Below are 72,089 nucleotides of genomic sequence, written 5' to 3'. Positions count from 1 at the left end.
CACCGATCATGCACAGAATGCTGTTTTTTTTTTTTTTGTCCGATCAGCTCCGATATGGATAATGAATGAGAAGAACATCTGCGATGGATAATGAAAGGACAAAACATGTTATTTTTATGTTTTATAATCTTACATTTAAACGACTTTTGAAAACAAATAAACAACATGTAAAACGTGCAGTAGGCCTAGTTGTGAATGTAATCTGACACAAAAACACCTGCGATCAGGACAGGTATCTGAAGTTACTGTATGTAATATAAAAGGTATTTGACACGAAACATCTGCGATCAAAACAGGTATCTGAAGTTATAACAGTATTAATGTAATCTGACATGAAGCCCCTGTGATCAGGACAGGTATCTGAAGTTACTGTATATGAAAGGTATTTAACACGAAACCCCTGCCCAGGGGCGTAGCCATCATTTCAAAAGTATGGGGGTGTATGTCTAGTGTTATACCTGTTTTGTTTTTTCAGTTAACCCTTGTCTAATTGACAGGTTTTATTTTTAATCATACCTTTTTGCTTAATACGCTTTGATTATATTATTATATATGATTATAAAACAAAAGGAAAGAAAGAGAGAAAAAAGAAAAAGACAGAAATACAACAGCTTGTCACTGGGACAGTACCCTTAAAAGGACGTCTTTGTACCTTATTTACCCCAAAAAGTTTCATAGTTGTACATTACGGTACATATTGGTACTCTAAGGTACTTATTCTGCCCTCGCATGTACGACGTCTGATTTGTACGGCTAGACAGATAGTTAACAGCAATGAAGAGAAACTTCGTAAATCTTGTTGAGGATTGATGTCTTATCTTTTGTTGCCTTTTTTCTTCCTCAGTTTTATTTCTCAAGTTTTTTCCTCATTTAAGTCTGTAAGACTGAAAGAGTAAACAGAAAATAAACATTACAAAAGTGTAACGTCTGTTGTCTTTTTTACACAATAAACTACAGACGTTCTTATTGCATAGAAATTAAACAAACATCCTCAGTAACACCAAACTATCTGCTAGACTGTTACCTGTATAATCTATATGAATCAACAGATGTAAATAAATCAACTAATTAATCTGAGGCGAAGCACCGCGGCTCGTTGTTGAGCAGATAAATCAGTGAGTCGGAAAACAAAAGACTTCAATCTAGAGCCTACGCGATGAAACTAATAAGAGTCACGAATGTAATAACACACATTACTTAAATGTAAACATATGCATCATACAGAAACCACAATTCTGACGAAAAATTACTTACAGACAAAGATTTGACCAAACTCTGTAATGACGCAGACTCGTAGGTGATTTCAGCGCTGTAGCTCGGCTCGAAACTAGGTCCGTCACCAAAACGGGTCCGACTAGGAAACAAACTAAACGCCGATGGGCGGAACACTCCTCGCCTGGTATATTATTATACCACTAGCAACATCTTAATTACTCCAAGATTAATCAACCAAACAAATATACAATCAATCACTAATTACATTTATAAACAGTATTAGTACGTATCAGAATGTCCATCACTTTATGAGTCCTTAGACATAAGAAAAACAAGCTCTGAGATGGGTCTGATGAAGGTTTTTGTTGTTCCTTGCCTTACAACTTTAACTTCGACCTTGCGGACTTTGTTGTCTTTGCTAGGCAATGTCTTTACCACAAGTCCAATTGGCCAGTCGTTCCGTTTAGCCTGATTGTCTTTCATCAGAACTACATCATCTACTTGTATGTTTGGCTTGTCATCAGTCCACTTATGACGTTTCTGGAGAGTCACCAGATACTCCTGTCTCCAACGTTTCCAGAAGCTCTCTGCCAGACACTGCACTTGTTTCCACTGATTTTTGTGAAGAACCTTATGATCAAAGTCACCTGGAGGCGCTGTCACTGGAGTTATCTTTTGAGTGAGAATCATTGCAGGTGTCAATATTGAAGGATTGTCAGAGTCAGTTGACACTGGAATCAATGGCCTGGCATTAAGAATGGCCATGACTTCTGCCATCAGTGTCGTCAACACTTCATGTGTGAGGTGTTTCGTGTCAGACCGCAGCAACATCCCTTCCAGAATGCGACGTGCTACTCCTATCAGTCTTTCCCAACAACCTCCCATATGGGATGAATGGGGGGAGTTGAAAGTCCACGAGCATCCCTGCTTGTCAAGGAAACTTGTCAGTTCTGGATCACTGATGTTGAATTTTAACTCTTTGCACGCTCCAATAAAGTTTGTGCCTCTGTCGGAGCGAAGCTGTTTAGATGACCCACGGATAGCAAAGAATCGGCGTAAGGCATTTATAAAACTTGAAGTGGACATGGATTCTAACACTTCGATGTGTGTCGCCCTCGTGCTCATGCATGTGAATAACACTGCCCATCTCTTACTTTCAGCACTACCTCCACGAGTGCGCCGAGTGACAATGCTCCATGGTCCGAAGACGTCCAGACCGACATGGGTAAAAGGGGGTTCTGAGGTGAGTCTGTCAGCTGGTAGTGGTGCCATTTTCTGCTCCATTAACCTCCCTCTCAGTTTTTTGCAGGTCACACAGTTATAGATGACACTTGACACCAGCCGTTTACCTCCCACTATCCACACTCCTGCTGACCGGACGGCACCTTCCGTAAAATGACGACCTTGATGGAAAACGTCCTCATGGTAATGTCTCACTATTAGAGATGCAATGTGATGAGTTTTGGGCAGTATGACAGGATGTCTCTCGTCTTTGGGTAAGTCAGCGTTGGTAAGGCGTCCTCCAATCCGAAGGAGTCCATCCTCGTCGATGAAGGGATTTAACTTTCTCAGTGGACTCTTTTTTGAGAGCTGAATCCCATCTCCCAAACATTTGAACTCTTCTTCATAGAATTCTTGCTGGACACAACGAATGACGACTGTTTTAGCTTGCCAACGTGCATCAACTGCGTCCACCTTTTGGGTCTTAGAGTATGTTCTTGTTACTTGAATAAGTTTTGTGATGGCTTGCAGTAATCTCTTCCAGCTAGAAAATCGTTCAAAGCGTGCTGAGCTGAACTGACCTTCTGCAGCTTTGGTGTAGTTGACAGCAACTTGGGCTCGAACTTCAACATCAAGTTCTGGGTCAACAAGATCAAAGCTGTCGCTTTGTGGAGGCTCACTGCTGCTTTTCAAGAATTCAGGGCCTGAGAACCAGTTAGAGGCTCTGAGGATGTCTACAGACGTGGGTCTGGTGGCGTGATCTGCCGGATTCTGTTCAGTGGCAACATACTGCCATTGTTGTGAATGACTTGATTTCCTGATGCGATTGACTCGGTTGGCAACATACACATGAAATCTTCTGGAGGTGTTATGGATGTACCCGAGAACAATCCTGCTATCAGTGAAAAATCTCACGGCATGCATCTCAATGTCCATCTCACAGCAAATTGTGTCCGCCATTTCGGCTGCCAGGACAGCGGCACACAACTCTAAACGTGGAACTGTATGGGCTGGATGCGGCGCCAACTTCGCTTTGCCCATAACGAATCCTACGTGGCACTGGTTTTCATCATTGGTGACACGCAGGTAGGCTACTGCAGCGATAGCCTGAGTGGAAGCATCAGAGAATAAACAGAGTTCTCGACTTTGAGATGAGACAAGAGGGATAGGCACATACCTTCTCTTGAAGTGTAGCTTCTCTAGTTCCAGAAGAGACTCTTTCCACAACTTCCAGGACACTTGCTTGTCTGATGGGAGAGGATCATCCCAATCATATTCTTTGGACGACAGTTCTCTGATGAGAACTTTTCCTTGGATTGTGATGGGAGCCACGAAGCCTAGTGGATCATAGAGACTCTGAACTGTTGACAAGATGCCTCTTTTTGTGAACGGTTTCTCTTCTTGGGATACTTGGAAACCGAAACTGTCACTCTCCAGATTCCATATCAGTCCAAGGCTCCGCTGAAGTGGGAGTGGATCTGCACTAAAGTCGAGGTCTTTTAAGTCTTTTGCAAGGTCCTCTGGGGCAAATGCTGTCATGACTTTGCTGCTATTGGAAGCGATTTTGTGGAGTTTTAAGTTCGACGCTGCTAACATTTTTTGAGTCCTCTGTAAAAGATCAATAGCGTCCTCTTCTGTCGGAACCGACGTCAAACCGTCATCCACGTAGAAGTTCCTCATGACGAACTCCTTGCTGTCTGTGCCGTACTCATCCTGATGCTCTTGTGCAGCTCTCCTTAGACCATAAATGGCAACTGATGGTGAGGGGCTGTTGCCAAATATGTGCACCTTCATTCTGTATTCAGTGATGTTATTGTTCAAGTCGTTATCCCGGTACCAAAGGAAGCGCAAATAATCACGATGATCCTCTCGAACAACAAATGCGTAGAACATCTGCTGAATATCAGCGGTGACTGCGATGTTTTCTTTCCTAAAGCGGATTAAGATACCCAGCAGGGCATTGTTTAAGTCTGGCCCACTGAGCAGCACGTCATTCAGCGACACACCGTCATGTTTGGCGCTTGAATCAAAAACAACTCTTATTTGATTTGGTTTTTGAGGATGATAGACCCCGAACAGAGGCAAGTACCACCTTTCTTGATGTTCCTCGAGTTCGGGTGCCAGTTCTGCGTGGTCATTCTGAAATACCTTTCTCATGAACTCTAGGAAGTGTTCTTTCATGTCTGTGCGTCTGTCTAGAGTTCGTCTGAGAGATACGAGTCGTCGCAGAGCCATCTCTCTGTTGTTTGGAAGACGACGGCGGGGTTTGCAGAATGGCAGCGGAGCTACCCAGCTGTTCGCCTGATCCACATAAACCTCTTTGTCCATGATGTCCAGGAATGTTTGATCATCTACTGACAGAGCTACTTTTTCATCATCAGGGTGGCTGTCGAAGACTGTGGCTCCAAGTTTTTCTGTCTCCTCGCCTTGGAATGCGCAGTCCAGACTTCTTGGTTGGTGAGTGTTTTTTCTGTTAAGTGTCTCTTTCACTTGAATTTTGTTAGGACAGGGACTTAACATGGATGTCCGTCCATTAGGCAGTGTGTGTGTCTTGTACACTCTGACACTGGGTGGTTTGTGAGCCCGGTCTAGACATACATCTCCTACGATAACCCACCCGAGATCAAGACGTTGAGCGTAGGGGTCTTCATGGTCTCCGTTATACTGCTGCCTCACTTTATGCACTCGCAAAATGTCTCTTCCTAGCAGGATAAGGATCTGAGCATTTTCGTTGAGTGGTGGTATCTTATCTGCTACATGTCTCAGATGTGGGAAATAGCGAGCAATTTCGGGTGTGGGGATTTCGGCTCGGTCGTCTGGAATCATTTCACACTCAATGAGGGTTGGAAGCTTGATCTTGATCTTTCCATCATAGGATTCCACCACAAAGTTTGTTGCTCTCCTCCCCGAGGTTTCCATAACACCAGAGCAAGTCTTTAACGTATAGGGAGACGCCTTTTCATAGAGGCCAAAGTGATTGAAGAACTCAGGGCGAGCAAGTGAACGATTGCTCTGGTCGTCTAACACTACATATGTCTGAATTACCTTTCCTGGATGACCTTCAGGGTAGACTTTAACCAAACATATTCTGCAGCAGGATTTGGCATTGGTGTTTCCCCCACAAACCTCTGTACATTTTGATGTTACTGCAGGGAGAGCTCCAGGAGGAGTCTCGTGGGTCTCCTCCTCCTCGCCTTGATCTGCTGGAACTTCTGAGAACCAGGGTGCTGGACCAGGATGTAAAGCTGATGTGTGAGTCTTGCTGCCACATTCCCTGCATACCACTTCTTTATCACAGTCTTTTGCTCTATGTTTGGTCGAACCACAGCACCTGAAGCAGATGTTCTTCTCCCTGAGGTAGGTTTTACGCTCCTCTATTGGCTTGCTGCGGAAGGTACGGCATTTTCTGAGTGCGTGAGGTTTGTTATGCAAGGGGCATAGTCGGTCTGGATCTGTGGCTCCTTTTTCAACAGAGCCTGTAGGAGCTGCTTTAGCTTCAGAAAACACGTCAGTCTTCCTCACAGACACTGGTACTTTGTTATATCTTGTGGGTCTCTCTGTTTTGGTTGGACCTGAGTAGTGAGCTTGAGATATCATAAAGCTAGGGTCGTTTCTGGTTTTAGCTTCAGAACGAATAAACTGTGAAAAGAAGGTGAAAGGTGGATAGGGGACATGGTTGCATTCTTTGTACTTTGACCCTTGGGAAATCCACTTTTCTTGAAGACTAAATGGGAGCTTTTCTAATATGGGGTTCACTCCGCGTGATGTATCGAGATATGCTAGTCCAGGGAGGTATCCTCCTTCCTTTGCATATTCGAGTTCAAGCAAAAGGTCTCCAAGCTCTCTTAATCTCACATTGTCTCGGTTTGAGATTCTGGGGAATTCCTCGATCCTCTTCAGGAGTGCATGTTCAACTGCCTCTGGGGTTCCATAGGTCTCTTCTAGTCTTTGCCAAACCATGCTAAGCCCTGCAGCTGAGTTGTGGCTGTGTATGGCTCGGATTCTTCTTGCTTGTTCCTTAGACGCTGGCCCAAGCCATTTAACCAAGAGGTCTAACTCTTCTCTTGGAGATAAGGTGAGTTCATCAATGACACTTTGAAAAGAAGTTTTCCATGCCCAATAGTTTTCTGGGTGGTCATCGAACTCCATTAAACCAGATGTAACCACTTCTCTTCGTATTAGGTATTTTGCGACATCTGGCGTGGTTGCTGTATGCTTTACAGAATTGTCAGAGTCCCACCTCTGCTGTGCAGGCTGTCTCAGGTAAGTTGCATCTACCTGTGGATTGAAATGTCTCTTTATCTGTGTTTGCACAGGAGGGGCATTTCCTGGAGTTTGTTGTATGGTGCTCACTGATGGTTGAGATTTCACATTTGTAGGAGCTATTTGTAGGTGAGTATCTTCATTGTCAATTCTGAGGTTACTCATTTCTTGTTTGACTGTCTCTACTGCAGGTTGTGAAGATGTGTGCATAGGTATGGGTTCTGATGCACTACTGCTGTGTTGCAAAACGTACTCACTTGTCCGTTGTGCAGCATTGGATGGCGAGAGTGGTAAGTCAATGTCATGATGAGAATCTATATCTGCATTTTCCACAGCAGCCACAAACACTGCTTCTTCTGCGGTGGCTGTAGCTGCCTCCTTTTCTATCTTTAGAATGTGCATTTTTGCTTTTAATGTTGCTTCTTCGACCATCATCTCTGCTTCTTTCTGAGCAAATGAAACCTGCATGCGGGCAGCTTCGGCTCTGGCTCGAGCTCTGAGTGCAGCAGAGCTTGTTGTTGATGATTTTCTACTTGATTGGGCGATGGATCTAGTCACCAAGGACTGATACATTTCTTCGTTGTTACTCCGTTTATCCATCCTAGTTGCTTGGATGACGATGGGTCAGCAACGCTGAATCAGTGTTGAGTGTTGAACTGCTTCGTGTTGAACTTGGTGTATTACTGTCTTCTTACTATTCTGCCCTCGCATGTACGACGTCTGATTTGTACGGCTAGACAGATAGTTAACAGCAATGAAGAGAAACTTCGTAAATCTTGTTGAGGATTGATGTCTTATCTTTTGTTGCCTTTTTTCTTCCTCAGTTTTATTTCTCAAGTTTTTTCCTCATTTAAGTCTGTAAGACTGAAAGAGTAAACAGAAAATAAACATTACAAAAGTGTAACGTCTGTTGTCTTTTTTACACAATAAACTACAGACGTTCTTATTGCATAGAAATTAAACAAACATCCTCAGTAACACCAAACTATCTGCTAGACTGTTACCTGTATAATCTATATGAATCAACAGATGTAAATAAATCAACTAATTAATCTGAGGCGAAGCACCGCGGCTCGTTGTTGAGCAGATAAATCAGTGAGTCGGAAAACAAAAGACTTCAATCTAGAGCCTACGCGATGAAACTAATAAGAGTCACGAATGTAATAACACACATTACTTAAATGTAAACATATGCATCATACAGAAACCACAATTCTGACGAAAAATTACTTACAGACAAAGATTTGACCAAACTCTGTAATGACGCAGACTCGTAGGTGATTTCAGCGCTGTAGCTCGGCTCGAAACTAGGTCCGTCACCAAAACGGGTCCGACTAGGAAACGAACTAAACGCCGATGGGCGGAACAGTACTAATGTGCACCTTTTTGACTAAGTTAGAAAGATGTCCTTATAAGGGTACTATTGTTTACATATTTCAGATTGTATTTTGTGTGTGCTGTATGTACAGTACATGGCACACAGTAATGGATACTTGCACATTCACATACTTTATTCTGTTCTGTTATATAGGTCCATAAATATTGGGACATCAACACAATTCTAACATTTTTGGCTCTATACACCACCACAATGGATTTCAAATGAAACGAACAAGATGTGCTTTAACTGCAGACTGTCAGCTTTAATTTGAGGGTATTTACATCCAAATCAGGTGAACGGTGTAGGAATTACAACAGTTTGCATATGTGCCTCCCACTTGTTAAGGGACCAAAAGTAATGGGACAGAATAATAATCATAAATCAAACTTTCACTTTTTAATACTTGGTTGCAAATCCTTTGCAGTCAATTACAGCCTGAAGTCTGGAACGCATAGACATCACCAGATGCTGGGTTTCATCCCTGGTGATGCTCTGCCAGGCCTCTACTGCAACCGTCTTAAGTTCCTGCTTGTTCTTGGGACATTTTCCCTTCAGTTTTGTCTTCAGCAAGTGAAATGCATGCTCAATCGGATTCAGGTCAGGTGATTGACTTGGCCATTGCATAACAGTCCACTTCTTTCCCTTCAAAAACTCTTTGGTTGCTTTTGCAGTATGCTTTGGGTCATTGTCCATCTGCACTGTGAAGCGCCGTCCAGTGAGTTCTGAAGCATTTGGCTGAATATGAGCAGATAATATTGCCCGAAACACTTCAGAATTCATCCTGCTGCTTTTGTCAGCAGTCACATCATCAATAAATACAAGAGAACCAGTTCCACTGGCAGCCATACATGCCATGCTTAGGATCATGAGCAGTTCCTTCTCCATACTCTTCTCTTCCCATCACTCTGGTACAAGTTGATCTTGGTCTCATCGGTCCATAGGATGTTGTTCCAGAACTGTGAAGGCTTTTTTAGATGTCGTTTGGCAAACTTTAATCTGGCCTTCCTGTTTTTGAGGCTCACCAATGGTTTACATCTTGTGGTGAACCCTCTGTATTCACTCTGGTGAAGTCTTCTCTTGAATGTTGACTTTCACACACATACACCTACCTCCTGGAGAGTGTTCTTGATCTGGCCAACTGTTGTGAAGGGTGTTTTCTTCACCAGGGAAAGAATTCTTCGGTCATCCACCACAGTTGTTTTCCGTGGTCTTCCGGGTCTTTTGGTGTTGCTGAGCTCATTCTTTTTAAGAATGTTCCAAACAGTTGTTTTGGCCATGCCTAATGTTTTTGCTATCTCTCTCTGATGGGTTTGTTTTGCTTTTTTCAGCCTAATGATGGCTTGCTTCACTGATAGTGACAGCTCTTTGGATCTCATCTTGACAGTTGACAGCAACAGATTCCAAATGCAAATAGCACATTTGAAATGAACTCTGGACCTTTTATCTGCTCATTGTAATTTGGATAATGAGGGAATAACACACACCTGGCCATGGAACAGCTGAGAAGCCAATTGTCCCATTACTTTTGGTCCCTTAACAAGTGGGAGGCACATATGCACACTGTTGTAATTCCTACACCGTTCACCTGATTTGGATGTAAATACCCTCAAATTAAAGCTGACAGTCTGCAGTTAAAGCACATCTTGTTCGTTTCATTTGAAATCCATTGTGGTGGTGTATAGAGCCAAAAATGTTAGAATTGTGTCAATGACCCAATATTTATGGACCTGACTGTACATTGGTCTGATTAGTCTATGTTAAAAGGTATAAGAAATATCTTATCATAGACAATGCTGTAAATAATGTTTACCTCTGAAGCCTCACTGAAACTTTCTGCCTCATTCACTCTCAGCTCTGAATTCACTTCTGCCTCTGTCTACAGCAAATAAAGTAGTGTTTGAAACATCTACATATATACAGGGAATAGTGACATACAGAAGAAAATAACACATTAAGTACACTGCTGGACAATAACCAATCATTTGTATCCTAAATAATTTTTAACACTTTAGAATGGGGAACACATATTCACTATTAACTATGACTTTTGCCTCAAACTCTTCATTTACTGCTTACTAACAGCTTGGAAGGTAGTCGTTGTAGTTGTTAAGTTTAGGATTATGGGATGCAGAATATGGTCATGAAGAATACAGAATTAATATGTGCTCAAGTACTAATAAACAACCAATATGCAAGCTAATAATTACCTACTGTAGTTAAAAATGAGAGCTGAGTTGTTCATCATACTAATGTTATTTTAAATTTGTCTATATTTGACTAATTATGTGTTTTTTATGATTGGTCCATATATAATCCTACAAATGCTTGTGTATTAATATATTTTATACAATGTAAAAACAGCCAGGTGTTAAAAGACACTCTATCAGTTCTTCTCAGCTGTGGAGTGTGTTTTTCTTGTGTGTCGTCCTGATTCTGCTAACAAACCTAGGCTGACTGTTTCTTGTTCATTCTTGACAACACATAAAAACGTAAAATTTGTGCAATACTGACAGAGCACCCCTAAATTAAGATCGGTCCTACACTGAAAAAAAGATACATTGAATTTACTAATTTTTTTAAGGTAAGTGATTGCAATCAATGTATCTTTTTTTCAGTGTATATCAGATCGTCAGTGCTTGCATACTTGATTGAAATACAAATACATAATGTAGAATTGGCAGAGTTAAACATGTCACAATGCTGCAAAATCTCAGTTCAACATTATCTTTATTCTTATTTGAAGGGTTCTGATAACATACATATGTGTTCAAATAAAATACGTTACAAAAGAGTTACAGAAAAATACACTGAAAATAAATAAGTGCATTTTTGTCCAGGCAGCTTTTTTTTCTCCATATAATGAACATCAAAACTTGCTAATTATTCAACAAGAGCAATAGGCAGAGTCACTCAACATTGTGCAATACTATTCGGATCCCACATGACAACTTACGCTGCTTGACTTTTTCGTAAAATAGGAGAGTTGAACTCATCTCGACCTCAGTGAATGAATGATGGACCGCGGGCGCGAGCCTGGGCATGTCATGAAGCGACAAACTGAGTGACTGATTGCCATGGAAACGTAAAGGTCATGTATAAACTATCTTGTCTTTTTGAATTTTATTTTATTGCATTTATATACATTGCTCCATTAAAACCTCAACATGTCGAGAACACAACTGTCCAATGAAAAAGTGCGGGGGACGAATTTACGTTTTTATAAAAAGTGGGGGGGACACGTCCCCCGCGTAATCTACGCCCCTCCCCCGCCATCTGGACAGGTAGGCGATTTAAAGAAAATGGCTTTTCCCCAAAACTGCGTTATCAGGGACCTCTGCAGATTCTCAAATAGGTCACGCCTTCCTGATGACGCTGTTCTGAAATCCCCTTAAAAAAAGTGCATTTTTGCCTACGCTCGTCATCAGCATGGTTCGCGCTGATTGGTGAAACCAGCTTTTGCTTTCACTTTTGACCGCATTCAACCAGAAACATCACAGCAGGCCTATACGTGTTTTAATTTATCCGAGAGTATAACGATATTCTCTTTTCATCTGTATAAATATCAACATTCAGTCGTGTCTTTTAATATTTTTTTCGTCCTTTTGTTTTTTGTAAGTTACACCTTATATGTCCTGAAGCTACTCTTGCTTCAGAGTCAGTGTTTCTGAGGGATAAACGACAGACGGACATCGCCATTACGAGATGAACACTTTGAAATAAGTCTCCACGAAATCTTCATTAATATCTCAGAGTAGGGGCCTGAAAATAATAATGGCAGGCTATTTTGTTCTTGCTCTGTACTTTTTGTTTGTTGATGGTAAGCCATTTTGGATATCTTATTTCAGCTCTTCCTTTCTCGTGGTTAAAAATGATGGTTTATATAAACGTTTTTATCTTAAAATCTGTCTTTTCCTTTTTGCCGTTTATATAAAATTGACGGTTATTATAATTCGCGTTATTTTTTTATTTTATTTTTTATGTTGCGTATGTTATGTATTAACATACAGTCTGTGGCAGCCACTGCCCCTATTTGCACCAGGCCTTGATGACATTGCAGAGGTGATCAATTGATTCCATGTTCTTGCCAAACCAACAGCAACTTTTACTTTGTGTCTTCAGGTGTGTTGAGTGCTGATACAGCTAAAGAGTCAGTGAAGGAGGGAGATCCTGTCACTCTACGCATTGAGGGAACCAAACAACAAAATGAAATGATGCTGTGGTACTTTAATAACATTCGCATCGCTCTGATCAATGATCCCACTACTAGTTGTTTATATTATGGTGAAGGTGGGACATTCAGAGACAGACTGGAGGTGGACTATAAGACTGGATCTCTGATCATCACAGACACCAGACCTCAACATGCTGGACATTATGAAGCAGAGATCATCAGAAGAGTCAGTTCAGGCAAAAGTGAACGCTTGAACAGATCCAGCGAGTGTAACAGCACAAAAATCATCACAAAAACCAACAGCCTTGGTGAAACCATAAAAACATTCAGTGTGACTGTCAGTGGTGAGTCATTTATTAAATACTACCCTATTTTTACATATTAAATATAATAAGTGAATTTTCTTCTCTTTCCATCAATATGTTCATAAGATAGTTAGAACCGTGTTCTGACTCCTTAACAAAATATGTGTTATAATTTATCACTCAGCAATGCAACTTATATTAAGGGTGGATGCTGCAGGGAGTTTGTTCTCCACAGCTACAATTGAACTTGTGTTTGCCATCTTGTTTGTCAGGTTCTGCCAAAATGCAGCAAGACTCCAGCATGGGTATGTCTTCTTTTTGCATCCTTTTCGATCTATTTATAGTAGACTGCACCACATACATATTAGTTTACTTCTAAATGCACATAGTTCTAAAGGGCGACATTGCCCTCTACTGGTCTCTGTCAGTAATATGTTCAGATTTGTCAGCAGTGATATTAATATTAGTGTTTTTTATGTTTGTTTTTTACTTAGATGATGTCTTAATTTACTGTAGGCCTGATAAATTTATCTTGGGAACTAATTTTCTACGAGCAAGAAAAATAGTTTCACTTTATGATTCACCTCTAAATGATACGGCTGTCATTTGTTTGAACACAAAATTTTTTTTTTTTTTTTTTTTTTTTTGGTGAAGTCTTTCACATCTCATCATTAGTCCATAGAGATAATATATCCAATGAATATGATATAAACACACTGTCAGGCTCACTTACACTCATGACTGTATTTATCTGTTTCAGATTCAGGTCCGTCTTTAGGTGTTGTAGTAGAACATGTTTTGCTGTTGTTGTTCTGCTGGTGGCTGCTAGTGTGATTTACTCTCAAGAAAGGGCAAGTACCACCTACAGATACTATAGTGAGATTATAACATTTGTATTTTGCAAAACAAGTGATTAATTGTGTAAAAAAGTGCAAGTTACTGTAGTACATCATGTACATACGTCACATTCACATCTGTTGATTTCACTTGTGCTAACATCATCCTGATGGGAAACAAACACTGATTGATGACAGATTTGCAGATTTCCTGAGTTTCTGTAGCTGTGAACGACTCTTGATAATGCCTCTTCTTTAACTTGTGTGATTTGTTGTTTTCTGACAGATGGAGAAAGATGGAGTTCACGTGATCTAAGAGATCAGCATCTTGGATATAGCTAAAGCAGCATAATTCATGCTTAAGTAAATTTGAGAAAACATAATTCTGTTTATTCAAAAATGGGAAAATGAGCAGCAACACAATGAAATGCTTTACATGTCACACTGGCTAATTAATAACTGATAAAGCACTTACCATTTAACCTGCTATGGAAGTCCTGAAATTATTTGCATGTGGAAGGTTATATTGTAGGGCTAGTTCAATTATAGTAAATATGCATGTTAAACAAGTACTTTCTTGTACTACAAATCACATGAACATGATTAATTTTTAGCAGCTTGTCTTCAGCTCTATCTTGAAAGTTCTGATGTTTCTGCAGATCAGATCAGCTCCTACTTCCACCACAGTAACCGAAAAGGTGAAGTTTTTAGAAAGTTATCAAACATAAGCTTGGACATTATTAATGAGTGATATATGCTTCTGTTGAACCTGGCAAATTCTACTTGAAGAACTACACTACCCATAATCCTAAAGAAAAATCAGAATCATTACAAATGTTACATCTGGGGATTGTACTTCCATTCCTTTTCCCACTATTTCCATGAACATTTTTACTGCAGATGAAAGTTTGTGCTGTTGTGATTAATTTTGGAAGTAGGTGTAGTCTTTTTGTGAATTTTGTTAAATTCTCATGAAGAGAATATTTTGGAAAATACAAAAAATAATGTCACTGTTGCACTCATTCGTTTCTGAACAAATGCTTGTATTATGTTACACTGTGTGCTTTTATAAGAAACTTTTTAAATGCCTTAAAATTTTCATTTTATCAAGTTATGTTTTCAGTGAAAAGAATGAATGAACTAACTGAAAAAGACTGTCCTATGTTAATACAGGATCCCCCCCAAAAATGAACAACAGTTAATATGGGCCAAACAAAACTTCTAATCATATTTATTCATCTGCATTTTTATCCAAAACAAATGACAATTTATTTCCATAATAAAACGAGTCCAGAATTGGGGCATATAATATTTATATTTAATAATCATAATTTGAGGAGCTATTACCTAATAATATAGTACACTGTCACGGTTTAGTTTCCTGTTTGCCCTTATTTGGTTTTGTTCCAGTTTTCCTCATCATTTCCTTTTCCTTCCTTTAGTTTATCATTCTCATCGCCTGTGTTTAATTAATTATTTTGTTTGCTCCTTTGTTCCCTGTTCTTTATAAGTCCTCAGTTCTCCCTCAGTCTTTGTCTTGGATTAAGTTTATCAATGGTAATGTGTGGTGAAGCTTATTAAAAATACTCCTTTTCGTCCACTCCTTGTCGTGTGCAATATTTCCACAACCACAGCCGTAACATACACTTAAAAAATCTATTAATTTAAGACCAACTGAGTAAAATTATTCAGTTTGAATTCATAGTTTATTGTTATGACACCACTTCAGTTAAAATTAAAGATGTCATAGCTATAGTTCAGTAGGTGATATAATTTTTTTTATTTTTTACTTTCGTATTTCCCAAGTATTTGCAGTCTTTTACAAAAAAATAAATAAAGAAACAAAACATAAATTGAGACAATAAGATGGTGTAATCAACAAACAAATATGAAATGGATGCCACAACAGAATAAAACACATATAGAAGAATATTCATCATTTTGTCTACCAGGAGTCATTCAGGTAGTGAACCTTTATACGATATCTTCAGAGGTAATAGAAAGCAAAGCATCGTTTCACCATCATCAAACAATTAGACCACAGATATTTTCATTTTCAAAGGCTCAGATTCTAAAATATGTCAGAATAATCATGATATCTGCTCTTTCTCCTTTCAGCCTCTCCTAGCAGATCTGACATCATTAACCAGAAGAACAACAGCAGCTCCAGCAGCCACGCCCATCAAAGCAGTGACGACCAATCGGATCACAGCTTCAGCAGTAGCACAGCCATGGACTTCTGGGGGGGGTCCAGAGATTAGGGAGTTGTGATTTTCAACAAGCTAACTTCAAAAATTGTAAAAACAAAAGAAACACTGATTATCCAAAAAGATATCTGCAAAATCTCTTTCTGGGCTCCACAGAAGTTGTAATAATAAGTTAAATCTGTTTAGAAAGACATGAGTAAATGATAACAGAAGTTCATTCATATTTTTTTTGGATCTTAAGTTTTCATTCTTGGTAAAGACTGTGAATTCAGTGAATAAACACACTTACTGTATCAGTGCTGCAGTACCTGAACATGTGTAACAGAGCTGGCTGATGTCCAGATGTTGAGTCTGGTTGCTGATGGGATTGTTGAGCACACAGCTGTAGGTGTTTTTATCCTGATATTCCACCTCCAGAGGTAGAGAGAGACTGATGCTGAGATCAGACACACTGATGCTGGACAATAAACTGTTTCCTTTGTACCAGGAGAGAGTCACATGACCCACATTCACCACTGAACACAACAATGAACAATATGATGATGATGATGAAGAACATTGTGAAGAGTTTCTGTTGATGACAGGAAAAGGAAGACACGTTTTAAAAACAAGAGAATAGAGAGAATTACGGAAGTGTTTATAATGTAGAAGTTCAATTTGCCTTGAACTTTTGGCATATAGGTCTTTGTATCATTAAAACATCCAGCAAGTTTCATAGCTTAAAACTGTAAACAAAGCTTTTATTTAATCAAGCTCCAAAATTTTTAGAGTTTACACCCAAAAAAGAACAGTTTTTTTTAAAGAGAAATCACAGATATTTTGCAACAGGTATGATTTAGTTTACAACACTTCTTGTTTGTTTCTGTAAATGCACATTGACTGTCGCACAACTCAATGACTGAAATGTGATTGGTTATCAAAGCACATGTAATTCTCATAATTGTCTATATTGTGTTTTTGCTGTTTTGTACATTGCCTATTTGGATATTCGTATATTATTCTTTTACTATCTGTGTCCTGTCCTGTTGCTGTCTTTCTGTTGCACTGTGGAGCTTCTGTCACTACAACAAATTCCTGGTATGTGTAAACATACTTGGCCAATAAAGCTCATTCTGATTCTAATTCAAGTTGACTGTTACGATTTCTCCAATGGTAAGTAATACAGACCCTTGTATCTCCCAATAATAAGACATCTCTGGCAGAGCCGTTTGCTTTATAGCTCTCGTGGTACTTTGATGTCACAAACTGGAACACACCTATACGTGCAGTAGCGAGGGGGCGTTGATAGTGTTTCCTATGCAATGATGTTGGCAAATCATAACGTGACCGATTACTAACAAGCTTTAAACGACACGCCCATTAAAAATAGGTCATTTTAGAAAGAGGGTCATAATGAGGGTTGAAAACGTTGTGCAAAAATCTTTAGTAACATTATAAGTGAACATTAAAGAGCATAGTCAAATAATAATAACAATAATAATAATAATAAAATCCATGTCATGACCACTTTAAGAATATTTGAAGGTTGAGACAAATTACCTTTACTCACCATAGACAGAAACACTGACTGTTTTTGTTAAACGTTTTGCTCCACTTTTCTTTATTATATAAAGACCAGCATGTTGAGTTGTGATGTTTGTGATGGTCAGAGATCCAGTTTGATTGTCCAGCTTCAACCTGTCTCTGAATCTCCCATCAGGACCATCAAATGTGAAGATTTGTTTCTTTCTATTGATTTTAGCTATGAGAGAGTCTTCAGATCCAAATTTCCACAGTATGTCATCACCATCATGTATTGCATTAAAATCAGAGTTTAGAGTGACAGAATCTCCCTCCATCACTGACACTGACTGTATTTCATTTGTCTCAGCACCAAACTCACCTGAAGAACAGAAACAGGTTTTACATAGAAAAAGAAACTTTTTGGTTTTGTAAAGTTCAAATGTGAACTGAAGAACATTGAGAAAATTAATTACTGAAAATATATTTATAACTTACCAATAAGACAGCACCAGCACAAACAGATCAAAACAAACGTGTGAAACATTCTCTTCAGTAGTTCAGTGTAAAGTCTGATTTAGTAGTAAAACTGTCCACCTAAAAAGACTGTATAAAATTATTTAAAGGGGTCCTATTATGCTTTTTCACTTTTTGAATTTTAGTCAGTGTGTATGTTTGGGCATAAAACGATCTACAAATTTACGAACCTCAAAGTCCACTCCAAAGCGAGATGTTTCGTTTTTAAAAAATCCCTTTCCAGAACTACAGGGAATGTGTCGTCACAGCGGCAATGCATTCTGGGAATTTAGGTCACGGGAGCTACAGCGGAGACTGGATAATATAGTGAATATAGACATTGATATTTAATGTTTCTATTATTCTACTTAAGATCGCGCTGGAGTGGTTAAGGCTCACTTTATATCATTTGCCATAGCCCTTTGCACGGCCGGTGTGAAAAACAGGCTTCTTTCTGCCTTAGAAAGCTGAAAAAGCAGACGTTTCCTGCAGACATTAATAGATGCCATAGCCCTTATCAGTGTCTGCATGAAATACCTCTGCTTTTGATTAACCCTATGTTGATACAGTAAGGGTTAATCATTCCAACGCGATCTTAAGTTGAACCACATAACAAAATAATAGCCTATAAAATGTCTACATTCACTACGGAACTCGGATGAAAGTTAAACTGAAACTCAGTAACAACTCAAATAAGATATGGCTTAATAATTGATCTCTGTAGATTTAATATATACAGTGATTTGCATTAAACTGTAAACCCTCTCACTACAAATAAAGGAAAATCATATATATTTGTTTTCATTGTTTTAATTGTGGACTGTTAGAAAAAGCGAGCTTTTATTTGGTGTTCCACTTTCACAGCATGCTGTTTGCAGTCTGGTGTCCTACAGCCCTGACAAATCTGGAAATTTTCCTAAAAAAATGGAAGTTAATAAAATCTTAAGGATTAAAAGTTCTATACTGAATATTATTTTTTCTAGTTACAGTATATCCAGTTTATATTCAACTAAATTGTTTTTTTTCTATTTCTATTTATTTGAATGGACAGTATGCAAGATAGCACAAACACAATATACAAAATAGACAATTCAGTATGTACAGGTATGTTAGGTGCAAATTTGAAATGTAATAAGTATGTGTGTTAAATAAAAAATAAAAAGTATGATAGTGTTGTGTGTTTCATGTTTATTGTTAATAGATGGATTGCCTGAGGGAAGAAACTGTTCCTGTGTCTGGTCGTTCTGGTGCTCAGAGCTCTGTACCGTCGACCAGATGGTAACAGTTCAAAGAGGGAGTGTGCTGGATGTGAGGGCTCCAGAGTGATTTTACCAGCCCTTTTGCTCACTCTGGATAAGTACAGTTCTTGGAGAGTGGGGAGGGTTGTACCAATGATTCGCTCAGCAGTCTGGACTACCCTCCGTAGTCTTCTGAGGTCAGATTTGGTAGCTGAGCTGACCCAGACAGTTATTGAGGTGCAGAGGATGGATTCGATGATGGCGAAGTAGAACTGTTTCAGTAAGTCCTGTGGCAGGTTGAACTTCCTCAGCTGGTGAAGAAAGTACAACCTCTGCTGGGCCTTCCTGACAATGGAGTCAATGTGAATATCCCACTTCAGGTCCTGGGAGATGGTGGTGCCCAGGAATCTGAATGACTCCACTGCAGTCACAGTGCTGTTCATGATGGTGAGTGGGGGGAGAGCAGGGGGGTTTCTCCTGAAGTCCATGATCATCTCCACAGTTTTGAGCGTGTTAAGCTCCAGGTTGTTAAGACTGCACCAGACAGCCAGCTCCTTAACCTCCTGTCTGTAAGCAGACTCGTCACCGTCCTGGATGAGGCCGATCAGTGTGGTGTTGTTTTGTTTATTACATAAAGCATATGTAATTGTTTTCTAAAATTATTTTAAATTAATGAGTAACTCTGATCTGATCAAAAATATATATATATATATATATAATTTCTCTTTGTCACTTTAATATCTTTTTGGTCCATAGTTAGCTTATGTATTTGCAGTTTACATGCTGGAGCTCAGTTAGCATCAGTCTAATTGCACCATAATATTTAATCTGTCACTATTATTCTATATAATAATATTATATAAATACTTATTATACAAAATATACAATCTATAAACAAGTGTGTGTGTGATGAGAACAATAGCAATGAACATGAATGAGAAAGCCTTGCATTAGAAATAGAATAGCAAAAACACTATTATGTGGCTTGGATCAGGCCATTACTGTAATATTTTTGTACCCAGAAGTAAACTGGCTGGAAGCAGAGGCTAAACTCCTTCCTTTGCCCTAAAGTTTTCTAAAAGTAACATTTCAATTTTATACGATCATAGGAGATTAAAACGGTAAAATTTACAATATTTTGAAAAACAATGTACAAGGTCATGTATACACGGTGATGTGACTTAATGCAGTTTTAGTTAAAACAACCCACCAGATGGTGCCATTTATCAGTTAAATATTAGATCGTTTGAGGTTCTCTGCCTTCCAGGCTCCTAAGTGTTTGATTGGGTTTTTGTGTAGCACAATGTGCCTTTTTGTTAACGAAGTCTGTGATAATCTACTGAAGTTTAAGGTTTATGGGTAATGTATGGTGGAGGATACCTTGGCTGTTGTCTCTTTCCTTCTTTTAAACAACAGGTGAGTTAGTGTTTATTTCCCTCCAGGTAGAGGTGTTTTTATTCATTTGTTCATGTCCTCCTCTTGAGGTAATGTCTTAAGAAGAAGAATATTGATCTTTATTTCAGTTGCAAGTGAAAATAAACGGCAGACACACATTTGAACTCAAACCTCAGTGTTTGGTTTTGTAACTCCGTGGCTGGAAAGTCTCTACACGTTTATTTTGTTCATTGTTCCCTGTTAGTATAACTAAAATATCAGTCCTCCCCTTCTTTACTTGATTCTGTATCGTCTTAAAGCATTGGTCTCAAACTCAATTCCTGGAGGGCCGCAGCTCTGCAGAGTTTAGCTCCAAATCACACCTGCTTGGACGTTTCTAGTGATCCTGAAGATCTTGATTATCTGGATCAGGTGTGTTTGATCAGGGTTGGAGCTAAACTGTCCAGAGCTGTGGACCTCCAGGAATTTAGTTTGAGACTTAAAGAGACTCTCTCCTACGCAGATGCGATTTGTGTTAGAGCTGAAATACTGCCATATGCCAAACAAAAAAGCATTTACCACAGATATATTTGTATGTTCGTGTGATAAATGCTATTAAAACTGCTCTATTAGGTTTTCTGTTTTATATATTTTCATGTATTTATATTGGATAATGGTGGAGGAGCCGTAATCTTGGAAAGTTGAATTCCTGTCTATAGAGCAGATGGTTCTATAAAGGCCAATTCACACCGCACAGACAAGCACTAACAAACTCCAACAAACTAGTCTGTTGGAGTTTGTTGGATCAGTGTGTTACCCCTGTTGGCGTTGGTTGGAGTTTGTTTATGCTTCTAGATATAGAGTTGGTCGGTGTCTGTTGGGGAAGTGTGAACATGAGTTATTTTTCATAAGATTCTAAATCCAATGGCCAACTTGAGCCAACATGTTTGTTGGCATTTATCTGTGCAGTGTGAATTGGCCTATAAGGCCAATGCATACTCATCCTTCTAGTCAAATGCCTTTTAATTTCATTTCTGGGGTTGTTTACACCTTTCTTTGGATTCCAGTGCATGCAGGGAGGTAATGAAGTAGTGATGGCAGAAACTAACCTTTTTGAAGCTTTGAATCAATTGCTTGAAATGATTCACACACCGTGTCCTGTCGCGACGAAATGCAGTTTGGCTGTCCACACTACACGCAACGCGACAGCATCAATCAAATATCACAGCCAATCAGAGGCGTGTGTGGGCGGGCTCTCTCTGGAAGCGCTCTGCACTCGCAACTAAATGGATACATTTATAATCTTAAACTTTTTAAAATGTACAGAGTGACTGATAACATCTTTGTCATGGAATGCACTCGTTGGTTCGCAGTGAGTACACAGTTTTAACTTTGCTTTAAACTATTTTCAAGATCTGAGGTAAATTATCTGTTGTTGGTTTCAGTATGGCTATAAGGTCACGCAATATGATATATAAACTCAGATTAGACAATTTTAATCTCAGCCTCTTTAGTGTTTAAATCACCTACTTTTTAGCAGCCAATAGTTATGAGTTATAGCGGCTATTTTCTGTTGGCTGTTCAGAACCAGAACCGGCGATTTGTTAATGGTTCACTCTTTTGAGCCGAATCTTTTCCAAATGAATTGGTCAGAACAATGTGAATCGGTTCGCGATTTAGTCTGAATTAAACGGCTCACTGATCCACTGAATCGTAGATAATGCAGAGAACAAAAAGAGCTCTAGATGAAGTGAAAATGTACCTTCTGTCATTTGAAGCAATTCTATAATTTAATAACGTTTTCTGTCAAAACGTATTTATCAGGTTATGAATAAATAGGGGCTTTCGCACTGGAGGAAACTTTTCATGGTATTGTGAGATATGAATGCCCACTTTTGTAGAGTTGTGAACACTAGAGAGCGCTGTAACAGCGTAACCCATGGTATTAGGCTATATCCGGGTTTATCATGGCCTTGTTAGCTGTAATTACACCATTTTTGCAGACAAAAAGCACCTTTTTCTGTTTGTGGTGATTCAAATGCAGTCCTGTTTTTTTGCTAAAATTCTGTGTGTCTGATGGACTCGTGGTCGTGTGTAACGCGGGTGGGGAACGTTGATCCAGGAGGGCCGGTGTCCCTGCAGAGTTAAACTCCAACCCTTATCAATCACATAAACTCAGGGGACACCGGCTCTCCTGGAGCAACGTTCCCCACCCCTGGTGTAACTCATGTTATTTAAATAGTAGTGGTTTAATATATATATATATATATATATATATATATATATATATATATATATATATAGCGTACCATAAAGTTTCACATCTTGCAATGAGTCAGGAGTTACATCCTTGATGATGACAGGTAAAAAGTTTTTCAGAAAAAAAACTTAGACTAACCAGTTTTGAGACTAACACAGCTGATCTATTTAGAGAGAGAGAGACGGATGCATATGCCATAGAATATCATTCTTAATATCTCCCATATATAGGGCTATTTTTGTACTTGATCTAATTCAGTGTTTCTCAACCCTGGTCATGGGCACACCAGGGGCGGAGCCAGACGATGTAAACATTCGGGGCTGAGCCCAAACCTAGGGGGGTCCTGGGGCATGCTCCCCCGGGGAGATTGTTTCCCAATTACGTCAGCTAAATGCACTATTTTTCAGGCTGTTTGAGATAAAAGAATGCCTAAAAATCTATACACTATCTGGGAAAATGATGATAGTTACTCAGTAAAAAAAAAAAAAATTAAATATAAATTCAAATTCATACAAGCTGAGTGATGACGTCATTTTTGCCACGCGCACCTTCGCGCTCGTGCGGACGCGTCGAGTACTGTCCGACACCACGCACGGTAATAGAGTTGGCATTTGGCATTCATTTTTTGCCGCTCCTGTCAGAAAGACTGAGAGGAAATGAAACAAAGTTGAAGTTATTTTAAAAAACCTAAAAGATTCGGGGCTTTTGACAAAACATTCGGGGCTTAAGCCCAATTAGCCACCCCCCCGCTCCGCCACTGGGGCACACTGCACATTTTGTATATCTCCCTTATCTGACACCTATTTCAGGAGTTTCTTCTAATGAGGTCATGAGTTGAATCAGGTGTGTTTGATTAGGGAGTTTTTATCAAGCATCTGCATTTATAGACAAGGAAGTTAAATTGCGGAAGTGCATTCAAACGTATATTGTTCACTCACTTGCTCCCAACCCCCTGCCGCCCACACACACACACACACACTATTCACATGCTGACACACACCACAAATGTCCAGTTATAGATTTGCATGCATAAGTTGTTTTTACACCAGACAAACCCCTTTTCTCTCCAAACCCAAAGAAAACCAACCACAGCAGGTTTTATTCTGACTGCAGCTGCTCAAATGTCAAATGCATTCATTGAACATTCATTACACACGGCAATAAAAACACCAAAATCATCTGTTTGCTGATAATACTTGTGACTAAATTATTATCCAGCAGACTAATGCAGGACTGGATTATTCTTGTTTGTGTATTTTTAATTTGCATTTACACCCTCAGAATAATGGCCATCATCTTGGTAAGCAGCATGAAGGGTGCGAACAACGCTGCATTATATCGTCATTAATTTGCCAGTTTGTAACTAATTCATGTTTACATATTTTAATGTATTAAATCATTATAAAATGTTTACTCCATATATGTAGCAAGGATTCAGAAAATAAAACAAAGCAAATAAAATGTAATGATATTAATAAAAACATTATTCTTCCGCCAAACCATGAAGTTCCTCGGAAACAGTTGTGGTTGCAACAGAGTGGTTGCCAAGCAACACAGAGACATGAACAAAGGTGTATGTTTGTAGAATAATTTACAACAGCTTCGAACGTGGCTCAACCAATCAGAATCAAGGACCGGAACTATCTGTTTTATAAATGTATATGAATCAGGCTTCATTCGACATTATACAGTTACATGGAATATAAGTGTAAGTAAATATTTTACTGATTTTATCCCAAAATTTTACTTGCATAACACATTTTAGAATTCCTGGAATTTTTCAGCACTAACATAGTAACGCTGCTGCACGTGAAAACATTGAAAAAAAAAATTGGTAGAAAGATGGCTTTATAATCGGCTATCTTTCTAGCATGCATGTAAACTGTACTGACTGTGATTGTAACATTAATGAGGAATTTGATCAACTTTTCGTGACAACGCCTGCATACACCACCTCATCCTCCTGTTTGACTCCCTGAAAGACACAAAGATAGTAAGAGACATGTCAGATCTGTTCATTTTTTCAAAAATAGTTGCCAAACTGCATTGTTTGATAAGATTTTGTGCGCTAGTCTTCAGGGTGCTAAGTTGTGCTGGGCAGTATGACCAAAAAACTGTTAACATGGTTGAACTGGCAATATTTAATTAGCACATGACTTCATATTTCAAATAAACATTAGCATGAAGGCTAGAGGGCTCCTCTCGATACACTCTATATAGTGCTGTTTATGGCCATTGAATAGATACAGCATTTGTTTAAAGAAACACATTTTATGAATGCATACCCTTTAAGAAAATTAGCAATGGTTTTATTATAGTCACCGTGTCAACCATGCTTAGTGTTTTAAAATCATGGTTAATTTGGTTTAACATAGTGACCATGTTTTTTGGTTTTATTTGTAGTTAATTTTTGTAAGGGTTACATTTTAGAGGCATTTCTCATCAATGTTTCACATGGGTTATTTAATTCAGGTTATTCCCAGTTTTAGTAAATTCTACTCCGCAAAAAAAAAGTCTCCTTATACAAAACAGCAGGGACATTTTTGCTTTATTTTTCATGTTTTCTTTATCGCACACATTCGTGCATAAATGAGCAGAGATGTGTAACTTTCTTCTGTCACATTGGCTTTCTGAAGGCCTCAGTTTCTAGTGAGAGACAGTTTAACAGTGCATGTTCAGCAAAAACACACTAAACTCTACCATATTAACCAAAGTGTTTTTGCAGTTGGTTTTATGAAGTTGAGAGATTTGTATCTGACCCTGACCATGTATTTTTCTCCTCCGTTCTTTTTGGTAATTTCTAATGAAAGTGAAATTGAAACTGAAACTGTTTTCAAATCTAAAGTTATTAACTATTGAAGCTAAGGGTGTGCTGTGTTTACTTGAATACCATGAATTAAATTATGACTGGAACTCAGTAATTCTGTGCAAAAAGCCTAGCGAATTAACTTATTTTTTTGTGTGTGTGCCTTTAATGCTGCTCTTTATCTACCATATGATTTTTGGCACTCTAAAGTGTCAGTAACTTCAAACTGTACTGTGTTAAATGGATATATTTACAGTGTTATGTGAATATAAGCAATATAGCAAAATTGACACTCTGTATCATTGTCACAATCAGGGCTGTGGAAATGGTCTTTGCTTAACAGCGTCTTCGCACAGATTAAAAAAAAATTGTTGTGCAGGTCTAGTCTAAAGCTCTAGCGTAAAAATTGATAATTTGTCAGCATTTGTGAGTATGACTTTATGTCTGCGTGATTAAAATCAGACACGGAGCTTTGGTGAGTATACTGGACTAACTTGGCCAAAACGTTTGCACATTAATTTAACTCAGTATCTCCTTTTTTGTAATCCGTCTGAGGTCCATTGAACTTACTGTTTTCGTGTTAACTATCGTTGCTTCAGGATCTTTCTTTTTTAGAACTAATACTAGAACTAATATACCGTTGCGACATTTTCCGTGTATGTATGAAGTAATTTCCTCCAGAAGTAAGTTCGTTCCCCAGAATCACACTGGGTTTCCTGTAGGAGGTGTCACAATAAATTTAGATTATGTGCATTAGTTTCAAATGTATTAAGTAAATACTTAATTCATATTTAATTACGTATTTAATTATTATTATTATTATTATTATTAATAATTCATAATGTATATGTAATTGAAACAAATAGAACTACTAATAAAAATAACAATTATTATAGTTTTTATAATAATAATAATAATAATATGTATTATTATTTGTAATTGTCATTACTGTTGTTTTTATTAGAACAGAAGGAAGAAGGGATGGATGGTTATGGGACATAAACATCTAATTTAATAAATATGCATTAATGACACAGTTATATATTCTCTTACTGGTTTCTGTGCTTTTAGTTTGTAGAATGTTGGATCAGCGTAAGTGATCTCTTCATTACGAGTCTGATCTGTTCCTACAATAATAACACAAAAACAACAACAAAATGCAATCTTAAATTTTCTTTCTAAAAAAAATAAATACTTTTATTATTTTAACACTTTTCCAGATGTGTCAGCAGTAGGAAACTTACCTTCTTGGTCTGTTTTTCTGTGTCTCCTGTAGATCCAGTAGATCCCGATTGCTGCTACGATCATCAGAAATCCAGCAGCAGAAATCAACGGTATCTGAGATATGGAGCCTGGAGAATGTGAAGTAGAGTTTGAAGTAGATTGTGGACCTGGTGTTGAAATGGCTAAAGAGAGTCATTAGTGTGAGTAAATAATAATAATAATAATAACAATATATTTTGTTTGTAAAGCACTTTTCATAGTTTAAAAACAATCCCAAAGTGCTACAGAGTATAAACAAAGTTAAAAACCGGATAAATATGTCTGATCTATAATAAACACTATAAAGAGCAGCACACAGCTGAGATTTTATAATATAAACAGAGTTTAGAATATATGTATATGCTACTTCAGATGAAGCTTTTACAGTCACAAGATATTTTACCATTCATACCTGAACATGTGTGACGGAGTTGAGTGATGTCCAGATGTTGAGTCTGGTTGCTGATGGGATTGTTGAGCACACAGCTGTAGGTGTTTTTATCCTGATATTCCACCTCCAGAGGTAGAGAGAGACTGATGCTGAGATCAGACACACTGATGCTGGACAATAAACTGTTTCCTTTGTACCAGGAGAGAGTCACATGACCCACATTCACAACTGAACACAACAATGAACAATATGATGATGATGATGATGATGAACATTGTGAAGAGTTACTACTGATGACAGGAACAGACAGACGAGCTGAAAAAAAAAGAAATTAATAATAGATGAGAAATTGTTTATTGCATCATCAGTCAGTGATCTTCACTCCTCTCTCTACATTTATAAAAGATTGTTACACATATGGACAAATTCCATATAGGAAAATGATGCTTAATTAAAATTATCTAGTCATTTTAATAATCAATAATCAAAATTATAGAAGTGTTAAGATATACATCTAACAAGTTAAATACAAATAATGTTTAACTCACCATAGACAGTGAGACTGAAGCTCTTGCTCACACTGTTGGTCTGTAGTTTATAGAGTCCAGTGTGTTCAGTTCTGGTGTTTGTGATGGTCAGAGATCCAGTTTGATCGTTCAGCTTCAGTCTGTCTCTGAATCTCCCATCAAGAACATGATCATATACAGTCATGCTGCCGGCCATTACATTGATTTGAGCTATTAAAGTGTTTTCAGCTTCAAACCTCCACAGAATCAGATCATCATCCATCATTTCAGTAAGACCAGAGTTTAGAGAGACTGAATCTCCCTCCAGCACTGACACTGACTCCACTGCATCTGTATAACCAAATATACCCGATGAACAGAAACATTTATGCCATCCTAAATCCAACCTGGTCGTACCTCTGTGCACTTTCTGTGCGACACCATTTTACGTACCTTACTGCACGTTTCGCCGCAGTTTCAAAGAGAAATGTCCACTGAGTGGCGCTAAAACACAGGTTAAATGTGAACCCTGGCACGTTTTTATTACGTTGATATAGGTACGTATTGCTGTGTTTTTATGATGTTGATATAGGTATGTACTGCGGTGGTTCAGAATTAAAATATCCGGGGTCTGCCCCGAAAAGTTAATGCTCTATTGTGTTGGAAATATGCCCTACACCAAACCCAACCCATTAAGTACGGCTCCGTACTCCATGAGCTACCGAACAAACCTACAAGCTATGAAAGCCCAAAGATACGAGGCTGGATATGTGCGATGCTAACATTCAGAAGCATCAGTTTTCAAATCTCCCAGCATATTAATATTGTTTTGAAGTTGTAACATGATATTCTTAAAGTAATTGTGCGAAAAATATGCTTTATTAATCAAAACTCTGTAAATTTGTGTGAAAATGAGTAAAAGGTGTCAGAGTTTTACTGCCTCTAGTGTTTGTTTCTTTAGGAAACAGATACTGCAGTAATATGTAATTATTGGTACGTATTTCGTATCTCACTAAAAAGTGCACCCAGGTACGTAAATGCCATGAGACTAGGTTGCCTAAATCTGATTGTTCCCTTGTGCCTCTGAAATATTAAGGCTTGGTTTTACAGACAGGTCTTAGACTAAACCAGAATTAGGCCATAGTAAAAAAAATGTACATCAAGTAATTTTTATAAACATGCTTTAGAAAATAACATTACTGGTGTGCATCGCAGCGTTTGGACTAATCAGACACACATTTATTCATTATATTTAATGAATAATCCAGCAAACCCTCTCACTCAACAAACAAACTGTGAGGGTCCATGGACCCTTCTCCAGAAAGAGCATCCTAAAGGGCTCAGTTACCAGGGAAACCATCTGATAAGAACCTTCTGAAACCCACACGATGCCCATAAAAACAAAGCTTTCCTCTTTGTCACTCAGAGACAAACCTTTCTGCGAATAAACATGCATCCCAGGACATTGTGTGCATGATTTAAACTGTCTTGTATATTGTCTCTTGCCTTGTATTTTGTTTTATGCATGCTTTATGAGTGAAGTACTAGTTAATGTAACCCCAACTATATCGTGTCTCCTTCAAAATTAATGCTAATTTGATGACGCACACTTTGGTGTAAACCATCTCATAGAATGCCATGTGTGTTTGTAATTTAATCAAAGTATAGACTGCCAGAGCCATTAGAACTATGCTCTCAGACAAAGGGTCATAAAAACCTCCCGCTTGGAAATTCAGCCTTTCTCATTGGTCAAGCCCATCCGAGGTGTGACTTCCCTGACTTTAAAGGCCTCACGCACAGGTCTCTCTGTCTTCTGCTAAATCTTACGATTGCTGCCCGTGTGGAGCGACTCACGGAGAGCCTGAGCCGGTGCGGGCGTGCCCGGTAGGCCCCAAACATATAGAGCCGTGTGCCATCTCCCTAGCCTGGGAAGATGGCTCTTGACCACAAAGAGTCAGACTAACACCACTGGAGTTCGTCCTCATTCAACCCTGGAATTCACCATCATTCACCCCATTTTACACCCAGCCATGTGCTTACTTAGGAGAGAGGACTCTCTCAACTACAACAGAGTCAAGAACAACCTCGGAGTTTCAAGAGATTGCAACTTCAGCCATCGAATGGAACCATCCAGACCTTCTTCAGAAGCTTCACGAGACTCTCGTTCCACAGCCAAGTCAAATGCAAGCATCGTTCCTTTCACCACAATCAGAGGATTGTTGTAAGCTATCGTATACTGTGCTTTGAATTAGAGACTGATGGTTCTCTCAGATAGTCAACTCAGCCTCATTCCCCCTGTTTCTGTCTGGTTTCATTCATCCAGTCTTACTTACCCTTCCCATATACCACGTATGCTTGATTTGTGTGTGTGTGTGTGTGTGTGTGTGTGTTTGTTTAGACTAGTTATGTGTTTGTGATTTAGTTAATAAAATGTTGTGCACAATATATGAGTATATGTTTCTGATTCTCTGCTTGCAACAAAGTCACTTTAACGATTTTGATCTTCTTACATGCTCTGAGTAGTATTGTACCTTAAAAATGGTATTTCCCTTACCCTGGAAATTAAGATTTCTTTGAATTCATAAATAATCAATACTAGACGACCTGGTCAATTGATTGTACTGTAAATTCTGCTTTATCAAGCTAATTTTATTAACTTATACAAATATTATAATTAATCATAAGTTATGATTCATTATTAATATTCCCCCTTTGAGCTAATTTGCTACAGCATATTGAGACAAAACATGAGATGAATCGGTGCAAGTTTCTTTCAGTTGAAACAATTCAGACTTACATTTGTGTCTGGGAGGCTATGTCTGTGAAACTGGGGGTAAGGGTTATAGGAAGCCAAATACTGCAAATCAGATAATGTGGCTGAAAAACTTCCCAGCAACACAACTGGACAGAGCCGGTTCATTTATGCCCATTTTACACTGGGCACATAAGCAGCACTTGCTCATTGTGCTTTAAATGGCTGCCCACTGCTCCGGGTGTGTGTGCACTACTGTGTGTGTGCACTTGGGTGGGTTAAATGCAGAGCACAGATTCTGAGTATGGGTCACCATACTTGGCCCCACACCACTTCCCTTCTCCTTTACTGTTACACAGAGATATTATGTAATATGGTATCAATAGAGAGACAGCTGGAGTTGTCTTTATGATGGTGCTGATGAGAGATTCAGAGACAGACTGAAGCTGGACAATCAGACTGGATCTCTGACCATCACAAACACCAGAACCACAGACTCTGGACTTCATGAGGTTGACACATAGACTGTAAAAAAAAAAAAAAAAAAGTTTGATGCATATCCATTCCTTTCACTATAGAAAACTGAAGTCAACCATTGAAGTGTTGAAGTGTAGATTGATTATTTAGTTTGGCCAACCTCCAGTTGTCAATAAAATGTAATACAAAAACTACAGTAGGCCAATATAGGCTACTACTACAGTACCTCGGGGTAATTACTGTCCCAAATATATACAATAGAATCCAATACTACTATTGCTGCTATATCGCTACCTCAAACCACATGTGAGCACCAGGCATTAAGCATCTATTCACTGCTCAGGTGTAAGCAGGTCCAACACAAGATCATTAATACTAACTGATCTGGTGATTTCTTTCAATCAATCTAATAATCTAAGTGTTTTCTTACAGATGGTGTGTTTTCCTATTGATGTTAATCAGCATTAAACATACTTAAGCTTGTAAACCTCTGAAATTCTCTCAATAGGAAAGTGAGCTTGTCCTGTTTATGATAGTAACCACTAGGTGGCGTTCAATCACTGTAGAAGTGCAAAATGGAATCTGCTTTTCCAAATTCTTTTTCTGTCTTTCTTCTTATTTCTATTAAAAATAAACAAAGTATACAATGTTGTTATCCATTTTGGAAACTGAACTGAACAAAAGCTGCTCTTTCACTGTTGTGCTCTATTGATTCTTAATGGCCATGTGCATGAGTTACTTTCTTAATGCTATAAATGATCACTATTTGGGCATCTGCATGAGAAAAATAAAATAAAATTGTATTTCTATAAAGGAAGTATAAGCCCTATATGATTCATAGATGTAGCTATCAGTTCAACAGGTGGTTTTCAGTTTAAAGTGCTTTATTTGGCATGACAAATATTTCTACTTTTTTATATTTCCAAATCATGTGTAAAATTGCAGAATACAATTAATACAGTGCAAACTGAAAAAAAGTGCAATGCAACTGACAACACCATAAAAAGGATGCCATATACAGCAGGGCTGGGCAACTTCGGTCCTTTGTCCTGCAGAGTTTAGCTCCGCCCTAATGAAAAACACCTGCCTGTAGATTTCTAGTTATCTTGAAGACCTATTAGCCTGTGCAGGTGAATTAAACTTTAGCAGGACAGTCGCCGTCCAGGGCCCACATTGCCCAGCCCTGGTCTACAGATTCAAATTTTGAAGAATATTCATAGTTTTGGCAACCAGAGGGCCTCAGCGTAGACCAAATGGGAAGGATTCCAGTTCAGAAGGTAAGCAAAGCTTAATTTTACAGTCATTAAACCAATAGACCACATATTTTCATCTTTACAGAATACAACTCCAAGATATTTATATTATCTGTTCTGTTTTCTTCTTTTTTCCTCTAGAAGATCTGACGTCATCGACCAGCAGAACAACAGCAGCTGCTGCTGCCACGCCCATCAGAGCAGTGACGACCAATCGGATCACAGCTTCAGTAGAATCACAACAGCGGTTGTGAATTTCTGAAGAAGATAAAAAATAGAGCAATGATGAAAGGGAGCTGTGATTTTTCAGCATCTCTGGCAGGGACTCAAAATTATAAGAATACAATAGATATCTGCAAAACCCCAGATCTACGTGGAATGAGTATACAATGACATACGTTTCATTTTTAGATTAATTATTTCTTTAATACATCATCTTTAAAGTTATCAGAATGGTAAAAGGGAAATAGAGAGAGAAAAACCCGCTAATATCACCGCTGACGTACCAGCATATGTCTGACAGAGTTCAGTGATGTTATGTTCAAATTTTGAGGATGATGATGATTTAGGAAGAGGCAGAGGAGCTGGAAAATATGAGAAATATGAATAAATCAGAATAAAGTGTTTATTATGACACAATGATGAGGTAAATACTTATACTGACAGGCTACTGAAAGCCTTGAACAACTGAGTGTTGTCTAAATCAGTGGTGCAGGTTCTTAGAGGCCCAACACAATTTAGCACATTTTGCATGTCTGTTTAATCAAATACACCTGATTCAGGTGGAGGATGGAGGAAACGAGGAAGCATCAATTTGTACCCGATCTCATGAAAAACTTGTGGTATTGATCTGCAAAAATGGACTTTGGCATGTATATGCTACGTGATGGGTAGGGTTGTGGGGTAGATGCGTATCATATGTACGTGAAAACTGCGTATCATATGCACGGCAACACATTTCATATCATATGCGTGAGAAAATTGCGTATTATATGTACGCCAAAGTCCATTTTTTTCCGTATCAATACCAGAAGTTTTCATTTTTATATTGGCGTGCTATTTATACGCATTTTCATGAGACCTGGCTGTCAATTTTAGTATTGAGAAGCACCAATGGCTTATCACCATCACTCAAGGTAAAAAAAATTTAATTAAATTAAAACAAAAACACTAAGTATTGTATAAATTAATATTATGACTGCAAATTAGATTGTGTGCGTGAATGCGACTCAAGCCAACAGGTATGATGTAGCATGGTCACTCTTTTTGTACATTTGCACAAATGTTGAAATAATTTATTCATTTTAATGATTGAAGATGAAAATAATTGAAATGTGCAAATCCAGAAGCTTTAAATATGTAATAAATGTGAATGTGAAACTTCTAACTCACCTTGGACATTGAGACTGAATCTCTCATGTGCACTGTTGGACTTTAGTTTATAGAGTCCAGTGTGTTCAGTTCTGGTGTTTGTGATGATCAGAGATCCAGTTTGACGATCCAGCTTCAGTCTGTCTCTGAATCTCCCATCAAGAACATCATCATATACAGTCATGCTGCCGGCCATTACATTGATGTCAGCTATTAAAGTGTTTTCAGATCCAAACCTCCACAGAATCAGATCATTATCCATCATTTCAGTAAAACCAGAGTTTAAAGAGACTGAATCTCCTACCGTCACTGATACTGACTTCATTCCATCCGCATCAACACCAAAGGCACCTGGAAAACATATAGAGTTTGTCACAGTTTAAGGGTTAATAGCTTTGTTTACATAAAATAGCTGGTTCAGAACAAACAGAACAGCAGAAGACTATTCATAATACAGTCCCTCATTCGGCCCCTTTAGTGCCTGGTTATGGGGCGCCAAACATGCCAAGCCAAGCACAACCTAAATGAACACAGCCATTTAATATTGATCCAGTAGAGCAGATTGTTTTCAAGAGTGCTGTATAAACTAATGGGAAGCACGATACCACCCATTCACATAACCCTCTGAATTCTCTATTTGAACTGTAAGCAAAACAACTTAAATGGTGAGTGAGTGGTTCACATTAAGAATACGATCATAACTTACCAAACAGATGCCACAAGCAGAGCAAAATAAACCGGTGAACCATTGTCAAACAATAGTGCTTGAAATATTTGAACAGTGGTAAAGCAACATGTGAGTCTTGGACTGTGATATTAATAGTGCTGCGTGTGAATTCTTCCCCACAAGATTTGATCACCACCCATCTCATGCACGTGTTCCTTCTGAATATGCTCATCTGCCTTCTATTAAGTGTTACACTGGTCTTATTTGATCCTTTAACACAAGTTGTACCTTTTAAAGTTCTATCACTTTCAATTATTAAATTGACCTTTTGTCACTCTTGTCTGTGAGTTCAGTTCATTCCATTTATTAGTCCCCTTGTCATTTGTCTCCATAGTTTCCGATCTTTCTTTTCTGGTCACCTGTATATAGTTCCTGTGTATTAATACCAGTTCTTGGTCCGTTATCATTAGTGTGTAGGTTGGTTTGTGCTAATGAGAGTTTTTGTTTTTTATCTGCAATTGAAATGTCTCCTTTGCCTGCACCAACCACTTGACACTTGTCACAGTTCAGGGTGATGGCCAGTGAAGGATCTGAAACTCTGTTCTCTTGCTACCATCAACTCATATTCTAAACCACAGCAGGTTTTACTTTAAAGATTCATTTAAACAACATACATTTCATTAGTTTATACAACATTTAATTTATTAATACAATGTAAATTCACAGACAGTGTGCAATAAAAGCACACATCATTTCTCAAATGCATGGCAAAAACAAACAAATCAAAATTGTATTCATACGGAGCTAAAATATATAGTTAAAGTGGCTCAGTGAGCAGCACAAGTCTAGTACACACTTGTTTTGTGTACCCAGACCTTTGCCTAACCACAAAGTGCATGATATCTGCGGCTGAGACTGCCAAAGCAAGAACATCCCTGGTCTCTCACACTCTCGCAGCAAGAACATCCCTGATCTCTCACACTCTCGCAGCAAGAACATCCCTGGTCTCTCACACTCTCGCAGCAAGAACATCCCTGGTCTCTCACACTCTCGCAGCAAGAACATCCCTGATCTCTCACACTCTCGCAGCAAGAACATCCCTGGTCTCTCACACTCTCGCAGCAAGAACATCCCTGGTCTCTCACACTCTCGCAGCAAGAACATCCCTGGTCTCTCACACTCTCGCAGCAAGAACATCCCTGGTCTCTCACACTCTCGCAGCAAGAACATCCCTGGTCTCTCACACTCTCGCAGCAAGAACATCCCTGGTCTCTCACACTCTCGCAGCAAGAACATCCCTGGTCTCTCACACTCTCGCAGCAAGAACATCCCTGGTCTCTCACACTCTCGCAGCAAGAACATCCCTGGTCTCTCACACTCTCGCAGCAAGAACCTCCCTGGTCTCTCACACTCTCGCAGCAAGAACATCCCTGATCTCTCACACTCTCGCAGCAAGAACATCCCTGGTCTCTCACACTCTCGCAGCAAGAACATCCCTGGTCTCTCACACTCTCGCAGCAAGAACATCCCTGGTCTCTCACACTCTCGCAGCAAGAACATCCCTGGTCTCTCACACTCTCGCAGCAAGAACATCCCTGGTCTCTCACACTCTCGCAGCAAGAACATCCCTGGTCTCTCACACTCTCGCAGCAAGAACATCCCTGGTCTCTCACACTCTCGCAGCAAGAACATCCCTGGTCTCTCACACTCTCGCAGCAAGAACATCCCTGGTCTCTCACACTCTCGCAGCAAGAACATCCCTGGTCTCTCACACTCTCGCAGCAAGAACATCCCTGGTCTCTCACACTCTCGCAGCAAGAACATCCCTGGTCTCTCACACTCTCGCAGCAAGAACATCCCTGGTCTCTCACACTCTCGCAGCAAGAACATCCCTGGTCTCTCACACTCTCGCAGCAAGAACCTCCCTGGTCTCTCACACTCTCGCAGCAAGAACATCCCTGGTCTCTCACACTCTCGCAGCAAGAACATCCCTGATCTCTCACACTCTCGCAGCAAGAACATCCCTGGTCTCTCACACTCTCGCAGCAAGAACATCCCTGGTCTCTCACACTCTCGCAGCAAGAACATCCCTGGTCTCTCACACTCTCGCAGCAAGAACATCCCTGGTCTCTCACACTCTCGCAGCAAGAACATCCCTGATCTCTCACACTCTCGCAGCAAGAACATCCCTGGTCTCTCACACTCTCGCAGCAAGAACATCCCTGGTCTCTCACACTCTCGCAGCAAGAACATCCCTGGTCTCTCACACTCTCGCAGCAAGAACATCCCTGGTCTCTCACACTCTCGCAGCAAGAACATCCCTGGTCTCTCACACTCTCGCAGCAAGAACATCCCTGATCTCTCACACTCTCGCAGCAAGAACATCCCTGGTCTCTCACACTCTCGCAGCAAGAACATCCCTGGTCTCTCACACTCTCGCAGCAAGAACATCCCTGGTCTCATACACTCTCAGCAAAAAAAAGCTAAGGTACAAATGCTGTCACAGGGGGTGTTACCTTTTGAAAGGTAAACTTTACACCTAAAGGGTATGTATTGGTACCTTATTTACAAGATGTACATACCTGAAGTGTACATTTTAAAAGGTATGAAGGTGTAACTTTTAAAAGATATCATGCAAATGTGTGTGAGACCAGGTATGTTCTTGCTGTGACAGTCATATAGGGGATTATTCAGTTAGGCAGCGGCTATTTGCACAAAGTGCAAATAGCATATTTTTTAGTGACCGATGCTATTTACACTAAGTGCAAATAGCTATAGATTCTATTTACACTGTTAAAGTAGCAAGATTTTCTACTATTTATACTAATTGCAAATAGTGGCAATTATCTGCACCTCAGTATTGTAGTACATTATAAAACAGTACGCAATAATAACGTACTGAGTGTAAATTTATAATTTTAATTCAAATTATTATATGGATGCCACCTTATTGGGACAATAAAGCCCTCCCTACACCTACCCGATACTTTATTTTCAACTTCTTGATTATTTCCTTCATTTTTATTGAAAATAAATGCCTTTCTGATGCGATTATGAGATTTCAAAAGGGAGAAAAAAATGTTTGGCAAAATGTAGGCTCGAACTCGGGTCGATCGCATCAAAAAGCATTCCCCTTACCATCTACATCACTGAAACTAATGTTGAGCTAACTTCTTTTTATTATTATTGTTGACTAACCCAATCACACATTAGTGGGCGGAGTTAGTGTAAATAGCCTTTGCCAACACAATGGGCTATTTGCACTTAGTGTAAATAGACACTCCGATTCAGTTATGTTTTTGTTTTGGGGTGAATATGATTATGCACACTAATTCAAATGCATTAAATTCTCCATGCTGAATGCACTGGTGAGATTGGTGGTAGTATAAAGGTCTCATTTTTTTGGTTTATGTTCTTTGGACACATGTTTTTCCATTCAGTTCCTGTTTCCTTTACCGCCTTGGTTTCTGATTATGGCCTAGTTTGCTACAGTAAGCCTATGTTCCTCACCTTTTACTAGCTCAGTTCTAATTATATCAGTGTATTTATGCCAAAGGTTCTCTCAGTGAGTTGTCTGTTCTTGTATTAGTATATCGATGCCATCTAGTGGTTCCTAAGCAGCCAATGCCAAATGAACAGGCTGTATTCAGAGCTGTACTATCAGATTACTGTTTTTACCACATCTTTCTATGGCAGAGCCAGTTAGAGTAGAATGCTAGTATGTGGTTCTGAATTAAGAATGTGCCTACATTAGATCAACACAAAGGTTGAGAAAATATATCTAAATACAATTCATTTTTTATTAATTGATTATTGGGTGGTTTATTCAGGAGAATCGGGCATATTTTTAATAAAATTAGGCTCGTTTTTGACTTTATCGATTATTAAGGATGAAGCGTTAATCCCCCCCCCCCCCCTTTTTTTAAAGGATTTTGACACTGAGCACCATTTATTTTTATTTTAGAAAAGTCTGAGCAGTCAATTGGAGAAACCCCCAATTTGATTTCAATCAATTGATATTCCACCCGTTTGAAGGGGTGATATTCATCAGGGTCTGTGATTGCTACTTGTTTGAATGTACAAATATTTGACACATTATATTCATTCACATACATCCATGACACGTGTAGGATGTTAGTAGTTGAGCTCTGTGATATAATGCTGTGAGCAGCTGTTCTTTAGAAACCCACCAGATGGCCCCATTTATGAGTTAAGATCATACCACTGATTATCAAAGCAAATAGGTGTGCATCGTTCATTTCTTTTTTTCATCATTTAGACATGAAACAGGTCAAAACAGTGTTTAATATCCACTGGCATGATGATACATGTACCATTAAAGCTGAAATGTTGTCCTAGTCAAGACTAAACTGATGCTTAAGTCACCTTAAGGATAAATGTTTTGTGAATAATTATTTAAAAATTGTTATTAAAAATATAATGTAGGCTAATAATTATTCCTGACAGCCTAGCAAACTTAATTTATCACCGAGTAATTAGTCACTTGTGATAAGTTTCTTTAACAGCAATGCAGCTACTGTTAGTAATGATACTGCAGGCTTGTGTACTTTTTTATTTTATTTTTCTCGTTTTCATTTTATTTGTCTTGGTCCTGTCAAAACCAATGAAGAATCCTACAAAATGGATTCTGTCATTATTTACTCACCCTCATATTATTACAAACCCATACAACTTTCGTCTCCTAAAAACAAATTAAAATATTTTTAATGAAACCTTAAATGTTTCTGTCCCTCCATTGAAAGTTCAGGTAACCAAAACAACCTAAAATGGTCATAAAGGTGTTATAAAACGAATCCATTTGAATCAATTGGTTTAATTCAAGTCTTGTGAAAAGATACGATTGCTTTTATTGATGGACAGGTTTCATTTTGGATTAAACCACTCAATTGAGGCTATATGGATTCATTTCAATGCCTTTTATAATGTTTTTGGATAAAAGTCAAAGTTTCATTAAAAGTGTCTAAATATGTTCTGAAGATGAATGTCTAGTGAGTTTGAAACTAGTGAGCCCAGTGAGTGAAGTTTGACAATGTCCCCTTTGAAGCACAGCCACCACAAAATCACCCTTACTTTTAAAATCATTCTGAGGTTTAATACAGATTTAAAATCATAATAGTTTAATAGCTATTGATTTTTTTAAGTCAAATCTTTGCATAGCTATGCCAGGAAACACTGGAATCTAACAGTTAAAAAAAAAAAGTGAATCTTAAAAAAATAAAGCATTTACATATTTCCATATAGGAAATAAAAGTTATCAAATGAGCATATTATAAACTCCTGGAACACTCGTGTTTCATATTTTAGAGCAGTCACTGCAATTTCTGAAATAAATCAATTAAATCTATATGTGGGAAGAAAAAAAATCAGATGTAACCCCCTTTGTAATCATTAACATTTTCATAAATAACTAATTTAATTACTTTTTTTTTTTCTCTCAGAAACTGTAAATTATTACTTTTATTTTGTAATTAAATGATGTAATTCCGTTACATGTAACTAGTTACTTCCCAATACTGGTAGGTAGTTGATAAATGGAATGGAAAATGGAAAAATAATAACAACCTCTAACATTGAAGATAAACCTCTCTCATGCTATTTGTGACTCTAAGAATGAAGACACATTTTTATCATGTTAAGATATTTTCTACATTTTTGCTATATCGCACAGTCTAAATTGTCAACTACCTATATACATTTTACAGATGCCTATTAAATGAAATATAAATAAATATTCCAACAGGTGACAACATAAATTCGCTTTGGATGAAAGCATCTGAAAATGCATAAATGTAAATCATTATTATAGATTAACTCACAATATTTCTGTCTGATCTGTTTTTTGTTTGTCTTTTCCTTCCAATGATACAAGAAGCAAACACATTATACATTATCTGCCAGACGGAGATAAATTACACATCAAATACTCATTTTTATCTCACACCAGTTTTCTATTAATATAGATTATTAAACGAATCTTTCTAAAATCTTCAAAATTTACAGGTGTATGAAATATGTCCATTTCCATTGTCTGTGGTTTTTAAAATATGCTGCTTAAAACGGTTTTAAGTTTTCATTGACACCCCTTTTACTAAAATATAGGCATGATTTATAGATATTTGATCTTTTCAGGATGTAATATTCAGTTTTTGATCAATCATAAATATATTTACTTTTGTATTTGTGTAGTTGCTGCAGCTACTGTATGTAACAAAAAATAGTATCATAATTTAAGGGGGAAATGAAAACAAATGTAAAATGGATGGCATTTTAAAAATGAAATATTAAAGAATATTCATAATTTTGGCCACTAGATGGAGAGCAAAGCTTTGTTTTGCCATCACTAAACAATTGGACCACACATATTTTCATCTGTACGATTAAAACTCCGATATATGTCAGGATATCTTTGATCTGTTCTGTTTTCTCTTTTAACCTCTTGTAGACCTGATGTCATTGACCAGAAGAACAACAGCAGCTCCAGCAGCCACGCCCATCAGAGCAGTGACGACCAATCGGATCACAGCTTCAACAGTAGCACAACAACTGATGTGAATTTCTGGAAACAACAACAACAACAAATGAAGTGGGGTTTAGATTTATGGATGGATCATGGAGCAAGGACTTCAGCTGGTGTATACATCCTTAAAATCATTTTAAAGGGAAGATTGTAAGAAAATAAGAAAAAAAAAATCCTGTAATTGGGAGTAAAAATGTGAAATTGGTAATTTTTTACAGACATTTAGCAGTAAACTGTTGAAAGGGAAAAACAAAGATGAAAGTTTAATAATATGCAAAATTTCAGATCTTCTATTTAAATCAGTTGAGTTTTCAAACAAAAAGATGAAGGAGCATTTGTTTGAGGATGGAAGTAGGTGAGAATTTTTTGCTTTTTTAGATTGGAAAAGCGACAAATAAATAAATCGGATTGGAAAGATTATGATTGAAGACCAGAAAATCATTGTCAATTTTTGTGCCAAATTTTATAATAATTCACATCTAAATTAAACACACATGCTCTTGATGTGTGTTTTTTTTTTATCATCTTCCATAAGCAGACTGAGTAATACCGATCAAGCTTTTTATGATGCTCCCATTACTTTAAAAGAAATTGTAGAAGCAATTCAATTTTTAAAATGAAATACATCTGTTGGTACAGATGGTCTCACATCAGAATTGTGTTCAGTAAAAATATAGCTCCCTTCTTGTTAAGTGTTTTTGAATATTTTCAATCCATCAGGAATCAGTATACTTTTTCAAAAATAGCAGTTACTCCCCACTTTTAATTTTTTTTATTTCCTGAGCCAATAAGTGTTTTTCTGTTTTTTTTGTTTGTTTTTTTAAAAAAGAGAAATTATGAAGTTAGATCGCTTTTAAATTTAAAAATTTATTTCTTTGTCACCTGTAAATTAATCTTTTACTGGAATAATTGATAAAATCTGAATTTGGAAAAACATATATGGTCTTTGCAACAAACAAAAGAAAATAAATAAATAATTTCCCCACTAATAAAGTAAAGGAAGTATCATTCAAATTAATTTACAAATAACGAAATATAAGATTAATATTGATACAATTCAAGTTGCCAATTTCACACAGAAACGGTCTTTATTTATTCTGGACTTATCAGAACTGACTGAACAACTCTGGGAAAATATTAGCTCATTTATTATTCAGCAAGATATATCCAGAACTTTTAAAGACAATATTTTAGAACATTATGGATCTGTCTCCACTAAAAACAATGCGTGTTTTGCTATAAACTTCATTTATTTTTATAATTTAACTTCATAAATTTTATAACCACAAATGTTTGCCAACAACAAACCAAATTCTTTCTTTTCTTTTTGAAATAATTTTAAAATTATCTAAACACCATTTTATTGTAATAAGAAAGTAGAACAATTTTAATTTGGGATTATTTTCATTTGTATACTGATAGTTGATCCTCTTTTCCTACTTTTTCCCTGTTGCAATCTTTAAACCAATCGCTAATACTTTGTTTTCAGTTGATAATACAAATCTCTCAATACATTGTATATGTACATCATTTTTAAAAAATGTCAACTCTATAATCTTTTCTTGCATTAATAAATGCATCTAGAAAATATGTCCTTTTGTGCTCCACAGACCATAAAAATAAATAATTATAACCATCTAGGAATTTCTGGCACCTTAAGTTCTCTTGGTAAAATCAACAAATTAATTCAGTGAATACATGCACATGCGCCACTGTACCTGAGTGACAGAGTTGACTGATGTCCAGATGTGTGGTCTGGTTGCTGATGGGATTGTTGAGCACACAGCTGTAGGTGTTGTTATCCTGATATTCCACCTCCAGAGGTAGAGAGAGACTGATGCTGAGATCAGACACACTGATGCTGGACAATAAACTGTTTCCTTTGTACCAGGAGAGAGTCACATGACTCACATTCACCACTGAACACAACAATGAACAATATGATGATGATGATGATGATGATGATGATGATGAACGTTGTGAACAGTAATTGCTGATGACAGGAACAGGCAGACGAGCTGAAAATGAGAAAATAAATAGTATTAAAAACAAAGTATTAATTGAAGGTACGTTTAGAACAAATAAAAATGTGCGATTAATCACGCGATTTAATCACGATTAAAAAAATTAAGTCAGTGGCGTCAGGATCCATGTGCAGCTTTATTGATTCACAAAACAAGTCAGACGGGCATAGATCAATCACAGGCGTTAGACACAACAAAGGCAAGACAGATTCATAAACAGAGTTCGTAATGAGGGTCGAGGCAGGCGGCAGACAAACAGTAGAATCACTCCATGAGGCAGGCAGGGTCAGAATAGGCAGGCAGCAGAAAATCATAAACGGGTAAACAGTCCAGGTTATCATCAGGAAATCAAACACAGGAAGAACACTTAGAAATGTCTGCATGGCAAAACAAGACATCGCAAGGGCAGCACAGCTTAATTAGTGCAGGTAATCAGTCTCAGGCACGGGGTACATGGGAAATGCAGTCCGAATGGAACAGTTAGTACTCTGACGATAGTTCCCTCTGGTGGTGATCGGAGGGAGCCACAGAGGCTGAATTTGTGACCGTATGTTTGTATACGTATAAGACATATTTAATTATTGATAGTTTGTGTAAGCTGTGGGAGTGATGGAGACATATCAAGTGTTTTTTAACTGAAGGCCAAATCGTCATAGTTACAAAACTGGTAAGAAGCCCATCTTAACTTTAGGTTTACTACATAGTACAGTAGAGAGAACAAGCAAACCTATAATTGTGACTCACCATAGACAGTAACATTGAATTTGTATGTGGTCTCTGTGATGCCTTTGATGTTTACTTTATAAAGTCCAGAGTTTGTGGTTTTGGTGTTTGTGATGGTCAGAGATCCAGTCTGATCCAGCTTCAGTCTGTCTCTGAATCTCCCATCAAGAACATCAGATGGAGATAAGCTTTCAGTCATTTGATAGATTTCAGCTATTTGAATCTCTGGATTTCCAAATTTCCATATCACAAGATCTCTCTGTAGTATAGTAACATTTGTGTGTAGAGTGACTGAATCTCCCTCTATCACCGACACTGACTTTGTCTTCACTCCATCTGTATCAGCAAACACTGAAGAACAGAGAGATTTTCAGTTGCATTGAAGTTCTTGTTGAAGTAAAAATAGTCGTCACCTTTATTTATATAGCGCTTTTAACAATACAGATTGTCTCAAAGCACTTAACAGTATCAAATTGGAGGATAGAGTGTCAGTAATGTATAATAATAAGATTAACTATTACATTTTCAGTTAAAGGCATTTCATTATTGAGTTCAGAGATGTCATTGTCTAGCTCAGTTTAGTTTAAATAATATCTGTGAAATCAAATTGACGATAATCGCTAGAAATTAAGTCCCCAACTGAGCAAACCAGAGACGACAGCGGCAAGGAACCAAAACTCCCTCTGTGACAGAATGGAGAAAAAAAAAATAGCTTAATGTTGGCTTAAACATGCTTTAACTTTAAGCTTCCAGTTTTGAAACGATCACAAACCGTTCTGGCTTTCACATTGACGTGAGACGCTTAAAACTAATGCACTGAATGTGAGAACAAACACAGACTAGATCTGACAGTGAAATCCTGTTTGAATTCTTATTCTGGTACTATAAAAATGTTTAACACTTACCAAACAATAAGCAAAAAAACAATAAGTAAAACATTTTCTGCAGCAGTTTAGAAAAGTAGAAATGTTTAAAAGTCCTGTAGTGAGTCTATAATCACTGAGATGAAAACTGCCTCAGTCGTGTTAGGTTATATCTCTAGGGGGTTGTACTTCAGTTTTTAGTTTTTTCTAAACCAGTCTCAAGTTTTTGTTGATTTGCATGCCATTTACTGTGCTAATCCTAACCCTAACCTTAACACATTCTTTTTTTTGGACTAGATTAATTTAGTAGAAACAAATCCTATAGCTTATTTGCCTGTCTTCAAGCAAAACAGATAGATAGATAGACAGACAGACAGACAGACAGACAGACAGACAGACAGACAGATAGATAGACAGATAGATAGATAGATAGATAGATAGATAGATAGATAGATAGATAGATAGATAGATAGATAGATAGATAGATAGATAGATAGATAGATAGATAGATAGATAGATAGATAGATAGATAGATAGATAGATAGATAGATAGATAGATAGATGAAGCACAGGAGTAAATTATCTTTTACATTTAAGGCAAGGCAAGTTTATTTATATAACACATTTCATACACAGTGGTAATTCAAAGTGCTTTACATAAAAGAAAGTGAAATAGACATTAAAATCAATAAATAATAAAAACAAGTAATTTTAAAATGATATAGAAAATGATTTAAAATAAATTTAAAGAAAATGATTGTACATAAAATATATTGCAGTCAGTTCGGACATATAGCACAGTGCTCATTCAACAAATGCACAGTTAAACAGATGAGTTTTGAGTCTTGATTTAAATGTGGCTAATGTTTTAGCACATCTGATCTCTTCTGGAAGCTGGTTCCAACTGCGGGCCGCATAATAGATAAAAGCAGACTCCCCTTGTTTTGTGTGAACCCTTGGTATTTCTAACTGACTCGATCATGAGTGGTCTGTTTGGTTTATATTCAGTGAGCATATCAGCAATATATTTAGGTCCTGGGCCATTGAGTGACTTATAAACAAGTAAAAGTACTTTAAAATCAATCCTAAATGTAACTGGAAGCCAGTGTAAGGACCTGAGGACTGGTGTGATATGCTCAGATTTTCTGGTTCTAGTCAGAATCCTGGCAGCAGCGTTCTGGATGAGTTGCAGCTGTCTAATGGTCTTCTTGGGAAGGCCGGTGAGGAGACCATTACAGTAATCCACCCTGCTGGTGATAAAGGCATGAACAAGTTTCTCCAAGTCTTGATTGGAAACAAAACATCTAATTCTTGCAATATTTTTGAGATGATAGTATGCTGATTTAGTTATTGCTTTGACATGACTACTGAAACTAAGGTCTGTCTCCAGAATCACCCCAAGATTTCTGACTTGATTTTTAGTTGTTTGACCCCTAGAGTCAAGGTATGCATTCACCTTGAGAACTTCATCTTTGTTTCCAAATGCAATGACTTCAGTTTTCTCCTTGTTTAACTGAAGAAAGTTCTGGCACAGAAGAAAATTTAACAGAAGAAAATACATCATCTGAAGTTGCCCATAAATAAGAAATAAGAACATTGCTGAACTGAAACCAAAGTTTTTCAAAGAGAAATGGTGCAAGATTCCTCCTGACCACTGTATTGCAATGACAGGAAACATTTGGTGGAAGTTACCACAGCCAGAGCAGGAACAACAACTTAAAAAAAAATAGGCATGCTCTGAAATTATATCTTTTTGTTTGTGTTTGTCTATTGTGTACTTGGCTATTGTACAAAAAGTGCATGATTTGTAACTGTTATTTCTTATATTAGTCAAATACCTCTGTAGTATTTTTTGCTTTCACATTTTCAGTATAAAGGCTAAACTCTAACTATCATTAAACTGAGTTGCTCTTCATTTGCATAAAGTTAACATATTTCAACTTTATTATGTCGCTGGACACTCCTACATCCTGTCAACAACAGTCACTGTCACTTGTGTCACCAGAAATCACCAGCTCTCAGTTAAAATTAACGAGATCATGGCTGTGTCTGAAATCGCCCCCTATAGGCCTACCCTTAAAATCGGCCACTATTTGAGGATACAGGCATTAGTAGTGTCCGAAACCATAGTGAGCACTATCAGGTGCACTCATTCAATCCCATAATGCACCACAAAAACAAGTCTACGGCTGTTTCTCAAACGGAAGGCTGCATCCTCCGGTGGTCACATTTGTAGGCTGCATACGTCATAAAGATCTTATTTTAGTATATTAATAGTTATAAATTTGACCATTATTTTTAGTTGTGTAAATTGTTGTAATATGCTTATGACTCGCAAATGTAATGCTCAGTTAACTGAAATAAACCAGGCTTGATGACGTATGCAGCCTACAAATGCGACCTCCAGAGGATGCAGCCTTCTGTTTGAGAAACGGTCTACAAGCGATGTACACTCACCAGCTTGAGAACACCCATAATGCATTGTGAGGGTCTTGCTGAATTGATTTCTCACATCTCGCCAGAAGATGGTGCCCATAGCAGAATTGTCAATTCATTCATTTTACAAACTGCTGGTCCTATGTAGGTACAGCGCCTAATATCACACAGGTAGCCTATAAATGTATTTGTAATTGATTATTAAATAGTTTAATTAAGGTTTATATGCTACTGTCCATTATTACTGGCTTGAATGTTATTACACCTGCATATATATATCTATATATATCAGTCTAAAGGAAACCCAAAATGTAAATTTTATTTAACAACTGCACCTAGATGACTGATTATAAGTGATTAGCTTATAAAAGATAGCAAGAAGATCAACTCCTCCCTTATTCTCAGCTTAAGACTTCTCTTTATACCTTAGTAAAAGTTTGTCTCAACAGCTTTGTGAATAGGTTTTAAGAGAACTCTTAGCTAAAAACTTTTACTGCTATTTAGGAGAACTCTTAGTGATAAGATAAAATGTTTTGTGAATACGGGCCCTGATCTATTTAGAGAGAGAGAGATGCATATAGAACAGGGTTGCTCAAATCTTTCCCTGGAGGGCAAATCTGCTGCAGAGTTTAGCTCCGACCCTGATCAAACTCACCTACCTGTGATTTTCTAATGATCTTGAAGACTCTGATTAACATGCTCAGGTGTGTTTGATTAGGGTTAGAGCTAAACTCTGCAGGAGTGGGCCAGATTTGAGGCTGCCTGCCATAGAATATCATTCTTAATATCTCCCTTATATAGGGCTATTTTCATATTTTATCTAATTCAGTGTTTCTCAACCCTGGTTCTGGGCACCCCCCCCCAACACTGCACATTTTGTATATTTCCCTTATGCCTATTTCAGGAGTTTCTTCTAATGAGCTCATGAGTTGAATCAGGTGTGTTTGATTAGGGAGACTGTTTTTGTCAAGCATCTGCATTTATAGTTTCCTAAATTTATTTCAGATTAAAAACAAGGAAGTTAAATTGCGGAAGTGCATTCAAACGTATATTATTCACTCACTCGCTCCCCAACCCTTCCCCCGGCCACACACACACACACACACACACACACACACTATTCACATGCTCACACACAACACAATTTTTTTGCAACCCCAAAGAAAACCAACCACAGCAGGTTTTATTCTGACTGCAGCTACTCGAATGTCAAATGCATTCATTGAACATTCATTACACACGGCAATAAAAACACCAAAATCATCTGTTTGCTGATAATACTTGTGACTAAATTATTATCCAGCAGACTAATACAAGACTGTATTATTCTTGTTTGTGTATTTTTAATTTGCATTTACACCCTCAGAATAATGGCCATCATCTTGGTAAACAGCATGAAGGGTGCGAACAACGCTGCTTTATATCGTCATTAATTTGCCAATGCTACTAATTAATGTTTACATATTTGAATAAAGCATTCTAAGATGTTTACTCCATATAAGTACAAGGATTCACAAAATAAACAAAGCAAATAAAATGTAATGATATTAATAAAAACATTATTCTTCCGCCAAACCATGAAGTTCCTCGGAAACAGTTGTGGTTGCAACAGAGTGGTTGCCAAGCAACACAGAGACATGAACAAAGGTATATGTTTGTAGAATAATTTACAACGGCTTCGAACGTGGCTCAACCAATCAGAATCAAGGACCGGAACTATCTGTTTTATAAATGTATATGAATCAGGCTTCATTCGACATTATACAGTTACATGGAATATAAGTGTAAGTAAATATTTAACTGATTTTATCCCAAAATTTTACTTGCATAACACATTTTAGATGCGTTTGAGCTGAACACTAACATAGTAACACTGCTGCATGTGAAATCATTGAAAAAAAAAAAACTCCTTGGCAGAAAGACAGCTTTATAATGGACTGTCTTTCTAGCTTGCATGTAAACTGTACTGACTGTGATTGTAACATTAATGAGGAATTTGATCAACTTTTCGTGACAACGCCTGCATACACCACCTCATCCTCCTGTTTGACTCCCTGAAAGACACAAAGATAGTAAGAGTCAAGTCACATATCAGATCTGTTCATTTTTTCAAAAACAGTTGCCAAAGTGCATTGTTTGCTAACATAAAGATTTGGTGTGCTATAGTCTTCAGGGTGCTAAGTTGTGCTGGGCGGTAAAACTGTTAGCATGGTTGAACTGGCAATATTTAATTAGCACATGACTTCATATTTCAAATAAACATTAGCATGAGGGCTCCTCTCGATACACTCTATATAGTGCTGTTTATGGCCATTGAATAGATACAGCATTTGTTTAAAGAAACACATTTTATGAATGCATATCCTTTAAGAAAATTAGCCATGGTTTTATTATAGTCACCGTGTCAACCATGCTTAGTGTTTTAAAATCATGGTTAATTTGGTTTAACATAGTGACCATGTTTTTTGGTTTTATTTGTAGTTAATTTTTGTAAGAGTTACATTTTTAGAGGCATTTCTCATCAATGTTTCACATGGGTTATTTAATTCAGGTTATTCCCAGTTTTAGTCAATTCTACTCCGCAAAAAAAAAGTCTCCTTATACAAGACAGCAGGGACATTTTTGCTTTATTTTTCATGTTTTCTTTATCGCACACATTCATGCATAAATGAGCAGAGATGTGTAACTTTCTTCTGTCACATTGGCTTTCTGAAGGCCTCAGTTTCCGGTGAGAGACAGTTTAACAGTGCATGTTCAGCAAAAACACACTAAACTCTACCATATTAACCAAAGTGTTTCTGCAGTTGTTTTTATGAAGTTGAGAGATCTGTATCTGACCCTGAACATGTATTTTTCTCCGTTCTTTCTTTTTGGTCATTTCTAATGAAAGAACTGTTTTCAAATCTAAAGTATATGACTTTTTGTGCTGGAAATAAGGTTATAATATCAATATAAAGAAGAAATAATAATGCTACAGAATCTGAAATACTACATAGGCTTCACTGTATAAAATATAGATTAATGCTTATTAAAGCTACTAGAATCATTCAGAATACTTGCCATGGATTAAATTATGACTGAAAGTAATTTTGTGCATGCACTTCAGGTGCAAGTAGCCTACAAATTTTATGCTGTGTGTGTGTGTGTGTGTGTGTGTGTGCGCCTTTAACATGTCAGTAACTTTAGCTGTAGTGTGCTAAGTGGATATATTTAGTGTTATGTGAAGTGTTAGATATATAAAAAAAAAACTTGTTGTGCAGTTCTAGTCTAAAGCTCTAGCGTAGAAATGTATTATTTGTCAGCATTTTTGAGTATGAATTTCTGTCTGCGTGATTAAAATCAGACATGTATATTGGACTGACTTAACTCAGTATCTCCTTTTTTTGTAAGCCATCTGAGGTCCATTGAACTTACTGTTTTCACGTTAACTTTGCTTCAGGGTCTTTTTTTTAGAACTAACTTCATCTTTTTCTTATTGACATTTACTTTTTACTGTTGAGACATTTTCCGTGTATGTATGAAGTAATTTCCTCAGAAGTAAGTTAGTTCCCCAGAATCACACTGGGTTTCTTGTAGAACGTCACAAATTTAGATTATTATGTGCATTAGTTTCAAATGTATTAAGTAAATATTTAATTACGTATTTATTTAATAATAATAATTCAGAATATATATCTTATTGAAACAAATAGTACTACTAATATAAATAACAATTATTATAGTTTTTTATATGTATTATTATTATTATTAGGAATTATTGTCATTATTGTTGCTTTTATTATAACATAAGGAAGAAGGGATGGATGGTTATAAATTCTCTTACTGTGCTTTTAGTTTGTAGAATGTTGGATCAGCGTAAGTGATCTCTTCATTACGAGTCTGATCTGTTCCTACAATAATAACACAAAAACAACAACAAAATGCAATCTTAAATTTGTTTCTTTCTTAAAAGAAAAAAAACCTTTTATTATTTTAACACTTTTCCAGATGTGTCAGCAGTAGGAAACTCTTACCTTCTTGGTCTGTTTTTCTGTGTCTCCTGTAGATCCAGTAGATCCCGATTGCTGCTACGATCAGCAGAAATCCAGCAGCAGCAGCAGAAATCAATGGTATCTGAGATTTGGAGCCTGGAGAATGTGAAGTAGAGTTTGAAGTAGATTGTGGACCTGGTGTTGAAATGGCTAAAGAGAGTCATTAGTGTGAGTAAATATGTCTGATCTATGATAAACACTATAAAGAGCAACACACAGCTGAGATTTTATAATATAAACAGAGTTTAGAATATATGTATTAATTTCATTCATTTATTCATTTAGCTGAATATGTATATGCTACTTCAGATGAAGCTTTTACAGTCACAAGATATTTTACCATTCATACCTGCACATGTGTGACAGAGCTGACTGATGTTCAGGTGTCTGGTTGCTGATGGGATTGTTGAGCACACAGCTGTAGGTGTTTTTATCCTGATATTCCACCTCCAGAGGTAGAGAGAGACTGATGCTGAGATCAGACACACTGATGCTGGACAATAAACTGTTTCCTTTGTACCAGGAGAGAGTCACATCTATCACATACGCCACTGAACACGTCAACGAACAATATGATGATGATGATGAAGAACAGTTTGAAGAGTTACTGCTGATGACAGGAACAGACAGACGAGCTGAAAAAAAGAAATTAATAGATGAGAAATAGTTTATTGCATCATCAGTCAGTGATCTTCACTCCTCTCTCTATATTTATAAAAGATTACTGTTACAAATGGACAATTTTCATATAGGAAAATGATGCTTAATTAAAATTATCTAGTCATTGATTTCAGCTATTAAAGTGTTTTCCGATCCAGACCTCCACCGAATCAGATCATCGTCCATCATGTCAGTAAAACCAGAGTTTAGAGAGACTGAATCTCCCTCCAGCACTGACACTGACTCTGCATCTTAACCAAACACACCTGAAGAAGAGAGAGACACATTTATGCCATCCTAAATCCAACCTGGTCTCATAAAAATACGTACCTCTGTGCACTTTCTGTGCGACACCGTTTTACGTACCTTACTGCACGTTTCACCGCAGTTTCAAAGAGGAATGTCCACTGAGTGGCGCTAAAACACAGGTTAAATACGTGAACCCTGGCACGTTTTTATTATGTTGCTACAGGTACGTACTGCGGCGGTTCAGAATTCGAATATCCGGGGTCTGCCCCTAAAAGTTAATGCTCTGTTGTGTTGGAAATATGCCCTATACCAAACCCAACCCATTAAGTACGGATCCGTACTCCATGAGCTACCGAACAAACCTACAAGCTATGAAAGCCCAAAGATACGAGGCTGGATATGTGCGATGCTAACATTCAGAAGCATCAGTTTTCAAATCTCCCAGCATATTAATATTGTTTTGAAGTCGTATCATGATATTCTTTAAGTAATTGTGTGAAAAATACGCTTTTTTAATCAAAACTCTGTAAACTTGTGTGAATGAGTAAAAGGTGTCGGAGTTTTACTGCCTCTAGTGTTTGTTTCTTTAGGAAACTGCAGTAATATGTAGTTATTGGTACGTATTTCGTATCTCGCTAAAAAGTGCACCCAGGTACGTAAATGCCATGAGACTAGGTTGCCTAAATCTGATTGTTCCCTTGTGCCTCTGGAATATTAAGGCTTGGTTTTACAGACAGGTCTTAGACTGAGCCAGAATTAGGCCATAGTAAAAAAAATTACATCAAGTAATTTTTATAAACGTGCTTTAGAAAATAACATTACTGGTGTGCATCGCAGCGTTTGGACTAATCAGACACACATTTATTCATTATATTTAATGAATAATCCAGCAAACCCTCTCACTCAACAAACAAACTGTGAGGGTCTATGGACCCTTCTCCAGAAAGAGCATCCTAAAGGGCTCAGTTACCAGGGAAACCATCTGATAAGAACCTTCTGAAACCCACACGATGCCCATAAAAACAGATCTTTCCTCTTTGTCACTCAGAGACAAACCTTTCTGCGAATAAACATGCATCCCAGGACATTGTGTGCATGATTTGAACTGTCTTGTATATTGTCTATTGCCTTGTATTTTGTTTTATGCATGCTTTATGAGTGAAGTACTAGTTAATGTAACCCCAACTATATCGTGTCTCCTTCAAAATTTATGCTAATTTGATGACGCACACTTTGGTGTAAACCATCTCATAGAATGCCATGTGTGTTTGTAATTTAATCAAAGCATAGACTGCCAGAGCCGTTCAAACCATGCTCTCAGACATGTGCTAGTCATAAAATTAGAATATCATGAAAAAGTTGATTTATTTCAGTAATACTATTCAAAAAGTGAAACTTGTATATTAGATTCATTCATTACACACAGACTGATATATTTCAAATGTTTATTTCCTTTAATTTTGATGATTATAACTGACAACTAATGAAAGTCCCAAATTCAGTATCTCAGAAAATTTGAATATTGTGAAAATGTTCAATATTGAAGACACCTGGTGCCACACTCTAATCAGCTAATTAACTCAAAACACCTACAAAAGCCTTTAAATGGTCTCTCAGTCTAGTTCTGTAGGCTACACAATCATGGGGAAGACTGCTGACTTGACAGTTGTCCAAAAGATGACCATTGACACCTTGCACAAGGAGGGCAAGACACAAAAGGTCATTGCTAAAGAGGCTGGCTGTTCTCAGAGCTCTGTGTCCAAGCACATTAATAGAGAGGCGAAGGGAAGGACAAGATGTGGTAGAAAAAAAGTGTACAAGCAATGGGGATAACCGCACCCTGGCGCGGAGACTCGAACCCGCAACCTTTGGATCACGAGTCCAACTCTCTAACCATTAGGCCACAACTTCCCCATGCACCACCAGAACCACCACGCACAGACGTATGCAAGACATGGGTTTCAGCTGTCGCTGTCCTTGTGTCAAGCCACTCTTGAACAAGAGACCACGTCAGAAGCGTCTGGACTGGACTGCTGCTGAGTGGTCCAAAGTTATGTTCTCTGATGAAAGTAATCAAGGTCCCAGAGTCTGGAGGAAGAGGGGAGAGGCACATAATCCACGTTGCTTCTTTCTTGAAAGTTCTGATGTTTCTGCAGATCAGATCAGCTCCTACTTCCGCCACAGTAACTGAAAAGGTGAAGTTTTTAGAAAGTTATCAAACATGAGCTTGGACATTATTAATGAGTGATATATGCCCCAATTCTGAACTCTAACGTTTTATTATGGAAATAAATCGTCATTTGTTTTGGATAAAAATGCAGATGAATAAATATGATTAGAAGTTGTTTTTTTTTGGCTCATATTAGGCCTATATTAACTGTTGTTCATTTTTGGGGGGGATCCTGTATTAACAGGACAGTCTTTTTCATTTAGTTCATTCATTCTTTTCACTGAAAACATAACTTGGTAAAATAATGAAAATTTTAGAGCATTTAAAAAGTTTCTTATAAAAGCACACAGTGTAACACAAGCATTTATTCAGAAACGAATGAGTGCAAGAGTGACATTATTTTTTTGTATTTTCCAAAATATTCTCTTCATGAGAATTTAACAGAATTCACAAAAAAGACTACACCTACTTCCAGAATTAAATCACAACAGCACAAACTTTCATCTGCAGTAAAAATGTTCATGGAAATAGTGGAAAAAGGAGTGGAAGTACAATCCCCAGATGTAACATTTGTAATGATTCTGATTTTCTTTAGGATTATGGGTAGTGTAGTTCTTCAAGTAGAATTTGGTAAATACTTTAAGCTGACTAGGGGTTCAACAGAAGCATATATCACTCATTAATAATGTCCAAGCTCATGTTTGATAACTTCACCTTTTCAGTTACTGTGGTGGAAGTAGGAGCTGATCTGATCTGCAGAAACATCAGAACTTTCAAGACAGAGCTGAAGACAAGCTGCTAAAAATTAATCATGTAATCATGTTCATGTAAAATGAACATTTTACATGTGATTTGTAGTACAAAAAAAAGTACTTGTTTAATATGCATATTTACTATAATTGAAACAGCCCTACAATATAACCTTCCACATGCAAATAATTTCAGGACTTCCATAATTATATTTATATTTAATAATCATAATTTGAGGAGCTATTACCTAATAATAGAGTACACTTAAATCAACTGATGTTTTAAGACCAACTGAGTAAGTTTATTCGGTTTGAATTATAGTTTATTGTTATTATGACACCACTTCAGTTAAAAATAAAGATGTCATAGATGTAGTTCACTAGGTGATAGAATCTTTATTAGTATAACAATTTATACTATAACAATACTTTCATATTTCCCAAGCATTTGCAGTGTTTTACAAAAAAAAAGAAAGAAAGAAAGAAACAAAACATAAATTGAGACCATAAGATGGTATAATCAACAAACAAATATGAGATGGATGCCACAACAGAATAAAACACATATAGAAGAATATTCATCATTTTGTCTACCAGGAGTCATTCAGGAGTGGGATACCCCTTTCAGCCTCTCCTAGCAGATCTGACATCATTAACCAGAAGAACAACAGCAGCTGCAGCAGCCACGCCCATCAGAGCAGTGACGACCAATCGGATCACAGCTTCAGCAGTAGCACAGCAATGGACTTCTGGGGGGGGGGGGGGGGGGGGGGGGGTGGAACTTGGGTCCATAATTTCTTTATAATTATAAAGAGAGAGTGACAACATTGATTTAGGGATTCACAAATTGTAATAAAAATCATATAGCCTATATTAAGAAACATATTTGCAAAACTTCATTTAAAAAAAGTAAAAAAAAAAAAAATAGACGAGTAAATGTTGACAAAAACTCATCCTTTCTGGCATCTTAAGTTATCAGTCTTTGTAAAATCAACAAATTGATTCATAAATGTGAATTATATCAGCACTGCTGTACCTGAACATGTATGACAGAGTTGACTGATGTCCAGATGTTGAGTCTGGTTGCTGATGGGATTGTTGAGCACACAGCTGTAGGTGTTTTTATCCTGATATTCCACCTCCAGAGGTAGAGAGAGACTGATGCTGAGATCAGACACACTGATGCTGGACAATAAACTGTTTCCTTTGTACCAGGAGAGAGTCACATGACTCACATTCACCACTGAACACAACAATGAACAATTCTGCTGTGATGATGATGAAGAACATTGTGAAGAGTTACGTCTGATGACAGGAACAGGCAGACGAGCTGGAATAAAAAGAAGACTTTAGGGAGTAATTGACAAGACATTGCTGACTTGAAATGCTTCTTGATATATTGTTCAGTAATCTGCCTCTAGGGTCTCTTCATCCTTTATTATGCTCGACTATTTTGTATTTATATTAAATAAAGTGTTGTATTTGTGTTGCTATAAATTGAGACTTCTTTAAATCTTATGAACCTTATAATACATTGTATAATGTATTAATTCTAACTCTGCACAACTTACAGAAATACTTGCTTATTTTAAAATATATTAAACTGAACTTTTTTAAGGAAATTTGAGTGTCTGTGCAAAACTCACTCACATAGTTCTATGGGTTGGTTGCTATAAGAAATAGATTTAAACATTAAACAAAACTATTAATATTTACATCTCTTAAGTATATTCACCCACTGAAGTGTGAGTCTGAGACAATGCAAACATTTATTACATTGTATGCATTCTGTAAAGCTGCTTTGAAACAATGGGTATTGTGAAAAAATGCTATGCAAATGTAATTAACCCAAATTTAGCCTAAACAGAATCCAACTTTTCATTAAAAGTAAACAGAATTAGGTATTTTGTGAAATTCCCTGAGGGATAGTAGTATATAAGGGCAGACAACAAACACATTGAACTTTTCATAGTTTGTGAAAAGATGCTTTAGAGACCACCAGTTTGGAATTGTTCACCCAAAATTACAGTGTGATTATTCATATCTATTTTTATGCATTCTTGTAAGCTGTGGGAATGATAAAGGACCATCAAGTGTTTTTGAACTGAAGAAGGCAAAATCATCATAGTTATGCCACTGATAGGAAGCACATTTTAAGATTATTTTTCTAATGAATAGTATAGACAGAACAAGCACACATGTAATTGTGACTCACCATAGACAGTAACATTGAATCTATATCTGGACGGTTTTGGGCCTTTGATGGTTACTGTATAATTTCCAGAGTCTGTGGTTCTGGTGTTTGTGATGGTCAGAGATCCAGTTTGATGGTCCAGCTTCAGTCTGTCTCTGAATCCCACAGCATCACCACCAGATGTGGAGAAGATACTGTCCTCTTTATTGATTATAGCTATACAAGGTTCTGGATGTCTAAATGTCCATGTTATCAGATCATGTGTCTGTAATTCAGTAACACCAGTCTGTAGAGTGACTGAATCTCCCTCCGTCACTGACTTCACTGCATCTTTATTACCAAACACTGGAGAACAGACAGAGTTTATTTTTCAGTCACTCATTAAAGTTCTTGTTATAGTTAAAATAAATGACATTGGTTTAATCAAGGTTTATCTTTAATCTTGTAGTTTTGAAATGATCACAATCTTTCTTCTTGACTTTGACACGAGACTCCGAAAACAAAGTAAAGTGAGTTTTTTTTATTTTCAGAAAAGTGACGGTTTGAGCTGATTTCACTCTAGTTGAGCTCAGGCCAGACCGTATGTGAAGGACCTTTAGCTCCAGCCCTTGTTGAAATTAAACATCAGAAGTGAAATAAAACTGCAGCAGTTATTACATAGCAAAGCACCACAGAGACTGATCTGTTTTGAGTACATTTAACGGGACATCAGCATCTCTGGTGATGATATTAGGCAAGAAGAAACATAATTTTTAACAATTAGGTCAGGTCATCGTGACAACAACATCCAGTATATGAAGTTTTATGTGGAGCATTGCAGATAGGCTATACATGATCCTCATCATCACTTATGATCTTATAGTCTGTGAACACCAACAAATCTATAAACGAGAAACACAGATCTCTCAATTTCAACTGTTTATAGCTCTAATTTCACAAGGGGCAACTTTTAAAACTCTGAAATGACAGCAGTCTAGTTCTTCTGCTGTTGTCATTTCATTTTTATTTCTCACATTTATTTTATAAACAAAATCCCCCCCAAAAAGTCTGCACTCTACAAGATATCATTCAGAAGATGCAGTATACAGTAAAAAAAAACAACAGAGCATAAAATAATGCAAATGTTTCAGCTAATAGCTTTCAGTGTTCATCAAAACACTACAGCAGGGGTTTCAAACTCAGTTCCTGGAGGGCCGCAACCCTGCTCCAACTAACATACCATCAGAGGTGGGTAGAGTACCGAAAAACTGTACTCAAGTAAAAGTAATAGTCTGAATAGTTACTTGAGTAAGAGTAAAAATGTATCGGATAAAAAAAACTACTCAAGTAGTTAGTTACTTTGGATTTTATACTGAATGTAGTCTATTTATTTAGATATTTAGATAAAGTGTGTGTGTGTGTGTATATATATATGTATATATATATATATATATATATGTATATATATATGTATATATATATATATATATATATGTATATATATATATATATATATATATATGTATATATATATATATATATATATATATATATATATATATAATGCGCGCACACACACACACACTGACGTTCAAAATACTTTTAATGTTTTTTTTTGTTTTTTGTCATTTATTTCAGTGATCCAGATCAGAATTTTTATCAGCCTGATTTATTATCAATGCTGTTCTTTTTTAGTATTCTATTCATAAAATAATCCAGGTTCCAAAAAATAATTAAGCAGCAGAACTGTTTCCTGTTGAAAAAAACAGCATATGCTGGTTAGGTATGTTTTGAAGCATGGAATGCTGGCTTAAGCTGATTTAAGCTGGTCTTTTGTTGGTTAATGCTGGTCCTTAGCTGGTTTAAGCTGGTCATGTGCTGGTCCGACCAGCTAAGGACCAGCATTAACCAGCATACCAGCTTCAATACATACAGTGGGTACGGAAAGTATTCAGACCCCCTTACATTTTTCACTGTTATATTGCAGCCATTTGCTGAAATCATTTAAGTTCATTTTTTTTCCTCAATGTACACACAGCACCCCATATTGACAGAAAAACACAGAATTGTTGACATTTTTGCAGATTTGTTAAAAAAGAATTCAGACCCTTTGCTGTGACACTCATATATTTAACTCAGGTGCTGTCCATTTCTTCTGATCATCCTTGAGATGGTTCTACATCTTCATTTGAGTCCAGCTGTGTTTGATTATACTGACTGGACTTGATTAGGAAAGCCACACACCTGTCTATATAAGACCTTACAGCTCACAGTGCATGTCAGAGCAAATGAGAATCATGAGGTCAAAGAACTGCCTGAAGAGCTCAGAGACAGAATTGTGGCAAGGCACAGATCTGGCCAAGGTTACAAAAAAAAAATTCTGCTGCACTTAAGGTTCATAAGAGCACAGTGGCCTCCATTATCCTTAAATGGAAGACGCACGTTTGGAATAAACTGAAATATTTTTAACTTGTATTGCATTAAGAAAGTAACGAGAGGAGCGTCACTCACAGTAACGAAGTAAAAGTACAGTTTTTTTCACTAATAATGTACTTGAGTAAGAGTAAAAGTACCCATTTTAAATATACTCAAAGTATTAGTTACCCAAAAAATGTACTCAAGTAAATGTAACGAGTTACTACCCACCTCTGCTCGTATATAAACCAGAAGTCTGTGTATGTATTATGTTGCTCACATAATACATCAGAGATTATTTGACAGATGGCAGATCTTGTAATTGTGATATAACATATCTCAGGCTATTTGGATTTATCAAAATATCTGCATTAGGTTGTCTGAGATTACTGCACATTCTGTGCACTGGAAAGGGCAGATATATTGATGCTTGAAACCATGATCAGCAATGCAGCAATTGGCTACATCAAGACCGCAACGTATTAACATCATAACTAAAATCAAGGAAACAGCCTAGTGAGCATGAAACTTCTATTAGATATTTATTATTATTATTTTACACAAACTCTAATATTTGTACAGGCTACATTATTTATGCATATAAATGTTATAATGTAATTTATGCATTACATTATTTATTTGATAGTGGAATTGAATTCCACAAAAGCAGCATACATAAAAAAAATTAAAAACTTCTGTAACTTACCAACCAGACGGCAACAGCACAAACAGAAAAAAGCAAATGTGAGAAACATTTTCATCGTCAGTCTGAAATAGTTTCAGTCGAATTTGAAATCTTGCAGTAAAGTTGTCTAGAGAACAAGCTGTTAATAATGTGATCTGCTAACTTCCTCCAGACTGAATTAGACTGCTAACTTCCTCCAGACTGAATTACACCATGTCCCATGTGATCAACAACACTTCCTCTCTAAAACTATTATTCACTACTTATTGAATATTCCTTTTAGGTTGCGCTTTACTAACCAGTATGTTAAAACATTTCACTTTGTTGGTTTCCTTGTATGAATGAATGAATGATGCATTTATATAGCGCATTTATTGTGTATTGCCGTACACCCAAAGCGCTTTACAATCATGTGGGGGGGGGTCTCTCCTCAACCACCACCAGTGTGCAGCATCTACTTGGATGATGCGACGGCAGCCACAGTACAACGGCGCCAGTGCGCTCACCACACACCAGCTACAAGTGGAGAGGAGAGTGTGATAGAGCCAAACAAGTGGATGGGGATTACTAGGAGGCCATGATAGACAAGGGCCAGTAGAGGGAATTTGGCCAGGACACCGGGGTTACACCCCTACTCTTTACGAGAAGTGCCATGGGATTTTTTTAGTGACCACAGAGAGTCAGGACCTCGGTTTACCGTCTCATCCGAAAGACGGTGCTTTTTTACAGTATAGTGTCCCCGTCACTATACCGGGGTGTTAGGACCCACACAGACTCACAGGGTGAGCACCCCCTGCTGGCCTCACTAACACCCCTCCCAACAGCAACCTAGTTTTCCCAAGAGGTCTCCCATCCAGGTACTGACCAGGCTCAACCCTGCTTAGCTTCAGTGGGCAACCAGTCTTGGGCTGCAGGGTGATATGGCTGTGGCACATGTGTATGTCATGATTGAAAAAAGCATTAATAAATATTTAAATTAATATATATCTAGATGTGAATTTACTGATGCTGTCACACGTAACTCACTTGATTTTATGAACATTCTTTTGTGGATGTTGTCCATTAAATCTTTTGAAAGGCTAGTGAAAGTCTGAATAGTTGCAGTGCAAGTCTTAGCAACTGTTCCTGTTTCTTCTCCATTGTCTGCTGTGATGAGGATATTCTTTTACTCTAAACACTGTTACTGTTACACACAGATATTATGTAATACGGTATCAATAGAGAGACAGCTGGAGTTGTCTTTATGATGGTGCTGATGAGAGATTCAGAGACGGACTGAAGCTGGACAATCAGACTGGATCTCTGACCATCATGAACACCACAATCACAGACACTGGACTTCATGAGGTTGACACAGACTGTAAAAAAAAAAAGATTAAAGCATCTCCACTCCTTTCACTATAGAAAACTGAAGCCATCCATTGTAAATTGATTATTTACTTTGGCCAACCTCCAGTTGTCAATAAAATTTAATACAAACACTACAGTAGGCCAATATAGGCTACTACTACAGTACCTCGGGGTAATTACTGTCCCAAATATATACAATAGAATCCAATACTACTATTGCTGCTATATCACTACCTCAAACCACATGTGAGCACCAGGCATTAAGCATCTATTCACTGCTCAGGTGTAAGCAGGTCCAACACAAGATCATTTAATAACTGATCTGGTGATTTCTTTCAATCAATCAAATATTCTAAGTGTTTTATTACAGATGGTGTGTTTTCCTATTGATGCTAATCAGCATTAAACATACTTAAGCTTGTAAACCTCTGAAATTCTCAATAGGAAAGTGAGCTTGTTCTGTTTATGATAGTAACCACTAGGTGGCGTTCAATCACTGTAGAAGTGCAAAATGAAATCTGCTTTTCCTTTTTTATTTTTCTGTCTTTCTTTCTTCTTATTTCTATTAAAAATAAACAAAGTATACAATGTTGTTATCCGTCTTGGAAGCTGAACAGGACAGATACTTACTGAACACCTCTTTCACTATTGTGCTCTATTGACTCTTAATGGCCATGGGCATGAGTTACTTTTTAAACTGTTTTAATCCTATAAATTATCACTATTTGGGCATCTGCATGAGAAAAAATACATAAAATTGTATTTCTATAAAGGAAGTATAAGCCTTATATGATTCATAGATGTAGCTATCAGTTCAGCAGGTGGTTTTCAGTTTAAGGTGGTTTATTTGGCATGACAAATATTTCTACTTTTTTTAATTGCAGCATACAATTAATACAGTGCAAACTGAAAAAAGTGCAATGCAACTGACAACACCATAAAGGATGCCATATACAGCAGGGCTGGGCAACTTCGGTCCTTTGTCCTGCAGAGTTTAGCTCCACCCTAATCAAAAACACCTGCCTGTAGATTTCTAGTTATCTTGAAGACCTATTAGCCTGTGCAGGTGAATTAAACTTGTTGCCAGTTGCCTTCCAGGGCCCACATTGCCCAGCCCTGGTCTACAGATTCAAATTTTGAAGAATATTCATAGTTTTGGCAACCAGAGGGCCTCAGCGTACACCACATTGGAAGGATTCCAGTTCAGAAGAGAGCACCGGTAAGCAAAGCTTCATTTTACAGTCATTAAACAAATAGACCACACATTTTAATCTTTACAGAATACAACTCCAAGATATTTATATTATCTGTTCTGTTTTCTTCTTTTATCCTCTAGAAGATCTGACGTCATCGACCAACAGAACAACAGCAGCCGCTGCTGCCACGCCCATCAGAGCAGTAACAACCAATCGGATCACAGCTTCAGTAGAATCACAACAGCGGTTGTAAGTTTCTGAAGAAAAAAAAATAGCAATGATAAAAGGGAGCTGTGATTTTTCAGCATCTCTGTCAGGGACTCAAAATTATAAGAATACAATAGATATCTGCAAAACCCCAGATCTACGTGGAATGAGTATACGATGACATACGTTTCATTTTTAGGTTATTTCTTTAATACATCATCTTTAAAGTTATCAGAACGGTAAAAGGAAAAAAAAAACAAGAAAAAACCCCCCCGCTAATATCACCACTGACGTACCAGCATATGTCTGACAGAGTTCAGTGATATGTTAAAATTGAGGATGATGATGATTTAGGAAGAGGAGCTGAGAAATATGAATAAATATGAATAAAAAGAATAAAGTGTTTATTATGACACACAATGATGAGGTCAATACTTATACTGACAGGCTACTGAAAGCCTTGAACAACTGAGCGATTGTCTAAATCAGTGGTGCAGGTTCTTAGAGGCCCAACACAATTTTGCACATTTTGCATGTCTGTTTAATCAAACACACCCGATTCAGGTGGAGGATGGATGACAAAGGAAACATCAATTTCTACCAAATCTCATGAAAAACTTGTGGTATTGATCCGCATAAAAATGGACTTTGGCGTGTATATGCTACGCAATGGTTAGGGTTGTGGGGTAGATGCATATCGTATGTACGTGCAAACAAATTTCATATAATATGCGCGTGAAAATTGCGTATTATATGTACGCCAAACACGCACGTCTCATATACAGGTGGTGGTCATAAATAAACTTTTTCATGATATTCTAATTTTATTTCAGTAATACCATTCAAAAAGTGAAACTTGTATAATAGATGAATTCATTACACACAGACTGATATATTTCAAATGTTTATTTCCTTTAATTTTGATGATTATAACTGACAACTAATGTGAAAGTCCCAAATTCAGTATCTCAGAAAATTAGAATATTGTGAAAATGTTCAATATTGAAGACACCTGGTGCCACACTCTAATCAGCTAATTAACTCAAAACACCTGCAAAAGCCTTTAAATGGTCTCTCAGTCTAGTTCTGTAGGCTACACAATCATGGGGAAGACTGCTGACTTGACAGTTGTCCAAAAGATGACCATTGACACCTTGCACAAGGAGGGCAAGACACAAAAGGTCATTGCTAAAGAGGCTGGCTGTACACAGAGCTCTGTGTCCAAGCATATTAATAGAGAGGCGAAGGGAAGGACAAGATGTGGTAGAAAAAAAGTGTACAAGCAATAGGGATAACCGCACCCTGGAGAGGATTGTGAAACAAAACCCATTCAAAAATGTGGGGGAGATTCACAAAGAGTGGACTGCAGCTGGAGTCAGTGCTTCAAGAACCACCACGCACAGACGTATGCAAGACATAGGTTTCAGCTGTCGCATTCCTTGTGTCAAGCCACTCTTGAACAAGAGACAGCGTCAGAAGTGTCTTGACTGGACTGCTGCTGAGTGGTCCAAAGTTATGTTCTCTGAAGAAAGTAAATTTTCCATTTCCTTTGGAAATCAAGGTCCCAGAGTCTGGAGGAAGAGAGGAGAGGCACATAATCCACGTTGCTTGAGGTCCAGTGTAAAGTTTCCACAGTCATTGATGGTTTGGGGTGCCATGTCATCTGCTGGTGTTGGTCCATTGTGTTTTCTGAGGTCCAAGGTCAACGCAGCCGTCTACCACACTGTAAAAAATTAAAAATTTGCCCAACTCAAAATTTTCTAGTGACTGGTAACATTTAAAATTTTCCATTGGCCCAATTTTTAAACATTGAAATTCGGCAAATAGATTTTTTTCACTTATGGCAACAGTCAGTTGACATTGGCTCAATGAGAAATAATGTGTTGAGCCAAATGGAAAAACATTAAATCTACCAAAGCATGTTATTGGCCCAATTGAATATTTTAAATAGTACCAGTATACTTTTTTGGTTTTGCCTAATTTAAAAATGTCCATTGGCCAATTTATATAGCTAAAGCAACTTTACTGAATTGCTTATTCCCCATTGTCCCAAATGAAAAAAAAAATGCATTAAATGATACTAAACACTGCCACATTTTAATACTTTTAATTAAATCTACAACACAATATTGGGCAAAATACCTTAAAATGACAAACATATTAACATTTAACACAATATAGCCATACATAAAATCATACATTAATTCTTACAAGATAAACAAAGATTAAGAATTGCATCTTATAAATTAAAACGCTTACAAACATGTGCAAAAACACCATAAAAGGTAATTTGTCTGGGGTTACTTCAACCAGCAGTTAGGGCAACGTCACCTGAGCTCATGAAACCGCATCTTAACTGTTTAAACACATGTACATTCACATAAAAAAAACACACACACACCAAATTTACATAATGGCGTGGTTATTTCACCCAGTTTAGAGTAATTTTACAAATTCTACCACTCTCACAATTTACACATATTTACTAACATTCTCACTTTAAGCTCATGAAACCACATCTTACTTCACATATTAAACATGTTTTTACAAATGTTTACAGAGATGCAAAAAACAAAAACAAAAATAAAGAAAAATGAGCTCTTGAAACTGCATCCAACACTTTACAAAAGTGAAAAAAGGTAATCTTAACTCACAAAGTTTTAACTAATTAAAATATTAAACATGTAAACATTTATAAATGTAAGGTACAAAAACACACGGGGCTCATATTTGAGCTCATGAAACGGCAAGTGTCAAAACAGCATAAATTTAAGTTAACTGGGGAGGTAACGTCATCTATTCTTCAGTGTAGTTTCACTTGAATTGAACCATTCTCAGAAGCAGTACTTTTAGCTTGTAAAACTGCATCTTACACTTCCAAAAAAAAATCTTGTAAGAGGTACTTTGAGCTTACTTCTCCCCTAAGGGTTTCATCACCTAGATTCCCAATAATTTGGACCTAAGAGCTTGAACTTTTTTGCTGCACTCAGTGCCAAGGTTTAAAAACACCTTCTGAATCAACTCAAAATTGTATTTTAAGTCCTTGTTGTACTCCATATTGAATGCATACACCAATCCAAAGAGTACAATGAATGAATTTACAAAGTCTCCCAAGTTGTCAAATACCACCTCCTCTTCCAGCACAACGGAGACATCCTGAGTACTTGACTGGGCTCTTGAGGTGGGCTCTTCCATCTTCATTTCAGTTATGTGGTTCTCCAATGGCTCTGTACTCTGTATAAAAACAACAACAACATAGCAATGTCAATATTAAGTCTACATATAACAAATAAATCCAGAACAATATACAACATCATTACAACCCATATTCTCAATGTTTGATAAAATATGAATAAGTTACTTTAGGATCATTTTACTTTGTTGGCTACTTTGGTTGTTTAGTTTGTTTCATATCCTGTTACAGAGACTGAAGAAAAGCAAGAAAAGTATTTTTTGCAGTGCACAGCCAACAACACCGAGTGAAAAAAACAACATGATTCCATGCATTTCCAAAGTAGAGTAAAGAATATATATTTAAAAAAAAAAAAAAAATTAGCTGATTGCGCTCTGTAGTCTCCACAGAGTGTGATCTGAACCCTAAACACGTTTTGTCAAAAAAAGACTTGGGAGTTATCTGCATTTGCTATTAAACACTTACTGTGTGTGTGTGTGTGTGTGTGTGTGTGTATATATATACACTTTCAATTAACTTCAATTTTGTAAATTACCTGTATTCGAGTTATCGGATTTGCAAATGAACTCTTCATTTCAAAAAGACCTTTTAAAATAGCATTTCTTCAATCTATGTGGGAATGTGGGTACTTCAAAATTAAGCCACATAGATTTTCAGGTCTAAACAGTATTTTGAAACTGTTAAAACCATACATTTATATATAGACGCCCCATTGGACCGCCCTAAGCACGTAGATGGATGCCATATATATAAATATATAATCTGTGTATGTGCTACGATGTAACGGTCATATTCAGAAAGCAATGAAACCGAAACCGAAACCAAATTGCGTTGTTATCCTATATACAGTTGTGCTCAAATTTACACACCCCTTGCAGAATATGCTAAATGTTAATAATTTTGACAAAATAAAAGGGATCATAGAAATTGTATGTTATTGTTTATTTAATGTTGTCCCGAATAAGCTATTTCACATGACAGATGTTTCTATATACTCCACAATACAAAATAATAAATGAATTCATAAAAATTACCCTATTAAAAAGTTTACATACCCTTGAATCTTAATAATCTGTGTTGTTTGCTGTATGATCCACGACTGTTGTTCTGTTTTGTGATGGTTGTTCACGAGTTCCTCATTGGTCCTGAGCAGTTCAACTGCCTGCTGTTCTTCAGAAAAATCCTCCAGCTCCTGCACATTATTTGGTTTTTCCGGTGTCTTCTGCATATTTGAACCCTTTCCAACAGGGATTGTACAATTTTGAGATCCATCTTTTCACATTGAAGATAATTGAGGGACTCATAGACAGCAATTACAAAAGGTGTAAACATTTACTGATGCTCCAGAAGGCAACACAATGCATTAAGAGCTGGGTAGTGTAAAATTTTGAACAGGATGATGTGTTCATTTTTCTTATTTTGTCTAAAGATCATATTTTTTTCATTTGGTACTGCACTGAAGAAGTTACATAAATAATTAAACGTTACTCAGAAAATGAAATAAGTACAATTCATCCAATTCAAAAAATTTACACCCCCCAGCTCTTAATGCATTGTGTTGCCTTCTTGAGCAGTGAATGTTTTCACCTTATATATAATAGTTATGTATGAGTCCCCCAGTTGTCATCAGTGTAAAAAGACGGATCTCAAAATCATACAGTCACTGTTGAAAAGGGTTCAAATATAAAAAAGGAGCTGGAGGATTTTTCTGAAGAACAGCAGGCAGTTGAACTGCTTGGGATCAATGAGGGACTAATGAACAACTATCACAAAATATAAAACAGTCGCAAATAATCCAGGAAACAACAGATTATTAAGATTCAAGGGTATGCAAACTTTTGAACTGGGACTTTTTTCATAAATTCAGTTATTATTTTGTCTTTTGGAAAATATATAAACATCTGTTATGTGAAATAGCTTATTCGTGACAGTATTAATTAAACAATAACATGCGAATTTTCTTCATCCCTCTTATTTTGATAAAGTTATTAACATTTTGCATATTCTGCAAGGGGCATGTACATTTATAAATTTAAGCGCCAATTTCAAAGGCTCAGCAGACCAGCAATGCGTCTAGGCTAATCACATTTACAAGCTAATAGTATTTGACACTAATGTAGAATAAACATATCTTCAATAAGAATTCGTTAATACTCACTGTTCAAGTCGTACGTTAGTGTTCTTCACTAAATGGTGCCTCGCGTGTTCATGCAGGCCTAGCAATGGTGGGTTCACTGAGGGGAAAAACATTTATATTTATAGCAGAAACGTATTCATTGTGCCTCATACATTTAATATCGTTATTATACAGTGACATAAAATAATTTAGTTAAATAAATAGTAAATAGTAACTAGTAACCGAGGGATCAGCATGGGCTAAATTGAGTTATAAAACGCCAACACGACACCAGTAAGTTAACTTAAAGATGTGAATTCACTGTTACATTATTCTGCGAAATAAACACCATTAAAGGCGTGAATTCACACTTAATCTGCAAAAAATACAATGTAATACACGTAAAATGTACCGTGTCCTCAAGTATAAACCTGGATAATTCGGAAAACCTGGCAATTCATTTAGCGAATAACTTAACGTTAACGTAACTTACTTGTCTGAGGCGGTAATGTAATGCCCATGGTTTACGTTTTTTTTTGTCGAAATTACTGACAGTTGCACTCTATTTAACCTAAAGAGGACTTAATAAATACAGTTCAGTACTCACCGTAACTTTATAGATGAAAATCCGTCTGGAAATGATGTTTCGTTTCGTCGCTCCTAAGCATCTCTCGCTCTCCCGCACACAGGAATTTTAATCCAGTACGATTCTCTCATGCGCATGCGCACACTCGTTTTTGCTGCAAGGCTTGTTGGGCCAAAACAGATTTTTCACTTATGCTTGATAAATTGGCTGAAAACAATTTAATATGTTCGGTAAATATATATTTTTAACTTTAACTTCAGACCTTTAGCTAAAATTAGCACAATGTATTTTTTTGTTTTGGGGTAATTTCTGGGAAGCAATTTGTTGAGCCAATGTTTATTTGTCAGTTTCCCCAATTTTTGTAAATGTAAATTTTTTACAGTGCAGGAAGTTTTAGAGCACTTCATGCTTCCTGCTGCTGACCAACTTTATGGAGATGCAGATTTCATTTTCCAACAGGACTTGGCACCTGCACACACTGCCAAAGCTACCAGTAGCTGGTTTAAGGACCATGGTATCCCTGTTCTTGATTGGCCAGCAAACTCGCCTGACCTTAACCCCATAGAAAACCTATGGGGTATTGTGAAGAGGAAGATGCAATACGCCAGACCCAACAATTCAGAAGAGCTGAAGGCCACTATCAGAGCAACATGGGCTCTCATAACACCTGAGCAGTGCCGCATTGCTGCAGTAATCCAGGCCAAAGGAGCCCCAACTAAATATTGAGTGCTGTACATGCTCATACTTTTCATGTTCATACTTTTCAGTTGGCCAACATTTCTAAAAATATTTTTTTTTGCATTGGTCTTAATTGATATTCTAATTTTCTGAGATACTGAATTTGGGACTTTCATTAGTTGTCAGTTATAATCATCAAAATTAAAGGAAATAAACATTTGAAATATATCAGTCTGTGTGTAATGAATGAATCTAATATACAAGTTTCACTTTTTGAATGGTATTACTGAAATCAACTTTTTCATGATATTCTAATTTTATGACCAGCACCTGTATACGCCAAAGTAAATTTTTTCATATCAATACCACGAGTTTTCATTTTTATATTGGCGTGCTATTTATACGCATTTTCATGAGACCGGGCTGTCAATTTTAGTATTGAGAAGCACCAATGGCTTATCACCATAACTCAAGGTAAAAAAAAAATTAAATAAAACAAAAACACTAAGTATTGTATAAATTAATATTATGACTGCAAATTAGATTGTGTGCGTGAATGCGACTCAAGCCAACAGATATGATGTAGCATGGTCACTCTTTTTGTACATTTGCACAAATGTTGAAATAATTTAGTCATTTTAATGATTGAAGATGAAAATAATTGAAATGTGCAAATCCAGAAGCTTTAAATGTGAATGTGAAACTTCTAACTCACCTTGGACATTGAGACTGAATCATGTGCACTGTTGGACTGTAACTTATAATATCCAGCATGTTGAGTTCTGGTGTTTGTGATGGTCAGAGATCCAGTTTGAGGATCCAGCTTCAGTCTGTCTCTAAATCTCCCATCAAGAACATCATCATATACAGTCATGCTGCCATCCATTATGTTCATTTGAGCTATTAAAGTGTTTTCAGATCCAAACCTCGACCGAATCACACCATTATCCATCATTTAAGTAAAACCAGAGTTTAGAGAGACTGAATCTCCTACCGTCATTGACAATGACTTCATTACATCCGCATCAACACCAAACGCACATGGAATACATATAGAGTTTGTCAGTTTAAGGGTTAATAGCTTTGTTTGCATAAAATAGCTGGTTCAAAATGAGAAATTCAGATCAAACAGAACAGCAGAAGACTATTCCTAATAATACAGTCCCTCATTCGGCCCCTTTAATATGGGACGCCAAACATGCCAAGCCAAGCACAACCTAAATGAACACAGCCATTTAATATTGATCCTGCAGAGCAGATTGTTTTCAAGAGTGCTGTATAAACTAATGGGAAGCACGATACCACCCATTCACATAACCCTCTGAATTCTCTATCTGAACTGTAAGCAAAACAACTTAAATGGTGAGTGAGTGGTTCACATTAAGAATACGATCATAACTTACCAAACAGATGCCACAATGCTGCACCAAATGTGTAGTAGGCTAGCTAAGTTAGCTAATTAAATTCAAGCTTGTTTTTTAATTTTCACATATAATCATGCAAGATAATATCATAGGAGATTGCAAGATTTTTAATTATGATGTGTGTTCAGTTACTCATATTACATGAAGTTAGCTCGGTCACAACACTTTAGCCATTTATAAATGTTCAGATGAAGAGCAGTGTTGCCAGATTGGTGTGTTTTCCAGTAATTGATCAAAATCCACACAAATCTTACCAATAATAAACTATACAAATTATTATTATATTATTAATTCATAACTACAACAATATTGTGGCTCATCATATGGTATAAAGCAAATTAAGTGTTCTCTAAAGAATGCTACGTTGTAAACCATTTTACATGCCTGTCATTTGCCTTAAAGAAATAAAAGGGTACAACAGAAATATCAAAATTCCACCTGTCCAAGCCCATTTTATTCCACGTAGTACAAGTCAAAACTGATCTGCCAACACTGATGAAGAAAATACTGATTAAAATGTATTTTTTTTTCTCTCTTATCAAGTCCTTCAAATTTGCCAGCTTCCAACATTCTGCTTTATCAGAATGAGCTTTATTGCCAGGTATGTTTGCACATACGAGGAATTTGTTTTAGTGACAGAATGACAGCAACAGTACAGGACACAGATAATAAAAATAAAATACAATGTGCCAAATAGCACAAACACAATATACAAAATAGACAATTCGGTATGTACAGGTATGTTAGGTGCAAATTTGAAATGTAATAAGTATGTGTGTAAAATAAAATTAAAAGTTTGATGTAGGATATCAGAGACGGAATCAGACAATTTTAAGATGCATCAGAACATTGAAACCTGAGGAGCTGGAATGCAGAGAGGCCTTAAGGAACAGGACGTCATGAATCTAGTTTGAAGCAAGCAATCCCAACTAGCAAGCCTCTTTCACCAAACAGCTTGCAACGCCGAGACAAAGAACACATTGATAATTCCAATTCAAGAAGGAGACTGTCAAATTTGTTGCAAGTAATCAAGACTGATGTTCACATGTAAACCTGTGATAGGAAATCACTAGCTACAGACTCTTTCTTGGGCCAGTCTCCACACATAGAAGACAGACCAAACCAAAATTCCTTTGTCTAAAGAACATGTCGTCGTTATCCTTAGAACTGCACAAAGACTTTATTTTCCATCTGCACATAAAATCATCCTAAAAGGACATTTTCATGCAGAACCCCATATTATGTTTTAATCAAATATTATGTATGTCTTTTTAATCATTATCGAATAGCTGAGGGATTCCAATTCATGTTTAGTATGCATGAGTTTGAAAATTCATGCTTTAAATGTTTCTTCCAATCAATTCTTTGTCAAATGCATCATAGTCTTGTTATTAGAAATCATGGACAAGAGTATACTTTGCAAGGGCCTGTAAAATTCGGACCATGTGACTGATAACAAGCTGATTTATGATGTAAGGGACACCCTTAGCTAAGATAATAGCCTATCTAATTGGTCAAGACACCAGAGGGGATGTGTCCAGAAGCCGAGTTTAAAACTCTTGTCCCTCCTTCTTTCTCGTCTCTTTACGCTCTTTTTACACTCTCTGGCTGCGCTCTCTCACTCTCTCTCTCTTCTTCTCTTCTGGCCCA

General features: G+C 37.2%; 3 protein-coding genes across 3 annotated transcripts; 1 reads left to right on the top strand and 2 right to left on the bottom strand.

Moving 5' to 3' along the window:
* The first annotated feature begins 11,497 nt into the window (after positions 1–11,497).
* Positions 11,498–14,991, top strand: LOC306874965 (uncharacterized protein). Its single transcript, XM_079425308.1, has 5 exons — positions 11,498–11,897; positions 12,200–12,595; positions 12,829–12,861; positions 13,317–13,407; positions 13,679–14,991. The coding sequence occupies exons 1-4, from the start codon at positions 11,852–11,854 to the stop codon at positions 13,388–13,390; spliced, it is 549 nt and encodes a 182-aa protein (XP_079281434.1). The 5' UTR covers positions 11,498–11,851; the 3' UTR covers positions 13,391–13,407; positions 13,679–14,991.
* A 16,561-nt stretch (positions 14,992–31,552) lies between these two features.
* On the bottom strand, positions 31,553–55,746 carry LOC306874909 (uncharacterized protein). The gene is made up of 8 exons (XM_079425235.1): positions 55,468–55,746; positions 50,938–50,956; positions 43,280–43,609; positions 42,230–42,529; positions 40,428–40,550; positions 33,328–33,657; positions 32,442–32,519; positions 31,553–32,193 (listed from the first exon to the last, which is right to left on the bottom strand). Exons 3-8 carry the CDS (start codon positions 43,455–43,457, stop codon positions 32,039–32,041), a joined length of 1,164 nt encoding a protein of 387 aa, XP_079281361.1. The 5' UTR covers positions 43,458–43,609; positions 50,938–50,956; positions 55,468–55,746; the 3' UTR covers positions 31,553–32,038.
* Positions 54,701–59,899, bottom strand: LOC306874937 (CD48 antigen-like). The gene is made up of 4 exons (XM_079425273.1): positions 59,711–59,899; positions 56,632–56,955; positions 55,453–55,746; positions 54,701–55,213 (listed from the first exon to the last, which is right to left on the bottom strand). The coding sequence occupies exons 1-4, from the start codon at positions 59,763–59,765 to the stop codon at positions 55,041–55,043; spliced, it is 846 nt and encodes a 281-aa protein (XP_079281399.1). The 5' UTR covers positions 59,766–59,899; the 3' UTR covers positions 54,701–55,040.
* Between the last annotated feature and the right edge of the window lie 12,190 nt (positions 59,900–72,089).

The sequence above is a fragment of the Barbus barbus genome, assembly GCF_936440315.1.
Source record: "Barbus barbus genome assembly, chromosome: 9".
Taxonomy (NCBI): Eukaryota; Metazoa; Chordata; class Actinopteri; order Cypriniformes; family Cyprinidae; genus Barbus; species Barbus barbus.
This window is presented reverse-complemented; position numbering and strand designations above follow the sequence as displayed.

What these genes read in the sequence shown, in the direction of transcription:
- LOC306874965 (XM_079425308.1), top strand. Translation starts at nt 11,852, where the DNA reads ATGGCAGGCTATTTTGTTCTTGCTCTGTACTTTTTGTTTGTTGATG. An exon ending in GTACTTTTTGTTTGTTGATG is followed by an intron (nt 11,898 to 12,199) that starts GTAAGCCATTTT and finishes TTGTGTCTTCAG; the next exon opens with GTGTGTTGAGTGCTGATACA. An exon ending in GCAGCAAGACTCCAGCATGG is followed by an intron (nt 12,862 to 13,316) that starts GTATGTCTTCTT and finishes TATCTGTTTCAG; the next exon opens with ATTCAGGTCCGTCTTTAGGT.
- LOC306874937 (XM_079425273.1), bottom strand. Translation starts at nt 59,765, where the DNA reads ATGAAAATGTTTCTCACATTTGCTTTTTTCTGTTTGTGCTGTTGCCGT. An exon ending in ATTCAATGTTACTGTCTATG is followed by an intron (nt 55,747 to 56,631) that starts GTGAGTCACAAT and finishes TTTTTATTCCAG; the next exon opens with CTCGTCTGCCTGTTCCTGTC. An exon ending in ACTCTGTCATACATGTTCAG is followed by an intron (nt 55,214 to 55,452) that starts GTACAGCAGTGC and finishes ATAATTATAAAG; the next exon opens with AAATTATGGACCCAAGTTCC.
- LOC306874909 (XM_079425235.1), bottom strand. Translation starts at nt 43,457, where the DNA reads ATGACTGAAAGCTTATCTCCATCTGATGTTCTTGATGGGAGATTCAGA. An exon ending in CAGTCAACTCTGTCACTCAG is followed by an intron (nt 40,551 to 42,229) that starts GTACAGTGGCGC and finishes TGTTGTTTCCAG; the next exon opens with AAATTCACATCAGTTGTTGT. An exon ending in ACTCTGTCAGACATATGCTG is followed by an intron (nt 32,194 to 32,441) that starts GTACGTCAGCGG and finishes TATCTTCTTCAG; the next exon opens with AAATTCACAACCGCTGTTGT.